This window comes from Pinus tabuliformis, chromosome 7 (assembly GCF_031772625.1).
Source record: "Pinus tabuliformis cultivar Carrire ecotype Pingquan chromosome 7, CPIR1, whole genome shotgun sequence".
Lineage (NCBI taxonomy): Eukaryota > Viridiplantae > Streptophyta > Pinopsida > Pinales > Pinaceae > Pinus > Pinus tabuliformis.
The window spans coordinates 694,493,463-694,565,551 of NC_142293.1; the positions used below are offsets into that span (position 1 = coordinate 694,493,463).

Sequence of the window (72,089 nt, forward strand, 5' to 3'; positions counted from 1 at the left end):
ACTCCATCAGAAAGTGATGTGTTTTGAGGATTGCTTGCTTATGCAAGTGGGTGTTGGTTGCGGCACCATATGTGAGTGATGTGTGCTGATTGCAGATTGTAGTGCATGCATGTAAGATTTATATCTTTGAAAATTACATAAAATATGCCTAATTATGTCATGGATCTTGAGACATGTGACTAATGAGTAAATCGAGGTATGTGTGTAGCTGCAAGGAAACAAGCTTGACATGGCATGGCAGGACAACTAGTATATATATATATATATATATATTTGTATTTATGCACTAACACTTGAACATGTATGGTTGTGAATTGAAAGATTGGTACAACAAGAAAATAATAGCTTGTACGAGCTCTCAGATACTTGAGACAATAGGGCATAATGTTGGAAGAAAGGGAAGAGGAGGGGGCATTCCCTCAAGACCCTCTGGTAAGCTTTGAAGGATTCCTTCTGGGAGAAATTTGAAGAGCACTACAAGTTTAAAAGACTACCATGAAATATTGAAGAAGGCTCAGGCATAACTTTTATTCATGAAACTTTGAAAACATTAGAACTCTTGGGGATTGAGTCGCTGAAATTGTTGAATATTTTATGTTTTGTACTACTTGGTCGATTTTATACTTGATTTACTATTTTTACTGTTGATGTGTTCATGGCCATGCTACCTTGTTTATGTTTGTATTGTTGTTATGAACTTTTATGATTCTTGGTTTTTTTTTTTATTCTTGTCGTCTATGTCTTGGGGGTCTTGGGAAATTTGTTAAGTGTGGAAACAAGGCGAAGGAGGTCCGGGGAAGAGATGAGTGGAACCCAACGAGAAAATAAAGACCTGGATGCAACCCGGTGCATGAATGAAGGGTAATTGAAGGCAAGAAGGAAGAGTATGACAATAACATGCGCTGGTTGGGTCCATGGGAATAAATGGATAGTGACAAGACAACCATGTGAATGGTAGGAAAGGCCATTGCAAGAAAAACTATGCTGGGATGATGTCTCTCACGTTTGTAGCAAGAAGGAATATAAGAATTTGGGTAAAAAATTCCTTAGCCGATTTGGAATTGTTGTTCTCAATGTTATGCATGCTTTGCATGGATGTAAGAGGTTTCCTTAACCTTGATTTTACTTACATATGTAAATATGTGTTATGATCATGAAAATGCTGGTGAATAAATAAATGTATGTAATACCATTATGATTGACAAATTATTGTCAGGGATCATTCTGGTGAAAGAATGATTGATCATGCATATGAATTTAATGTATGAATGGATGACATGTTTGAGATTCCCAATTAGAGAATGGCATGTGATTTACATCATGTTGGGACAAGCATGGACAATTGAAGGAACCATAGACTTGGGATATGGGCTGTGGGTGCACACGGTAAAACGTGGGAAAGATGTTGGAGGCAGTATTGCCTCAATTATGTGGATAGAGGCGGTGTAGTCTTTGGATCCTCGATAATGTGGGACATGTAGATCACTCGGGATTGGGGGTTACTTGAGCCTGGGATATGTGAATAGAAGAGAATACCATTGGATGCTTGCTAGGTTTGGAAACCGATCGAGTGCGTGAGAATCAAAGGAGCAAAGAGCAAACCAAAGATAAGTATCGATATTATATTTTATTTTATGATTTTTTTAAATTATGAACATGATTTGTTATTCTACATTACGATGATTGGTTCATGAGCTAATGTGGTTTTGTTGTGATGAAAAATAAGTCATATTGTAGGGATAGCCTCATGGAGAAATCTACTCATGAGGGTATGTTTTAATTCTGTTGCAATATTCTTTATGACATATCTCATGAGAAATGGTATGCCATGATGTAGGAAAGAATTGGACTACCCGGTTGGGGTAAGTGAAGCTCGCCGAAAAAGTTAAAACAACAACTTGAAGCTATAAGAGTGTGCAACAACGTTGGATATTGGACGCAAACAACACTCCAAGAAGAGACAAAGTGATTAAGTTGGATTGGGTGCAACAAAAGCACCGAAGCAAAAGATCCATTGAACGGTGGTTGATTGAATGAAGTTCATCCATTGAGTTGTTGGGCAAAGCAACTACGCATGTGAAATGTATTGTATAGAGTTGTGTATATAAATCTCCAAACAAATATATGCTTGGGTTAAAGCATGTTTTCCAATTTAGGTATAGAACCCCGAGGATAATTTTCCTCAAAGGGGTTGTGGTTTGTGACAAAGCCTGGCTAATTCTCCTATTGTAAACATTTAGCCATTTATTATAATTAAAAAGGCTGAGAAAATGGGACATAGCTTCCAGAGTTTGGGGAGGGAGATTGCTTGAGAAGGCCTAGTTGTTATTAATGCCAGAGTTATGGAGAACTCATTGTTGTGCCTTAATGGAATGACTACACATTAAATGTATTTGGAAAAGAAGGAGACAAGAATTGTAATCCTCTTTGGAAAGATCTGCAAGAAAGAGGAAAATAAATAAATAGAAGAATGGGTTGTGCTAGTAGGAGAGCAAGCTGAGGAGTTGTGTAGGAGTTGTCGTAACATCATCACCATGACCACACGCAAAAGGGATCCACCGACGGAAGAATGATAAAAAGGGGCCATGAGCGGAGCACGTGGAAACACAACCACATACGGTTGTTACAACAGTAGTGAGGCCGCGAAGGGAATTCTCGACAGGAGGATCAAAAGAAGGGGGATTCTCATTCATTCTAGGGGGTTTATTCTTCGAGGTAGGGATTCCTGGCTAAGAAGGGGAAGAGTCAACACAGGGGAAAAGAAAGAAATAATTCCTCACGAAGAGGAGGAAGAAAAAGAAAGAGATTTGAATAGAGAGAGTTTCTCAGGAATAGACGAGAAGACGAAGCCTAAGAGGGATTTCTGGTTGAGAATTGAGAGCAATGGATTGTCTAAGGTTGAATAAACCACCATGTGTGGCTTGCCTTAGGACTGATGAACCCATTGGGAAGTTTGTGGATTGATGAAGCTATTGGCCAGGAGACAAATATACTCAAGTACTTGGGGTGGCTGAGGAAACACTAGGTGTGGCCCTGGACTGGGAAAATTGGTGCTTGCACTCCTTGAAAAAATACCTAACAAGGGTGATCTCTATGCTCCAATGGCAGTTTATCCGACTGATGAGCCTTTCCATATCGAGCTCTCCTCTTGAAATTGAGAAGTGGCTTGCCTAAGGGTTGATGAAACCACCAAGAGTGGCTTGCCTTAGGACTGAAGAAACCACTGGGAAGCTTGTGGTCTAAAGAACCTACTAATATATTAATAGTTTTCCAGTTAAAAACCTTCCCATGAAATCATAATATTACTCTTCTAAATTAGAAATGTGATTCTTTGTGATATAAGGGACCCTTGTGATAAAGTTGACTGAGTTAAAATTACTAAGATTGAGCAATGGTTTGCTTAAGGTTGAGGAATGCCACTGGGAAGCTTGTGGTCTGAAGAAACTATTGATTCATCAGTAGCTTGTTAGCCGAGGAACTTTCCCATATATTAATGAAACTATGCTTTTGGACTAGAGATGTCATTCTTTGCGTTTACAGAAGACCCATGTGATGAAGTTGACTGAGATCAGGCCTTGTGACATGACAATGGGAAAATTATTGAGAATAGTTGAGGGAAGTGAGTCCCTGTGCATTTGGTTATCTAACTAGTTGGTGGGTAAAGGTGGGTTACCTTTGGAGGCCTCGTTTTAGTTGGAAGTATTGATTTTACATTGTTAAGCACTCCTCAAGCTTTAGAATCTGGCTCAGGCGTGACAACTACAAGAAACGATTGGCTCCAGCTTGTCTAAGGTTGGGTGGAGAGTTAGAGTCCCAATCTCAGTTGCCAGATTCTTCACTTTAAGATAAGTGTTGATTTTATTCTATGTGCAAGTGAATTTCATATGAATACTTGTGTAATTTAAATAATATTTGAATGTATGAACCTTGGTTTCATGAATGATTTGGAGTGTTGATATCCTGAGCATTAATTTATGTTGGGTATGCTGTCTAAATTCTATTTGTATCTGTGGGATTTGGTTCCTTGTGTGAATATGCATTGATGACGCCTTGGTTAATATTCTAAGTAATGGGAGAGAATTTACTAATGACAAGACATGTCTAATATTGAGCAATGGGTATAAATCCCTGTATTTTCTTCTAGTTGAATGTTGTGTATTGGCTCAATATGTTGGTTTAACGCAAATGTATTAAATACATGAACTGGTGTTGAGGAGTGGTATAACTCTGGTTGTTGAGAAGTAGTACTTTATGTGGTTGTTGTACTAGTGATTTTATATGCATGTTGGCTATGATGTTTAATTATCATTATAAATGTGAGGGATATGTATTCCCCAAGTGTAAAGGAATGTGATTCCTGTAATTGTTACAAGAATGTTGATTCCTGTGTAACGTGTAGCTACAAGAATGTTGTATTCATTTGTATTGTGTAATGTTATTGTTGTTCAATTGCTTATAAAATGGTTTACAAACTTGTTTATATATATATGTAGAGAGAGAGAGAGATAGGACGTCGACCATAAGGATTGGCCCTATAGCATGATAGATATATGTGTAAATGTATAGATTAGGGCCTTAGGCGAGGCCACTGTGAGCATATCTAAACTCAAGCGTAAATACATTAACTCCCCATAATATGGGATTTGAAGCTCATGATTAGCCCTCGGTCACATGGCAGAGCATGTGACTTGGAGGAAGGGCTAGGGGCTAAAGCACGTGGTAACTCCCTTTGCATCCAGTCGGGGTCATGTGGGTTATTCCACATAAAACTAGGTCAAGGCGCCAATACAGAACCCCGTAGAATGACAAAATTGGGTCGAAAGTCGCCTAAGCTTTGGAGGAAGGAGCTATATAGCCAGGAGTAGGGACCAAGGACTGGGGCCTTGGGAATTGGCGTTGATCAACAATTAATATGGGTCATTGATTGAACGACGCATATGAACTATGAACCTCCCCCCAAGATGTTAGCGGGGAGGAAGGGGGGGTCTGCAACAAGCCTCTGTTGGCAGATCAGACGAGGTGATGTCACGAGGGTGGAGGTTTTTGAATGAAAGATGAAGGAACTTGGTTTTGGAACCAGGAATGCGGATCCCCCCTCCTATGATGTGGCGGGGGGGGGTCTGCATTGCACCCCCGCTGTTGATTTGTGGTGTATACCTCCACTGTTGATTTCGTTATAACGTGAAATATGTGAATGAAAAAGGGTCAGAGCCCATAGTGGGACCCAAACTACATGGGAAAATGATGTGGACCAATGGGTGATGTGGCACCATGTAGGTGTGATGTGCGGCACCCAAATTTGGTCTTTTGGTAGGCCAAAATAAGCTAAAAATTGATGACACATGGCACCCCCATAGGAGGCCATGTGGTTGCAGTGATGTTAACATGACATCACCCTAGTTCGGGACGCTGACAGATCGAGACTCAATGGGTAGTTAGGAGCCTGAGTTAGTTGGGAGGTCAGTAGGCTGAGGGTCGGGGCTGCGGGAGTGTGTGCCATTGAGATTTTTTTGAGAAAGGGTTGACCTCGACCTTATGTCAGCCTAGCGATGTGGTTAGGCCATGGTGGCATGGAAGTGGCAATTTTTGCTAAGGTGGACCCTTAGTGGGGTGGGGTCACCAAGTAGGCATCCCATGGATGCCACATGGCATCTCCTTGTTGCTATGACCATAAATTAAATGACGAAACTCTGAAGGGCCATAAATTTTGATCTGTATGTCAGATTGAGGTAAATATTATATCGTCGGAAAGGTCTTGACGAGATGAACAAGATGATGTTTTCAATTTTAGGTTTTGAGTACTTTGAAAAAGGTCAAAATTTTTATACCCCATTTCCATATCAGAATATTGGAGGTCGAGTAAGCACAGTCACTACCTCCTTACACCTTTTAGTTTGGTCTAGCGGTGGTAAGGGGGTATGTTACACTCCCTATGACACTAAAGCAGATACTCCTGTGGAAATCCTGGCTACTCCCTCTGCCAATGTTTCTCCCTCTGTCAATGAAGCATATCTGACTATTTGGCATGGTCCCCTCATAGAAGGCATATGGCTCATAGAGACCTGCTATTTATGAACATTTGGTATTACAATCTCAACCCATGACATCCTCTTGGAAGGATGCTCCTTCCACTCTTCCTGACTGTCTACTTCCTTGGAGGTGGAAGCTCTTATGGTCATCTGGCACGGTTTAGATGTCCTAACCATGTGTATAATCCTCCCTCTCGAACATCAATCAATCCTACAAATTCTATGCTTGAGCCCTTAGGCCATACAAGCACCTTACCATCTAGAAATTGGAGTAAAAAACTCCTCATAGTCCACTCACTCTTTCTAGGAGAACCCTCTTGCCACAAACTTTGCTTTGTACTTCTCAATGCTACCATCTACTGCATGAATCATTTCATTAGTAGTCTCCACAATTTTTCCTTTCTACAAAACTCCACTTAAGAGGCCACAAAAAAAAAATATAACCAAGCAAAAAATACAAGGACAATAGGCTGACCTAAAAAATCAAAATAATAATAATAATCAAGGGAGAGAAATATAAAGTATTTATCTCTTGATTTGAGGATTGCAGAGAATTGTCAAGCCCCTCTTGATCCTTGCCTCCTTTGTAGCTAAGCGCTCCATTATAGAATTAATTCTTCCTTGCAAGGAGGATGATTGAAATGTTTTTAAAGGAGTGTTCCATTCCAAATTCCTTCTTCCTTTATGCTAAATGTGATAAGAATCCCAAACAACAATCTCCAGAAAGGGTGTTCTATGTAAAAGGCCTCCAAATGGCACAAATCTCAATCTCCTATATTTGGTAATACTCATTTCCCATTGTAGTTTGATAATAATCAATTTGTAGAATCTGCCAGTGATTGTGTCCTCACCATGTTGAAATTAATCTTGACAATGCACTGCCTCAAATCAGTGTATTGATGCCTTGAGAATCACTGCTACTAGTCTAGCATTTTTCATAGGAACAAAGAAATTCACCCACTGTTTCTATTTAGATTTTCCCATAAGTAAACAAAATCAACTCAAACCATGTGAACCAGTTGTGTACTCCAAGTTGCTTTAAATCAAATAATGAGTTGCCTTCAAACCTATTGGAAAAATGAGGCCCTCTACTGGCAACTTTATCAACTACATGTATGCCCATCATGTGTAAATATATGCAAAGAATGAAACATCTCTTCTCAGTAGGATCTCTTGAAATATCCATTATGATCTAGACACAAATATATCTAGGGAAGATGATATCTGTTACCATGGTTAGAACCCTAGCTCCTTCATTATATAATGGTTTGGTGGGTGATGTTCATGTTTGTTGACTCACTACATGTGAGGATAGAATTTTCAATGACAGACAACTCTTTCACCCTTCTAGGTATTTGTCGGATGCCAACTTGGAAAAATTCCTAATCTTCCATTTTCAATATGCATCTTTCAATATAAATGTTCTATAGACCTTAATTTTTGCTTTCCAAGTTTTTCATACTACAACCCATGCTTGGTTTGGTACAAAGTGTCTAGAGAATATATTTTCATGCATCAGTGCCTAAATGAGTATCAAAAGCTACCATTACAAGAATGGTAATTGATGCTGTAAACTGCCTATAGAGTGGAAGCCCTACTCTGAAATTGGGGCGGATTTTCCCCCGTTGGGTTTAGGTTGTTGCAGAGCTAACTAGCGCAGACCTCGGAAGATGGGGGCCACTCTAGTGACCTTTGAAAAGGGTTCGTAATAACCTTACTTAGTGAGCATTGCAAGTGTTGCTTTAGGAAAAAAAACTGGCCTATGCCTTGGTACTACATCTTCCTTAGGCTTGGCTTCATTTTTCTTATACGTGGCTTTATCCTTAGCTCCATCTAGCTATGGAATGACTTCCATGGTTGCTCTTTCAATAAGGCTTTTAGACCATGTTGAATTTTCTACAAGATACATAGTAGAATTCTATTTTATGCCAGATAATTACTACCTAATGATTCTTCACACAATATTCTTAAGTCACTAATATCATGAGCAATTACACTTAAGAAAATATCAACAATTGTTAGTGTAAATATTCTTAGTTTGTGTACCAAAAATGCTTCACTTAAGTCACTGGTGACAAGTGACCCTAACAACAAGATATGACCGTTTATGCTTTAGATTTGCAATGAAAAAATAAGAAAACCCTGCAGTAAAAATAGCATATGTAATCCAAAACATAGAACAACAAGAAATAACTAGTGTAATAACCCAATAGAAAGCTTTGAATGAATAATAATATTATTGAAACAACTGGGGAAGGAGATCTACAAAATGGGTCTGCAAATCCTCCTCCGTGGGATGGGTCCTTTGATGTCCTTGTGCTTCAACAATATGTTTCTCTCTCAATATGTGGAAAACCCAAAACAAAATGGAACTCAAATGGGAGCTCAAATGTGAGAAGTTGATAGTGGTGATGATGATAGTGATCACGGTGAAGAATGAATGGGAAACCCTTTTATTTATAACATAGTATTGAGTTAGATTAGGAAATGGAAAAATAATAAAATATTATTGACCAAATCAAGATCTAACCGTTAGGAATACTTCATTATATTTATTGGAGAGAAAAAATATTCGAAATGGTCAAATATCTCTATTTAGAAGTAATTAACAAATAAAATGATTTATTAATCACTTCGTGAGGATTAAGAATGATGTGAATTCGAAATAATTATTAAATAGTGATTTAACAATTATTCCAAAAATAAAATTAAAGAATAATAAATAAATAATGATTTATTTAATTATTCCAAGGTGATTTAGTCAAATGTGACAAAGAATAATTATCAAATAATGATTTAATAATTATTCCTAGAGAAAATTAAATAAATAATGATTTATTCAATTATTCTCATGGGGTTTTCTAATTTTAATAAGAAATAATTTAATAAAAATGATTTATTAAATCATTTTTTATGGTGAAAGTGATTTTACTATGGTAAAATTAATCCTACATGGTGTATTTCAATAAACCTAGTTAGAAATGGCTAGGTGATCATTTTTTAGGTGATAATGGATTGCCCCCCATCATATGAGTGTGAGGAGAAAATCATATGACCAAAATACGTTGTAGGTTACACTTTCATGAGACACCAAAGGGGATTCAGAGAGAGAGAAAGAGATACAGTTGAAGCAGTGCAAGGAAGGACGAAGGAATGGAGGGGGCGAGACCTACTAATATGATATAAGTCTCATTTTTATTTTGAAGTACATGACCTCAAATGAGGCAGAAGAGGCATACCCATACCCGCCGATATAACTGAGTACAAATAAAAATGGTGATCCCAACAATGTGGGACTGAGCTACAAAGTACATGATACATGATCATGATACATGATATGCTGACATTAATGGGCCAGAATGTATTAGAATGATGCAATGACTCCCATATACATAATGTGCTTGGAAAAAGATAGGCCAGGGCTGAATACAAAAACATTTGAGTAGATGAGACATAATGGCCCTTTAGATTGACATGGTGAGGGGGAATCACAACCAAATAAGCCATGTTGAACCATAAAGGGCTTTGAAGATCTGAATGGATCATCTAAAGGAGAGATGCGTGTTGTGGGCGCTGCAAGTCGCTGAAATCAAACCCATTAAATCTGTACAACTACATTTAAGGTTGAATCATAAGCTTCTGACATTCGGGCATGTGAGGGGCTACCTGAAGGGCCACCCCCTCATGAGGTTTGGAACATCTCACACACACTTGGGAAATATTGGTACAATCTGTTGGATCACCGGACCATCAAGTGTATGATTCTCGATCGTGTGATAATGAACTGAAGTCGAGCGCGCGAGAAACAACCAAGTCAAAGGGCAATGATGATTCCCTTTGCTTGATCCGAGGCATCGAACAATGATGAAAGCTAGAACCAAGGTACACCTCACTCTAGATCACTCTCCTAGAATAAATGTGTTAATGTCGACAGAAGAGGGCTCACTAGAGGTGAGGTAACGAGGAGTATTCATCAAAGGCACGAGGGTCATATTAAATGTGATTGATGCATTGACATCAGGGACAATGATGGAACGATACAAGAGGAGAGGCAGACTAATGACTTCCCTTGTCAAAGCATGATATGCATGGTTGACCTAGTAGCGACTAACTCGATTCTAGAGGGGATGGTCGATTACTCAGATGAAGGCATTTCAAAGACAAATCGATATAGCTGGAGGCCAAATATGAGCATAATGGGATGAAGGTGACACAAATATGGAGGATATACTATAACAAGACTCAAGGGGACTCATAACGGACTCCATAAATGCAAGGGCGACTCATCTCTGACGTTCTGAACAAGGGTGACTCGATGATGCTGCCACATGGGGGAGGCCCAAAGGGGACCATAAAAACATGAGTAAAAAATAGTTACTCATGACGAAAATTTACACATGAGTTGACCAGTTCAAAGATAAAGTGGTACCAGAGTGCAAGTGGCTCATATGAACGAATTCAATTTTGATAGGCATCAAAGTGATACCTTGTGGAAAAGGTGGCTTCCTGTTGAAGTGTCAAATTACCAAAAACGAAGAGAGACCTGTTATAGAACTCGGTGAGATATTCCCAACGGTTCAGACAGTTCGTCAAATCGAGCTACGGTTTTGTCGCAATGGGTAACGAAAAAACTAGGGTTTTTCCTATAAAGGGGTTTCTTGCCCCCAAATTTAATTCATTTGCATGGTGAGTTGTTGGAGAATTTGGAGAGGAGGAGAAGGCTCTAAATCTTGGTGAGCTCGTTGTAGACAAACCGACTTGTGTAATTCAGACCTGCGAGTTAGAGGTAGGTGGCCTAACCTTACTGGTCAATTTTGGTGGATTAGATGTTCAGATTAGGGCTTCATCTCACTAGGAAAACACCTACTATTCCTTATGATCACAACACAGTTATGACCCCTTGTTTTGCGTTCTGGAACGTAGAAATTTGGGAAAAAAGTGTGTCCAACACAGTTTTGAAGGGAAAAACTACGTTGTGGACTGAGGGGAAAAGCAAGTATGGGGGTCTCTATGAGGCTGAAGTTAAAACCATAAGTGTGTGATTTTGACTCTGAACTGACAAAACATGATGGTATTTTGCAGGTATGGCAGAGCTAAATCTGGTATGGCAAGAAAGATATTTTGAGACTCTTCTTGCTGAGATTTAGGGGAACTAGGCAGTTAGAGGGGTTCTGGCGTGATATGGATTGCTTAAGTATTTAGAGAACCCATTGATGAGGGCTAGTGAATCAATGTTGTCCATGCTTTTGAGTTATTTGGATTCAGATCAAGAGGCCTTTGTGGTACATGGGCATAGGATTGAAATCACTATGCGAGACATATACCTTTTGACAGGATTGCCACCCTTGGGGATGTTGGGGGGGATACATCCAGTGCTCCCTTGTGGGAGGCATATAAGGGAGTTTGTAGATCGTCATTGTCCATCGGGTGCTCGTGCAAAGGGCATGACCATCCAGATTCATGACTTAGAGAGACTCGAGACACGAGCTACAACTGCAGAAATGGTGTGGATTTTGGGTAGTCATGTCTTTCATCACATCACTTGGGGGAAAATGATGCTTGTGGAGAGTATACTGGTAGGGACATACTATGGGTGGGCCTATATGATTTTGTCATCATTGAAACAATAACTGGGTGTATGCAGTTGACAGACCAATGATAATTGTTCATTTTGGACAGTTGTATGCTCACTCTTCTTTGAGAAGATCCCAACCATCCGACCACATGTACAAATCTGTGATCGGGGCCCACAAGGGCCCAGGATTCGCCACTGGGGGCAGCTACTATGGCAAGGTGGAGGAAGGGGAGTCAGATGGGTGTTCTGATATGAGTTTTTCGCTCATTGGGACCAGATGCCATTATACATAGACAACTATCCTTATAGTGGAATGAACTTCCAGGGAGATCCTGATCTACCACTATCGCCAGGATGAGCGTGGGGTCCATATGGTAAGCAATAGTTGCTATATTTTGGTCGCATTTATAGTTCAAAAAGTGTATGTAGGTGGTAGTGATTTCCAAACTTGTGGTATGAAGATATAACACCAGTGAGGTTGACAGGATATGCAAGATGAGCCGCAACATCTGATGTTGCAGATCAAAGAGGTACAACATCAGATCTCTGACATAGGTTTGAATTGCTACTGACCGGGGTGAAAAAGCGCAGATGGCATGAGTTAGAAGATCAATATACATATGTGTGCACTGGGCTTCCCTCAGAATGGCAAGGAATCACGAGGCACATAGCTATGGCCGGTCAGGTAGTTCAAGACTTACGATTGGGTGGAATGGAGCCACTGGCACGAGATCCCCTAGAGAGCAGTGATTAGGCATAAGGACATCTGGGTCCTTATTTTTGTGTGAAACATGTTATGGGCATGTTGAATGTATTTAGAGTAGTGGACTCTAAACACAATATGTTGGTTATGATGATACATAATATGGTTATGCATCGTTTTGTGACGATTGTGGTTCACCATTTGTTAATGTTATGGGTGTCTTTGTTAATATACATGTGATAAATGCCAATCTAGAATGTTATTTGCAATGGTATCTACATAGTTATTTTGGGCTCTAGGGACATGACTAAATGTAATCGATTCACATTCACGTGTTAAAAGCTTAACTCGTAGATATTTTCTAAATAGGACATGATTATGCATATGATAAATGTCCTTCAATTGCATTACAAGTAGCAAGGATCAAGAGAAACATGAAGGTGAAGGATGCGATGATCTAGGGTGTCAGATAACAAACTTATCAATGCATCATATTCAGCCTGGTTATTGGTGGCAGAACTAATGCATGCGCCATTGGAGTGGACTAACAAATGCAAAGGGGTGAAAATGGCTCAAGTTGCCAAGGCTAGATTCTTGGAGAAGCGATTCGCACCATCGGTGTAAACGATATGAGGATCCATATGAAAGACGCAAGAAGAAAATGAATGAGATGATGGGGGATGCAATCTACTTAAATGTAGAAAAATAAGTACACGCATTTCAATGGGAAATGCTATGGGTAAAATTTATTCAAGTAGAGTGCATTGTGAGGATTAGGAAGGATTTTTCCTTCAGGACCCTCTAAAAGGTATGTCCCCTTACCCAAACACTTACGGATGATGTTAGGACCGAGCCATAATGGTTCAAGCTTCTCATGCCCCAAGACATCATGAGCTTGGTCATAGACAAGAACAAGATCAAATTCGTGAAAGGTACGAGGGTAGACTTTGTGGTCATACTGAGATTTGGTGCGCTTTTTAGCTGCTTCAATGGTTTGTAATGCAACATGACTTCATTGGTGCACTCAAGTATGGTGAGTCTTTGTTCTAAAGGTTGGTTGTCCGGGAGGAGTTCGATAGCAAGGTGGAGGGAGGGGATTTCACACTATATCTGTAAGATTTCCTCTTGTTCAAAAATAAGCTGGAAATGATTGAACCTAGTGGCAGTTTTGAAAAAGGTTCTATAGGCCTACAATGCAAGGAAGAGCATAACATGTCAGTTGGTCTTGTGTTTATTCATCGTCCACTGAAGCATAGTTTTAAGAATCTTATTGACAGCTTCAACTTGGCCATTTCCTTGGGGTAATAAGATGATGAATATTGGTGTTCAAATCCCAACAGTGAGGATATCTCATCTTCAAAGTACCAGCTATGGTCAAAAATCAATTTCTTTGGAACCCCAAATCAAGTGATAATATGGTTAAAGAAGAATAGGGATGCAGTGGCTGTGGTGTTATTGAACGTGGGCATGGCTTCAACCCATTTTATGAAATAGTCGACGACCATAATAATATACTTATGGTTATTATCAGATGGGGGTCGACATTCCACTCATGCCCCACACACTCATCAATGATTTGGTCTATGAAAGGTGTGGGAAATTTGTCTTTAGGACGAGCTTTGTTCAAATCACGAAAGTCCGTGTAGACACGAATGGTACCTTTCTTCTTTAGGATGGGAACAAGATTGGACACCCATATGCTGTATTCAACGAGATAAATGAAACAGACCTGCTTGAGTTTATTGATTTCAGCTTTGATAGCATCGTGTTTGGAAGGATGGATAGGACTTTTTTTTGCAAAAATGAATGACATTAGGCCAAGTGTCGACGTGATGTTCAACAATGGTGGGATCAAGTCCAGGGATCTCAGAATAAGACCAGGCAAAAACATTATGAACTTCTTTGAATAACTCAGTGTAAGCATCAATTTCTTCTGGGGTGCATTGTGCCCCCAAGGTGATATTTTCTTCAATCCTTGGTTTATCCGAAATCATGTTAATTTTGATTATAGGAGAGATGTTAGCCATGTTTCCTTCTTCGAAAGCATCTGGCGTAAGAATGAGATTTTTAAACCAATCAACCTCACCATGGATGAAGTCTTTGGATTCCACAACAAATTGGTCATGGGTTTGCTGTGGAAGGAAGTACGCACAATGGTGCATATCATCCCAAGGATACTCAGGGGTGGTCATGGATTCCATGGTGTCTTCATTGGAATAAAAGATGGGAGGGCAAGAGGAAGAGATACCACCTGATGAGGAGGAGTTACCGGAGGCATCGTCATGAGAGGCAAGGTTCACATGTGCATCATAAAAAAGTTGAGACGAATGACTAGTAGATGTAACATCTACCGATGTTGAAACCGAAGTGTTCGCCGAGGAAGGTTCAACTGAATCACAATAGGAAACGTCAAGAGAATCCTAATAGATTGATCCCAAGGATGACGTCAGGTTGAGAATAGGGGTGGAACTATCCGTCATATCTACATCAGGAGGGAGAATCACAATGGTGGGTTGGGAAACCTCTTGTTCTGGCACAACAGTGGAGCCAAATCCACATGTAGAGGGGAGGAAGAGTCACTACGAGTGGAATCTAACTCACGAAACACATGAATTTTATTCACAAATGTCTTCGAGACAAGGACAGTGATGGGAATAATGGCCATAGTTATAAAAAAAACACAGGGGTGATTCATGTGTAAAGATTGGTTCTTTTTAGTCGACCCGGGTAAGGTGACATGGACCTTAGGAATGCTAGAGTCAGGCAAGGTATAGGAGACCATATTCTTGATATGAGGGAGCTCAAGACATTTATTAGCGACATGTCGACCAACATCACACAAAGTGCATGGAGGAATAGGCTTTAGTGGTTTAGGAAGAGTGGGAGTTGGTTGAGGTGCCTTATCTTGGAGTCCCTTTTTTCCGGGCTTTGCCCCCCTCACTAGATGCTTTCGCAATAGGAGTGGGTTCCTGTTGAGGTTGTTGTGGAACTGAAGCAAAGGAAGGGGTAGTAACAACAGGTTGAATTGGGGTCAAAGCAGTGTAAGGTTTGAGTTGATTAGGAGGAGTGTTTGCGGGAGGATCATTGTCCTAGACTAGGATCCCCAAGGTAATGTTAGGTAGACTCAACATAGCCATAACAAGGGAAAAAATATTCTGGGTGGTGGGAATAAGAAAGGTATCTGACCTAAGGGATAATGACTTGGGGGAAATGCTCCTAGATGGTCAAGGCTAGGGGGAACGGTTCCAGGCTGAAAAAGACCAGGAGAGATACTAGTAGATGGAAATGGGACTGGAAGAATTGTACTTGAAGGCTGTGTTGAGTTGGGAGTAGGAGGTTGCAGAGGGGATGGATACTATGAAGGCATACCAAACCATTTATTGGCGGCTCGTGACGCTTGAAGGATGCGAAAACTGGACGGGATAGGCTCAGAAAGGGTAGGCGGTGGGCCATAATAAGCTCCAAACAACGTGGAATATTTATAGACTTCAGGAGACACATCGGTAATGGAAGTGATAGTATTATTTCCAAAAGTGATCTAAGGAACCAATCCATATAGACACGGTCTTCAAACATAGATTGTCTACACATGCTTCTCCTTTTGTGCCATTCTTGAACATGGTTAGATAGGCGGGTGGAAGAAGTTTGACAAAAAGAAGTTAAGGGTTCGGTACTGATATCATATCAGAGGGGTAACTGGAAGTATGTCACAAAATATTTGGCGAGAGTCGCAAAGGTGGAATGGGAGGCATGCGGTTGGTCCATATACCATTTGGCAACAAATCCAATAAGGGTGCGTTGGAAAAGACGAATGAAGTCTTCAGTGATGGAGTTAAATGAACACCACATATGGAATGAGCGAACATGATTTGTGGGATCTTCTCGAGGATTACCTTCGAACTTGGGGATGTTGGAAAGAATTTTGGTAGGCATAGCATGCCAACTGGGGTCATGGAGAAGAGGGTCATTGATGAGCTGGCTGAAATCAGGAAGGCTCAAACTAGCCATATAGAGGAGAAATGGAAGGTTTGTGACCATATCAGTAGAGGTTCCGCCTATGGGGTTACCTTGGTTACCACCTGCGTTTCCTGCACCCAAATTGGTGCCTGACATGGTGACAGTACAAGGTTGGGAGGATGCAGAATCAAAGGAAGAACTAGATGAATCAAAAGAACCAGAGTTAATATGGGGACTCAAGGGAGGACTAGGAGGATGAACTCGAACTCGACGAGGAGGAGTAATATGTCCTAAAGGAAACTGGGCCCAAAGGCCATGAAGTCTCTGCAACAAACGCCTAGAGGGTGCAATGATCTAAAAAAATATGACTCAATATACTAAAGGGTGATGATAGGATAAAAATAACAACAAATAACAAGAAAACACCTAGTTTAGTGATGACTAGTGTAAACTAAATATATTAATATGCTACTCTAATTTAAGAAAACACGTCCTATCAAAGAAAAAATTACCTCTAGCCTATAGGTGATCTAAATCCTCAAACAAGTCCTAGATCTACTGTTTCATATGACCTTCCAAAAAACTTCCTACTTGATGAAATCTCATCCCCGCAAGTAGAGTTGTCTAGAGAAAGGTGGGGTAGAGAACCAAATTATTCCCACAGTCAATCCTATAGGGTGTTTTCCTATGTTTGTTAGCTACGGTTACCTTCATCCCATGGGGGTGGTCGAGTCTTGAGTTTCTTGGTGATCAACCACAGCACATAATTCCCTGCCACGGGTTGTGTAGCCTCGAGGAGAACTTCTTGCATAATGACCTAGCCTAACCCCCTATGAATCAGGTTTTTTATACAGTCCAGCTTTGGACAGTGGGATGGTGAGAATTTTTAAGCTCCTTAATATGTCAACTTCTATGTCTCAATTTAAGTGATCGATGGGTGTTATTGGAAGCCTATCCCACCGATCCTACACCTAACTACATAGATTGTTTAGCCCTAGTGCCCAAGTGGGCTTAATATATGTGTGTTGAATTATTAAGGTGTAGTGTTTCAAGTCTTGGCTTGGCGGTGTCAACCAAGTTCACGTTCGCTTAGCGTGTGAGTGTGTAAAAATGATGTGTCAAGTGGATGAGCTAATTGAGCACGTTTAATGATGCCATGTGCTACTGAAAATAAAGTGCTGAAAATTGTAAATAATGCGGAAAATGTACAGTGATATAAACAACAAATCAAGCACACAAACTCCCACCCAAGAAAGCTATCAAGCAACGAAGCAAGAGATGGCAAAAAAGCAACTCAAAGACACATAAATGGCCAAATGATCTAATGCCTAAGGGATTGAGATCTAAACGCACTAATTTGATGTAGATGGTGTAGACAAACAATAAAAATTAGAGGTGAGAAATGTTGCAAACGGTAGGCAAGAAGCTCCAAAAACCTAGGACACTCAAGGGGATCCTAAGGGGGAAGGAAACACTAAACTATAAAGGGAGTAAAATGATGATGGAACCTATCCAAAAGGGATATAGAACAGTGGAGAAAACCCTGGAAGTCAGTGGTTGAAAATGTTGTACCATAAACTCTTCAACTCATCAAATATCTTCCTACAAGATGGAGGTGTACTCTAAACCCTAGGGGGCTTTTTCCTTCCTCAATGAGAAATTACTAAGAGAATCTAAGCCTAGGGGTGGCTCAGGAGAGAATATAAACCCTTCCTAGTACATATACAACACAGTTGACAATTCTGAAAAAATTCTGAAAAATCATAGAATGCAGATTCCGACTTGAAAAGTGCGTTGAAATGCAAAAAATGGGCCAAAAGGTGCGTTCTAGAATGCACTAAAGGCCCAAAAAGTGTGTTTTTCTCCTACAACCTTCAGTGGGCATATTTCACCCAAATTGTGCCATCTCCTGTTCGACTGGTACCTGTGACCTACGAAATGATGCAAAAAACCAACAGAAACCAAGAATTTTCAAGAAAAGAAAGTAGATCTAAAAATAGAAACTAAGAGGCTAAAAATAGCTGGAAAAACACAAAATATTTTTGAAACATCAATGACTAAGAATCTGAATCACTACACCAGCGGAGTCACCATTTGTTAGTGTAAAGATTCTTAGTGTGTGTACCAAAAATGCTTCACTTAAGTCACTGGTGACAAGTGACCCTAACAACAAGATATGGTTGTTTACGCTTCAGATCTGCAATGACAAAATAAGAAAACCCTACAGTAAAAAGATCATATGCAATCCAAAACATAGAACAATAAGAAATAACTAGTGTAATAACCCAATAGAAAGCTTTGAATGAATAATATTATTATTGAAACACCTTGTGAAGGAGATCTACAAAATGGGTCTGCAAATCCCCCTCCGTGGGATGGGTCCTTTGATGTCTTTGTGCTTCAACAACATGTTTCTTTCTCTCAATATGAGGAAAACCAAAAACAAAATGGAACTCAAATGGGAGTTCAAATGTGAGAAGACGATAATGGTGATGATGATAGTGATCATGGTGAAGAATGAATGTAAAACTCTCTTATTTATAACAGAGCATTGGGTTAGATTAGGAAATGGAAAATAACAAAATATTATTGACCAAATCAAGATCTAACCGTTAGGAATACTTTATTATATTTTTTGAGAGGGAAAATATATTCAAAATGGTCAAACATCCTTAGTTAGAAGTAATTAACAAATAAAATGATTTATTAATCACTTCACGATGATTAAGAAATGTGTGAATTCGAAATAATTATAAAATAGTGCTTTAACAATTATTCCAAAAATAAAATGAAGGAATACTAAATAAATAGCGATTTCTTAAATTATTCCAAGGTGATTTAGTCAAATGTGACAAGGAATAATTATCAAATAATGTTTAATAATTATTCATAGAGAAAATTAAATAAATAATGATTTATTCAATTATTCTCATGGGGTTTTCTAATTTTAATAAGAAATAATTTAATAAAAATAGTTTACTAAATCATTTCCTATGGTGAAAGTGATTTTACTATGGTAAAATTAATCCTACATGGGTTATTTCGATCCACCTAGTTTAGAAATGGCTAGGTGATCATTTTTTAGGTGATGACAACAATAAATGTGGTGAAAACAATAAAGATCATAGAAAGACAACCATGGACAATATAGACAATATTTTTACCCTAGGAAACTCAATCTTTGGGGAAAACCCAACAACTTGTCTTTTAGGAAAAAATATTCTTCAACAAGGTTTACAAATCCATTTTTTCTAGAAATGTGTTCTAATATTAAGTAAAAAAAGTACCAGTCAAACCATTACCCAACAGGGCTCGACCTGTCCCCTTTAAAATTTGCATTTGGTCTTGTGGCTCTTGCGGCCTACAGCCTGCGACCATCTCTCTTGCTACAACCCTCTCTCTTGTTGCCTTCTAACTCAACCTTCTTATGCTTGGTTGCACCTCCTTTCTGCCCTCAAAAAGATGAAGAAAAACTTGCTTGGTGATAAAAATGAAATGTCACATCATGTATTTATACTCGTCGAATGGGCTAAAATAAACCAAGGGACACACCCCTTCACGTGGTTGCGCTGACTTGCACTTCAAAAAAAATAAATTATTTTAATTTTATTAGGCCGACTTGGAGACCTCTTTGGCATGCAAGGATACCTTCCGATACTACAACAAATCAACATTTGAAATGAGATCCATTACTTTTTTATGGGTTCGTTCTTTGGTGGAAGGGTATTTGTTTCCATGTGCCAAGGGAATTACCTCTTGAAAGTTGAATACCATTCCATTTTTTGGAAACAATTTTTGTCCACAAAATAGACATGCTTATATTCTAACATGAGTTTTGTTGAGCATGGGATATTTTTGGTGGGAATGACATGTAGGGTTTGCATAATGCATTGCCCTGAGAAATTCATAGTGCAGTTTTTCTCATTTTGAAGGGGGTATACAAAATTAACTAGATTATGTAAAAGGTCAAAGCTTTGTCATGTTACTCACTTGAATAGAACTTGGACGGGAAAGATAACACTCCATCACATAATCACTTTTGTTGGACCCAATTAACAAGGCCCCAGCATGAGTTGGTTACAACCCTAAATGTTTTATATGCATAATCTATTAATTACTAAATTGTAGATATTATTTGGTGCATGTGTAATGATGAAAGTCCTCCTCAACTCTAGGTCATTATAATATTTATCAAAAGTCTAATGTATGAAAATGGAAGCCTTTGCTAGAAGCCATATGAAATAACTTGGCATATGAACAATCATATCAACTAGATTACTAGTGGCAAATAATTAGACACTTATGAATAATCATATAGACACTATATAATACGACTTTAAAGGGGACATATATGGGCTTTAATGTATCTGTAATAGTGGTTAGCTTAATAAATTATTGACATGTATAGTAAGCGAGAATATATATAATCTCTTGTACATATTAAAATAAAAGAAATTTCACTAAATTATAAAATCTAAAAATGTAATTTAATTGATCATTATTGATATAAAGAAGTTAATAATTGATGTTTTTAGTTTTTTGTTAAATCAATAAAGATGAAATAATCTCATTTTTAATTAAAATACATTCATTAAATAACATTATTACACAATTATTTAGAAGTACAACACTACTCGAAGTGCCATTTTAATAAAAGAAATGGTCGAAACATTATCAAAATATATATCACCATTTAAAAAAAAAATTGGTGTCCATTGCTCTGTCTCGATGATGCTAATAGAGGGGTTCCATTGAGAATTCAATATCCCTTACTTCACTAACAAATGCATACTTTTAAAAAAAAAATTGGTGTCCACTACTTTGTCTCGACGATGCTATTTGAGGGGTTCCATTGAGCTTGGGTTCATTGAGAATTCAATATCCCTCACTTCACTAACAAATGCTATATGCTATTTTTCAACAATGAAGGAGTTCTTCAAAGCTCATTGAGAATTCAATATCCCTCACTTCACCAACAAATGCTTACTTTTTCAACAATAAAGGAGTTCTTGAAACCTTGTGAAGATATCCTCATTTACTTTTTCAACAATAAAGAAGTTCTTGAAGCCTTGCGAAGATATCCTCATTTAGCTCTACTTCATTTAAAAATGTCATGTCTTTCATTTACTCCAACTCCATTGATTACCCTTCGCTTATTCAATGGGGATAAAGCCATCAATGCTCTATGAAAAAACCCATTAAGCTCTACTTTACTATAAAACAACAATTGTCCTTGCATTTTATGCCTCAGTCTATTTTTTAATTTTTTAATATGATGAAATCATAAATGAAGGGAACCCCATTGAGATTTGGTCCCACTCTTGCTGTTATCTCTTATTTCTTTTTTTTTTCTTTTTCATTTATTTAATTTAAAAAAATTATAAACACATTTTAAAAAAATAACAAAAATATAAATATTAAAATAAAACTGAAAAATAGAAAAAAAACATATTAAATAAATTAAGAACAATAAAAAAATAACTCAAAAATTAAAATAATATGAAAAAAATAATACTAATTTAAAAATATCCAAACTAAAAGGTAAAACAAAATAATAAAAATTAAATCCAAAGAAAATAATAAAAATTAAATCCAAAGAACTTGTGCTCTAATGAAAACCACCACATCAATTAGAATGAGTCCTCCTTTTACTTAGAAAAATTAATATTTTTTTCCCTTCTAAACTAGTGGGGCCTCTCAATGGACAATGCATCTAGTCTCTATTGAGAGCCACCTAATTTGGTTGAAAAAATAATTTCGCTGCTGGGTACACCTTGTTGACTATGTTGCCGTAGAAAAAATACTATGTTATTTTCCATCACCCTAGTCTAATTTTTTTTTTTTTTTTTGGGTCTTGAAAGTTATGGAAATTCTAGTCATATTTTGAAAAAATCTAGCAGGAATTTTTGTAAATCCAAGTAAAAGTTGTCAAAATTCATAATTTTAGGTGCCCTAGACGTTTTTGATGGTGCTGAATCCATTTCCACTATCAAAAACATGATTCAAACACTGCATCTACAATATTTTTTGAAATTTTTTTGCCTGGATTCCAACCACTTTTGGTCGTCCGGGCAATTCTTCCGCCTCCGTAAATGACTCCTTTTCCATCTATTTCTAATGAGTGTTTGTTTGTTTTTCTTTTAATGAAAAGTGTTTATGTGCTAACTTTTCATATAAAATAATGAAAATCATTATTGTAATGTAATTATAATGAGATTTGAAATTTTTTTTCACTTACTGGTTCACGGATACCCGGGTCAGTGGGTAGCCGCTACGTCCAGGGTTTTAAACACTGAGTGGACGCCACCCGAAGGGCATCAACACCCCTCGGCCTATTTACTGACCTAACCCCAAGAGCTTTCGGGATTCGACCCTGTGACCTCCCATTGGCGAGGCACTTGATTTGACCGATTGAGCTAACTCTTGGGGCTAATGAGATTTGAAATATATATATATATATATATATATATATATATAATTATAATTTTTTATTTTATGAATTTTATATTATTTTCTAAAAAATGTTTTTCTCTATAAATAATTTATACAATTATATATATATATATATATATATATATATATATATATATATATATATATATATATATATATGTTATTTTTTTCCTTGATTTTATTTAAAAAAAAAATTATATTTATAAAAGTTTTTGGGTATTCTATTAAGCCAACCTTGTCAAAGATTGCTCTTAGACCAAAAAACAGAAAGAAAACAACCCATAAAGGGAAGAGTCCAAAAAATTTATATATGAGACCAAAAGGGTCCTCACCCTACATGATCAAGAAGATAGATTTATAACTCATAAATATACTAGTGTAGTGTTTATTATAGATATCCTTTAGAAGTCTTGTAGGGAAGAAAAAAAATTATGTAGTGTTTATTATAGATATCCTTTAGCAGTCCTATAGGGAAGAAAAAAAATTATGTATAAAAAACATCTAAGAGTTTTTTGTGCTAGTTGACATCGTGGTTCATGAAAAAATGATGATAGGCTTTTATGGGAATCTTCCTTGATTTTCTGGTGATCATGATCCATTGTTAGTCCAATTTTGGAGAGAGACTCCTCTTCTTGGTTCCTCTCCCTAAACACATGTTCAAAAGTGATATGAGTGAAATGTTCACATCATAACTTTATGATTTTTATATAGAGGTAGCATGAAGTAGTTTTGAAGAGTAAAAATACTAATAATCCAATTTGTAACCAATTGTGAATCCCCATATATGTGAATATGAGAAATGTCCCTTTCCTTGGCTAGATGTAGGAGAAGATTAAGAGCTATCAATTTAAATAATTGTTGGTGCCCTCACCCAAGATAGCTTGAAAATATTTTGTGTGATTCTAAATAAATAAAATTGCCCCAACCCTTCCAATGGATGGACACCTTGAGTTGCCCCATTAAAGAATTCCCAATGAGAATCATGAAGAATTGGAGTTCCATGTCTAGGGCTGGAGGAATGTTTAGGTAATTGGAGGAGGAATCCATATACCCCTAACCACAATGTGAGGGAGGGAATTTATCCAAATATTTAGATACCGTCTTCTATAGATCCACCTTCCTAGATAAAAGATGCTCCCAATGATTTTTGAATTTCCCTCTAGAATTATTTAGAGTAAAAGAAGTCTAGGAATACGTGTGTATTTGTTTCACATTCCTTGCAACAAAGTCTGCACCTTGTAGGTCCAAAGAAATATCTCTTTTGTAGAACATCTTAGGTCGGTAATTTATCATGAAGTAATAGCCACATGCATAATTTGGACTTGGGAATGCATTTAAGCTATTAGATTCCCTCCCCCGCCCCACTAGGGTGCTAGATCTATGTTGTTTTCGTGGGAAAGAGTAGTGTATTTGATTTTTGGAACATAATTCTCAGAAGGATTTGGGGACCAGATTAGATGATCTACCCAATTTATTGGAGTCATAAAGGATTTTTGTAAGACTTTGATATAGGAGCCCCAAAGGGGGGTCAAATCTCCTTCAAGGTCAATTTATTTACTAAAGAGCCAATGACTTTGACCTATGAGGAAATCCCATCTCATGATGTGATTGAGAAAATAAAATCCATCCTTGTTGAGTTGGGTTAGGGAGAAGATGATTGTTTCGACACTCGATCCATGCATCCTTTGCAACAAGAACCTGGGTTCCATCACCAATGCACCATAATAACCATCAACCAATGAAGGGATAGGCTTGAAGGATGGATTTCTGGATGATGGAGCCATTTTGCGATTCTTTTCAAGTTCTCGAATCCAATCCACTATTGATTCATGAGGGATGTATTTAGCCTTTATGATCTGAGCCCATAAATATTTCCCTAAATAAGTCTCCACACAATTTTGGTAGCTATGGTTATTGAGAACATGAATATATTTTTCAACACCCACCCCCAACACTTTTGGAATTGCCAATTTTTCCAAGAGGCCAAAACTAGTGACTTTTTGTCTTCACAACATGCCTATAGAAAGTGAAAAGGTAATGGATGGTTTTTGCTAAAAATAACTTAAGAAATATAGGTGAGAGATGACAAGTAAAATGGAGATACCTCCAGTACAAATCTTACTATGACCATTTGTCTTGGTTGAGAGAGCCATTATTGTTAATTTTCCTCTAAACCTGACACCCATCACTTTATTGACCTAGCATATTACATGTACTTGAACAAAGGCACAACTGTTGAGAAACCAAGTGTCATGGAATTAGTCTTGATTTATCTACTTGATAATTACTTGTGAATGTTTAGATTTGTTATTTGTTATGTCTTCTTCATCAAGCAATTATACAAAATGTTCAAGCTTCTAGGAAAATAAAGAGACAAGAGACACAAAAAATAGGTTCCAAGCTAAGGCAAAACCCCACAAGGGGGAAACCCAACAATCATTCTCTTATAGAATCATATCAAAATGAAATATCCAAGACCCAATACGAAACCAAAAATTCCAAGTCAAACCCTCCTCCAAGTCACCTCCAATGTCAAAGTCAACGATAGTTAAACAAGCCCAAGTTTGGTCAACTCCTGCAATTTTGGCCCCTAAAATTTTGGGCCTGCAATAGCACAAAAGATTCGACCTGTACATAATTATGTCCACATCATAAAGTTTGGTCAACAAAATACTTTCTCTCTCCTTTGACTTATGCACCTTGTTCTCGTTCGTATGGTTCAAATGTACTTCTTGAATGGATGATCTCTCAAATGAGTCTAACTCTCTCTTATATATAGTTGTCCAGGAGGGTCGAATAGGTGGCTCTTGGAGGCTTAGGCTGACTTGTTCCAAGGAGGGCCGACTTGACATTTTTGTGGACTTATTGACTCAACGTCAAATTCAGATTCTTTTCTTACAACTTTCTAAATGGGACATGACTCAAGAACATTTTTCTATGACTCATAATAAATTATTTTTGACTCTATAAGCATGAAGAGCGTTCTTTGACTACAAAATAAATAAATATAATAATGCATATAATAAATACATGAATGATTGTTTTACATTACATTATGAAGACCGACACTAGTGACCTCTAAAAAGGAAAAGCTCTTCAATTGGTAACTTTGTTATAAATTTTAATATTATGTTTTTCATATAAAGGGTGCACATAATTAATATGAAAAACATAATATATAACTTCCCCCAACCTTGACAGTCATACATGGGGGTGGGGGGATAATATGTTTTGCATGTTAAATCCTCTCAACCTGACCCTCACATATATTATGCTTTTCATATTAACTCCGCCAACCCCCACTTTCATATATAAGGGTGGGTGAGTATTGTGTTTTGCATATTAACTCCCTGCACACCCACCCATCATATATGAGGTTGAGGTGGAATGTTTTGCATGTTAACTTCCCATGCCCTCACTCACCCTCATATATGACGTGTTGGACCTAGGGAAGCTAATATGCAAAATACAATATTATGTTATTTTTTGCATGTTAACTCCCCTTACCCCCAACCATCATATATGAGGGTGGGGGTGGCGGAAGTTGAAGTTAACATGCAAAGCATTATATAAATAATAATTAAAATTTTCTAGGACCGTTTCGAAGGGAAAAGGAAACGTCGTGTATTGTTGAAGGGAAAATGGAGAATTCTCGTATACCCTCCATCCTCATATATACCACCCCCACCATGAGGAGAGTTAATATGGAAAACACAATATTATTATATTATGTTTATGAGATTTATGTTTATGGGGGAAGTTAATATGAAAAATAGAATATAATATATATTAAGTTTTTGAGGGTGAGGGTGGGGGTGTCATCTGGAATTGGAGGAAGAACTTCTCCTCTCAAAAACTAATCTTCCACTAAGCTTTGTAAGTAAACAAAATGGGTCTTTAAAGATAAACAAGTTTCATAACCTCTTCAAGATGGTGAGTTAGGCTTTCATATGAACTTTAAAAGGTAACACATTCACATGAAACTCAAAATGACAAAACATGAAGAGAAGAAACCAACATTTGATGATAGCGTTCACCCCTCCTAGGCTATGACTTCGGGCTTGCTCCAATAGCTAGACCGCTCTATTGATTTCAGCAGCAAATGAATACATACAAGTTGTTGACAATAGAGTGGCTTGTTTCTCCTACGAAGAAACATTCTCCTACAAAGAATTATCACTCCAAAAATATGACTCCCTACAGTAAGTCATGAAAATGTCAACATAAAAAGGACTCGCACATAAAGGGTCAAAGTGGAGGGAATTTTTTTCGAGGAAATATCCATGCAGATCCTATAGAAAGTAATAGAAATTTGCTACTATTGATGAAATCGAACTGAAATCAAGAGATTACAAACATCCTTTACTATTTTGCGGAAAGGAAATCACAATTTAGAAACACATGCAATGACATGCAACCATTAAAACCATAAGAACACAATGATTTACCGGGGAAACCGACTGGGAAAAAACCCCTTTCGTTGCTTTTCATTAATTATATGAGACTAAGAAATTATTACAATGACTTGCTTCAACTCTAAAGCACACCCTACACTATAAAATTGTTCTCTTGCTTCCTAGCCTGCTCTGGCCAACACTCAACCAATTCAAGCCTCATCCAACATCCTATTTTCTTAATCCTGGAGGAATTAAGCTCCTAAATAATAGGGAATTCCCTATTTCCTTGTGCAATTACCAAGGAATTGATCATCTTCTTAATTACCCAGCTTGTATACTCAACTAATATACAATTGATAATTACAATGTGCTTTTACCTCCACTCCAGCTAGGCAATTTGAATTCCATGCATGTGTAGGCTATATTTAGCTGATTGACTAGTTAAATGAGAGATCATTGCATTAACAATAATTCTACTACTCAACTGACCTTCAACTAACTTAACTAAAGACTTGGGCTCAATTCACTGAGTTCAACTAAACATAACTGAATTAGATTGCTAAATTTTAGCAATCACTACATGAACAACTCTACTTCTAGCCTTTAACTTGAATTCACTGAGCTAACTAGTAGACAAGACCATGTCGCACAAGTTAAATACAATCCGAGTCATCCTGCTGATGTGGAAAATCAAATTACTCAATTTGACTAAGGCAAAAGTCAAATTGATCCTTCTTGCTACACTTTCTAACACTCTCTCTTAGCAAGAAAGGGATTTTTCACCACCCATATCCTACACCCGTGGAATTCGAATTTGCCTCTTGAAAATGCCTTTGTCAAGATATCTTCATCCTACTCCTCAGTTGGTGTAGCAACTTAATTCTCCTCTGCACACAATCTCGCAAGTGATGCTACCTGATATCAATGTGCTTGGACTTTTCATGAAAACCTGGATTCTCAAAGAGTTAGATACAACTCTAATTATCACAATGAATCATTGTTGGATATCTCCTGATTGAAAATCCCGACAATAATTTTCCTCATCCATATGACCTCACATGCTACTTGACTTATAGCCATGTATTCAACCTCTGCTTATCTGAGTGCCACATACCTTTGTTTCCTGCTATACCAAGAAATAATTGTTAATCCTACATTGAAGATAACTTTTGAAGTACTCTTCTTGTCTGATGGACTCCCTGCCCAATATGCATCAGTGAAGCCTTGGAGCTTCACTCCCTCTGTCCTCCTATACCATAACCCATACTCGGTTGTGCCTCTGAGGTACCTCAACACATGCTTTTCTGCCTTCCAATACAACTTGGTAGGCTTCACCATGGCTTGACTCAACTGATTAATTACATAGCATATGTCGGGCCTTATGTTCACCAGATACATCAAGGATCCCACAAGTTGTCTATAGATGGTAACATATACTTCTTGTCTTGAAGAGGCACTCTCCTTCCTCCAGTTTGTAGCTAGAGGTGTGTCCATAGGCTTGCAATCCTCCATCTGAAATATTTGAAGTATTTTAGAGGCATACTTCCCCTGATTCACAAATAACTCACCATCACCCTGCCATACTTACAACCCAAGGAAGTAATGCATCAAGCCCATTTCTTTCATCTCGAATTCTCTTGAAATATCCTCCCTGCAAGAGCAGATCAACTGTTCATCCCCTATAAGTATCAAATCATCAACATACAAAACCAAGACAAGCAACTTGGCATCTACCACAATGTGATAGAGGTAGGCATCTGATTCACTTTTGGTGAAGCCCAATCCACTGAGATATGGTTTGATCCGAGTGTACCATGCTTAGGGAACCTGTTTGAGACCATACAGGGCTCTTCTAAGTCTACACACGTGTCTCCCTGTCATACTGCACAAATCCCTTTGGCTTCTTTATGTGAATTTCTTTCTCAACAACACCATCGAGAAAGAAAATATTTACATCCATCTGGTGGATCTTCCACCCCATCTGCGCAACTAATTCAAGAATGGTTCTGATCGAGGAATATCTTGCCACTAGGGAAAATATTTCCTCATAGTCCACTCCCTCTACCCGAGAGAAGCCTTTGGCCACAAATATGGCCTTGTACTTCTCAATGCTCCCATCAGCTGCATGCTTCACTTTGTATATGCATTTAGAAGCAACCACTGACTTGTTCTCTGGTCTCGACACCACCTCCCATACACTTTTCTTCATGGTGGAGTCACACTCCTCCATCATGGCATCAACCCACACTGGTTGAGAAATCGCTTCCTCAAATGAAGAAGGCTCTTACTCAATGAGTTTTTCCATGAGACCCATATACCCAGTGTACCTATCTGGTGACCTCCTCTACCTGCACTAAGATGTAGGAGCACCCATTTGATCTCGTGCATTCTACACCAATCTGTCAGCTTCTCTAATTCTCTTCCTCGCCTCTCTGGAAGGTTCTGGTTGAGTGAATTCCTCCACTCGGCCTGCTGTCTGCTCCTCAACATGTGGTTGTTCCACATCATCCTGAAGCTTTGCATGAGGCTTTTGCCTAGGAGCTAGAAGCTCCTCCTCTAGTGGGATACTCAACTCTAGCTCTAGAGAGCATCTCATAGCCTTCTCCTCATCAAATTTGACATTTCTCCTCACTACTGTCTCCCTAAGTGAGGGTAAATACAATTGGTAATTATGTGATGTTTTTATGTATCCTACAAAGACTCCCATCTTAGTTGTAGGCTCAAGTTTCTTCCTGCTATCCTTAGAAACATGACAATACACAATAGCTCCAAAAATTACAAAATCAGATACATCTTGCTTCCTTCCAGAGAAAGCTTCTTCAGGTGCGATCATGCTAAGTATTCTATGAGGGATCGTATTATGCAAATAAATTGTGGTGTTGTATGCTTCTGCCCATAGCTGTAATGGAAACCTCTGATCATGCAGCATGGCTCTTGATACTCCCACTATGCTTTTGTTCTTCCTTTCAGCCACCCCATTTTGTTGTGGGTTATGGGGTGCTCTCAGTTCTGTTCTAATCCCCTCTTTGGCACAAAAGTCATTGAAGGTGTTAGAAACAAATTCTATTCCATTGTCACTTCTCAGGGCTTTCAATTTTTAATCAATCACCTTTTCTACCAATGCTTTGAATTCAACAAATTTAGACAAAACTTCATCCTTCTTCCACACGAAGAAGATCCAACATTTTCTAGAAAAGTCATCAAAAAAAATTACATAATACCTATGTTTTGCTATAGAGGTTGTCGAAAAGGGTCCACATACATCAGAGTGGGCTCGCTCCAAGATTTCTCCCACTCTACCATCTTGGCCCTGGAAGGTGGATTTGAAATATTTCCATAAAGTGGATCCATTGCAGAAATTATGCTAGTCAAGGGTGCCTTTCGGGAGACTGTTGTTAATCTGTTGCATGATTTTCAAGGCCCCATGGTGTAAGTGTCCCATGCGCCCATGCCAGAGTTCTCCAACATCTTGACTCTGCACCTTTATGCCTTGCTACTTAGTGCAGTGCAAGATTCCACCTCAAGTTTGTATAGGTTCTTCACACGAACCTCGATTTGTTTCACTTTCCCAGTAGCTACGTGTCTTAGAAGGGATTTCCCTTTATTGAAAATAACATCGTAGCCATGATCCTCCAATACAAATACAAAGATAAAGTTCTTCAACCTAGGTACATACATGTCATCTTTTAGATGAAGGTTATCCCGACTCCCTCTTAAAGGTTACAGTTCCAGTTCCTTTGGCATTGCACCACCCATCATCCACAAGTTTTATGTGCATATGGAGGTCCTTCTGTTGGCATTATGATTCAAGTGTTGTCCTTGATGGCAACTCTCTCAGAGGTTGGTACAGGTGCTCAGAGGTTGGTACAGGTGATGGCAACTTAATCAGAAGACAGATCTTAGTACAGCATGCCAAGGAAGTTCATATACGCAGGTTCGTTAAGCCCAAGTCGCGTGTACACGCTAGTTGGATTCAGAAAAAGCGCGTGTATGTGGAAAAGTACCTTTGGTCCATGGTGGTTAGTCCTTGGAAGTTGTGCCTATGGTTTCGGACCATTGTGTCTCGACGGGCGTGTCGATCTCTAGTTTTGAAGTTGATGGTATTGTATTACTATGGTTTTGGCTCTTGGTATTGAGCAAGGCCTAAGGCTATATAAGGAGAAGAAGATCATTAGGCAAAGACATCTTTTCGACAAGGCTTGAATATCTAAGAGAGAAAGAGATCTGATATGCAGGTTCTGAGTTGCTTGATCTAAGCCAAGGAGAGATCACATCGGTTGATGGAAGACTAGATCTAAGGATAGATCGGGATCTAATGGTTTGAAATGCACTATCATGATATGGTTGATTATGCGTATTTCTAGATCTGCATATTGTCGCAATGTTATGTTCTGGGTCTAACTAATGTCTGGTACAACTGCAAATTGAGAAAGTTTATTTTTAGATCTGTACGCAGGTTGGATTCGGTAAAAGCGCGTGTATACGCGGGTTTTGCTCATTGAAGTAGCGTATATCTTTTGAAGCTTGATTTTGGGTTTACAGTGGGGGCTGACTGTTATTGCAGAGTTCTGTAGTCTGCTCTGTGTTCTGGTAACTGGTGATTGACAGGGTTCAGTGATTCAAAGTTTGGTTGTTTTATGCTTCAATGATCTGTTGTGGAAATTGAATGAATTATGGTCTTCAGATTGTAATGTTGTGCTTCAGGAATATCCAAGTCTGAAAATGTATGAAAAGTGATACCTGAAAGAAAGAAGATTGTAGGTCAGCACCTACGTACTAGTATCTTGGCTAGTACAAGAGCAAAGGGGGTTGGAGCTCCCTTCCAAGGAAGTTTGGAGAACGAGAGAAGGTTGTAGCCTGCGTACTGGTATAAGGCTGCACCAGTACAAAAGATTGTAAACTGAAGTTTCATATTAAAGAAAGATAGAGACAACTTGCAGCAGGTGGTTTTCACCCACATTGGGTTTCCACCTTATATCTTGGTGTTCATGTGTGTGGCTTTTGATCTGTTCTGTTATACTGCACATGTTTACTGTTAATGTGGTGAATAATGTCCTGATGCACTTAACTGAAGAATAAGCTAACTAAATTGTGAGTTTTCTTCTTATACGCTGTTTTACTTAGTCACAGTAGCGTGTACACGCTGGTTCACTTAACTGAAGTAGCGTATATGTTTCTGAGCATTGAAAAGTTTGATTGATCTGATAATACTGATTCACCCCCCCTCTCAGTATTATTTCCAACAATTGGTATCAGAGCAGGTCCTTCAGAGAAGCTTGATCGCTTGAAGGTAGATCATTCATCATGAGCAACTACGAGAAAGAAGCATCAATCAGGCCACCGGTTTTTGATGGAACAAATTTCAATTATTGGAAGGTAAGAGTTACTGCATATCTTCAATCTCTTGGTACAGAAGTTTGGGACATTGTAGAAACAGGCTATGCTTTTCCTTCAGCTACTCCTACAGATCCAGCTGAGAAAAAGACATATGAAACAAATGCAAAAGCAGTCAGTACTCTATTAGGAAGTATATCCCAAACAGAATTCATGAAGGTCATGCACTTCAAATCAGCAAAAGAGATATGGGACAAAATGATCACTAGCTATGAAGGAGATGAACAGGTAAAGCAAGCTAAACTTCAAACTCTCAGGATTCAATATGAGACTCTCAAGATGTATAATGATGAAAGTGTGGCTAATTATTTTCTTCGGGTAGATGAGATTGTTAATTGTATGAAAAATTTGGGTGAAGAAATAAAAGAGACTATAGTAGTTCAAAAGATTCTAAGATCATTATCCCCCAAGTTTGAATCTAAAGTATCTGCAATAGAAGAAAAGGAAAATCTCAAAGTTCTCACTATGTCTCAGCTACATGGAATTCTAACTGCTTATGAAATGAGAAAGGGAGGTCCATCAGACAGAAGGGAAGCTGCTTTTAAGGCATCAGGAAAAGAAGATTACTATGAAGCAAGCCATGTTCCAGAAGAAGAGGAAGAAGAATCAAATTTTGTCAAAAATCTTCAAAGGGGTGCTGGAAGGTTCAGAGGTAAGCTACCTTTCAAATGCTTTGCTTGTGGAAGAGTAGGTCATTATGCTGCAAAATGTCCTTATAAGGATAAAGGAAAAGAACCTGCTAGATGGAACAAGAAACAAAGTGCAAATAAGAAAAGCTACTACACCCATGAAGATAGTGATGGCTTATCAAACAGTGATGAAGATGAACAAGGTAATAAATATAAGCTGTTAATGGCATTTGAAGATGATGATTATGAGGATGCTGTAGATGTGGATAATCTCTATAATGAAATTACTAGACTCAAGAGATGCATAGAAGAAAAGAGTGTGATCATTGATACTTTGCAATTTCAAATTGATGAAAAGGAAAAACATCTTGAAAAACTAGAAGGTGAAATTGTTGGTCTCAGAAAAGAAATTGAGAAAACAAAAGCTATTAATCTTAAGTTTGTCAAAGGATCTGAAACTTTGGATGAGATTATCAATGTGCAGCGGTCTCCTCTAAACAAGACAGGTTTGGGCTATAATGGAGAAACCTCTCAAGCATCCACCTCAAAAAGTTATCTTGATGCAGCAAGAAGAAATGAGCAGAAGAACAATGAAGATAATCAGGTAAAGCAGGGACGAATTACAAACAGAAACTATCAGGGACAATCCTTCTTAAGGGTGAACAAAAGCTACAACCAACCACAGGTAAAATCTTCTCAGTTTGGCACAAGAATAGATGAAAATAGAAATTACAATCAGTTGGCTGGTAGATTCAATAACCGCAGAAGCTTCTTCAATGGACAATGCTTTTCTTGCCATAACTTTGGTCACAAAGCAGCTCAATGTGTTGCATATAAAACAATCATGACTAGGGAAGCTCAAAAACAAAGAAGTATGACAGGGATTACAAAGAGGACCTATAACAACTTTTCGGTTCTTGAAAATGAAGTTGAATGTTCTATTTGCAATAATTTTGGTCATAAAGAATCTGAATGCAGGAGCAGGTTTCAGGAGAAAAAGGAACAAGCCACGAGCACCAAAAAATGGAGAATAAAGGAACCTCAGACAGAAAGATGTGGGATAGCTTTTTATGCAGAAGGACAGGAAAATCTATGGTACATTGACAGTGGATGTTCGAAACATATGACAGGTGATAAAGAAAAACTTGAATCTTATTCTACTTTAGAAAAGGGAAAGAAAGTTTCTTTTGGAAATGATACTCCTGCAACTATAAAAGGAAAAGGTATTGCTCCTTTGAAAGAAAAGGTCAAGGCTGGAAATGTTTTGTATGTTGATGGATTGAAGCATAATCTACTAAGTGTCAGCCAGATGTGTGATCAAAAAACCGAGGTTATTTTCAGATCGAATGGATGTCTTGTTCGTGATCTTGATACAGGTAAAACAGTTCTCAAAGGAAAAAGAACTCCAAATAATCTGTACATATTTGAAGAAGGACAACAACAATGCTATCTTAGCAAGGATGAAGAGCACTGGTTATGGCATCGAAGGTTGGGACATCTAAGCTTCTCACAAATAAGGAAAGCATGCAAATATCAGGCAGTTCGCGATCTTCCAGATATCAAAATTCCAGACAACACCATATGCAAATCTTGTCAGTTTGGAAAGCAAACCAGAACTAACTTTCCAGAGAAGGAAGGATCAGCTAGCTTGCCTCTTGAGCTAGTCCATACAGATGTATGTGGTCCATTTAGGAAAAGGACACCTCGAGGAGAAGAATATCTGATATTATTCATTGATGATTTCTCAAGGTTTGTTTGGTTAGGGCTTATGAAGCACAAAGATGAAGCATTCGAAAAATTCAAATCCTTCAAAGCATTGGCTGAAAATGAATCAGGACACAAAATTAAGTGCCTCAGATCTGACAGAGGTGGGGAGTTCACATCAAATGAATTTTTCGATTTCTGTGATGAACATGGGATAAGAAGAGAATTCTCTACAGCTAGAACTCCTCAGCAAAATGGGGTTGTGGAAAGAATGAACAGAACTATCCAACAAATGGCTCGTGCTATGCTCGATGAATTAGGTACTCCTGCAACCTTCTGGGGTGAAGCTGCACATGCTGCTGTTATCATTCTTAACAAAACAAATGTCCGAGTAAACAGCACTCAAACACCTCATGAGCTTTGGAGTGGTAAAACTCCTTCCGTGAAGCATTTCAAAATCTTTGGGAGCAAATGTTATATTAAGAATACTGATGAGCAACTTGGCAAACTTGAACCTAGAGCAGATGAGGGCATTCTTCTTGGTTATTCTCCACATAGCAAAGCATACAAGTGCTACAATAAAAGACTTGGCAGAATTGTTGACAGTATTGATATAGTGGTTGATGAGAAGGGATATATTCCTAGGCAAGTTCATCATGAAGACATTGAAGAAGATGAAGGTTACTCTCAAAGACGAAATGATGAAGAAGAAGAACCTCAAGAAGAAGAAGAATCTCAAGAAGAACCAGAGGAGCAGACAAGAATAGAAGAGAAGACTCCATCCAGATATGTCGAAAAGAATCATCCAGAAACTCAGATTGTGGGGCAGAAAGAAGCAGGAGTACAAACAAGAAGGACACTTGCAGAAGCTTCAAGCTACTTGGCTCTACTCTCCTCCATTGAACCACAAAATGTGAAAGAAGCATGCAAAGATGAATGTTGGGTCAAAGCAATGGATGAAGAACTTGAGCAAATCGAAAAGAACAACACTTGGGAATTAGTTCCTAGACCAAAAGATAAGAATGTAATAGGAACAAAATGGGTCTTCAAGAATAAATTAAATGAAAATGGAGAAGTAATTAGAAACAAGGCCAGACTTGTTTGTAAAGGGTATGCACAGCAAGAAGGAATAGATTTTGAAGAGACCTTTGCTCCTGTGGCAAGACTAGAGGCCATCCGAATGTTCCTTGCTCTCTCAAGCTTTCAAAACTTCAAGGTATTTCAAATGGACGTGAAATCAGCCTTCCTGAATGGAGACTTAGAAGAAGAAGTATATATTGAGCAGCCAGATGGTTTCATTCTTGGGAATGATCCAAACCTTGTATGCAGATTGAAAAAGGCACTCTATGGGCTCAAACAAGCTCCAAGGGCTTGGTACTATCGGTTGGACAAATATCTTCACCAACAAGGCTTTTCAAAAGGATCAGCAGATAGCAATCTCTATATAAAAGTTGAAAATAACAAATTGCTAATTCTTGTTGTTTATGTAGATGATATTATTTTTGGCAGCAATGAAGAGACTATGAGTCAAAACTTTGCCTTGGTTATGCAGAAAGAATTCGAAATGTCACTTCTTGGAGAATTGACATATTTTCTTGGATTGCAAATCCAACAAAATGAAGGAGGTATCTTCTTGTCTCAAACCAAATACCTCAAGCAGATCTTGAAGAAGTATGGCATGGAAGAGTCAAAGCCAGTTTGTACACCCATGGTTACAGGATGCAGCCTCAGTGCTAATGATGAATCAGCAGCAGTTCACCAACCCACTTATAGATCCATGATTGGGAGTTTGCTTTATTTGACAGGTACTCGACCAGATATTACACATGCAGTAGGAATGGTTGAAAGATTTCAAGCCAACCCAAAGGAAACTCATCTTCAGGCAGTCAAAAGAATCTTCAAATATCTTCAAGGGACCCAAAACTATGGCTTATGGTATCCTAGAAATACAGATCTCACTCTTCATGCTTACACAGATGCAGATTGGGCTGGAAGTGTGGATGATAGGAAAAGCACAAGTGGTGGTGCTTTCTTCATGGGTTCCAGATTAGTATCTTGGTTCAGCAAGAAACAGAGTTCGATTGCCTTATCTACAGCTGAAGCAGAATATGTGGCTGCGGCATCTTGTTGCACACAACTTCTTTGGATGATGCAGACCTTGCAGGACTTTCAAATCACTTGCACTCCACCAGTGTCTATCTTATGTGATAATACTAGTGCAATCAGCATTTCAAAGAATCCAGTCATGCACTCAAAGACCAAGCACATACCAATCAAGTACCATTTTCTCCGGGAACAAGTGCTTGAACAGAAGGTCAAGTTGGAGTATGTTCCTTCTAAGGAACAAGTTGCTGATATTCTCACAAAACCACTGCCCAGGGAAACTTTTGAATATCTCAGACAAAAGCTGGGAGTAGTTGATGCTTCATCCTGCTGTTGAAGCTTGTCTGTTCTACAGAAAAGTTGGTATACGCAAGTTACGAAAGGTATATACGCGTATACACGCGGATTTATGCTGGGAAAGTCGCGTGTAAGGTGTACGCTTGTTGCAGAGATTATATCCGCGTACATACGCTGTTTTAGGCAGAAGAACTCGCGTATATGAAGTTCTGAACAGCAAGGGAAAACTCTGGAGTTCTGAACAGCAATGGGAATGTCAGAATTCTTCAGGCACAGTTTCAGGGGGTGCAACAGGCACAGGTTTAGGGGGAGCAGCTTAAAAGTCTCATAAAGCATTGTTGGCATTCAGATGTTTTGGTTGTTGGTTTCAGGAGAAGGAGCTCAAAAAGAAATCCTGGTTGCTGATCTAACAAGATGTTTATCAGATGCTGCTGGTGCCTTTCCTAAGTCTTGGTCTAGATCTGTTGTCTCTATGTCATGTATCTCTCTTGTCATATCTCTTTTATGGTGTCAAGGTCATGTAACGGCCTATGTTGGTTTCCCCTCTATGCCTGGGATGAATGCTGTAATATAATTTGTTGTTTCTGATATGTCCCCTCTTGGTAGGGAGTATGGATGTATGTATTGAGTCTTTTGGTGATAGGAAGGTCTCTTATGGTGTATAAGTCTTGGTTCTTGTTGAAGAACATCTTTTGCAGATCTGGCCTACTGTCAGGGGGAGCACGAGTCAGCACAACCAAGCAGAGGTTTCGGACCATTGTGTCTCGACGGGCGTGTCGATCTCTAGTTTTGAAGTTGATGGTATTGTATTACTATGGTTTTGGCTCTTGGTATTGAGCAAGGCCTAAGGCTATATAAGGAGAAGAAGATCATTAGGCAAAATCATCTTTTCGACAAGGCTTGAATATCTAAGAGAGAAAGAGATCTGATATGCAGGTTCTGAGTTGCTTGATCTAAGCCAAGGAGAGATCACATCGGTTGATGGAAGACTAGATCTAAGGATAGATCGAGATCTAATGGTTTGAAATGCACTATCATGATATGGTTGATTATGCGTATTTCTAGATCTGCATATTGTCGCAATGTTATGTTCTGGGTCTAACTAATGTCTGGTACAGCTGCAAATTGAGAAAGTTTATTTTTAGATCTGTACGCAGGTTGGATTTGGTAAAAGCGCGTGTATACGCGGGTTTTGCTCATTGAAGTAGCGTATATCTTTTGAAGCTTGATTTTGGGTTTACAGTGGGGGCTGACTGTTATTGCAGAGTTCTGTAGTCTGCTCTGTGTTCTGGTAACTGGTGATTGACAGGGTTCAGTGGTTCAGTGATTCAAAGTTTGGTTGTTTTATGCTTCAATGATCTGTTGTGGAAATTGAATGAATTATGGTCTTCAGATTGTAATGTTGTGCTTCAGGAATATCCAAGTCTGAAAATGTATGAAAAGTGATACCTGAAAGAAAGAAGATTGTAGGTCAGCACCTACGTACTAGTATCTTGGCTAGTACAAGAGCAAAGGGGGTTGGAGCTCCCTTCCAAGGAAGTTTGGAGAACGAGAGAAGGTTGTAGCCTTCTGCAGGTTGTAGCCTGCGTACTGGTATAAGGCTGCACCAGTACAAAAGATTGTAAACTGAAGTTTCATATTAAAGAAAGATAGAGACAACTTGCAGCAGGTGGTTTTCACCCACATTGGGTTTCCACCTTATATCTTGGTGTTCATGTGTGTGGCTTTTGATCTGTTCTGTTATACTGCACATGTTTACTGTTAATGTGGTGAATAATGTCCTGATGCACTTAACTGAAGAATAAGCTAACTAAATTGTGAGTTTTCTTCTTATACGCTGTTTTACTTAGTCACAGTAGCGTGTACACGCTGGTTCACTTAACTGAAGTAGCGTATATGTTTCTGAGCATTGAAAAGTTTGATTGATCTGATAATACTGATTCACCCCCCCTCTCAGTATTATTTCCAACACCTTCTCCTCTAGGCTCCTGAAGAATTATTTGCATCCTGTCATGTGGAACGAGGCACCTAAATCTAGGTACTACACACTCCCCATTATAGTGCTTTCCATGCATGAAATCAGGGTGAAGTATAATTCGAATTATGAGGCAAGTGCTTCACCTCCTACTCCTCCTCAAGGATTCTTGTTAGACTTCTTGTGCAGACACTTTGTTGCATAGTGCCAATATTCATAGCAGTGATTTTTTTTTTTATATTGCTTAAGTCCTTCTTTCCATTGTTCTGGATCATGTACTCTGGTCTACTTTGAGACTTCATTCCCTTAACTTTCTTTCCATTCCCAACTAAGCAAAAATTATCTTCCTCCTCAAATTTGGATGCTACTGCATCTGTAGTACTCCTTTGAATTTCTTACTGCACCAAATCTGCCTAGAGTCTCTCCCAATCTAAAAATTTGTCCCTTCCATTTACAAAGCCCTGGTAGCTATGTCGGGATTTTGGAAGGCCTAGAAGAGCTAGGCTCACTAGATCAGAAGATGGTACCGTTTCTCTACTCCTCCAAGTTCATCTTGACACTGAGTGAACCTAGAGAGGTAATGTGGAATGGTTTCACCTTTCTGCATGTATATATTTCTGAGTTTGTTCTTCAATGCCAATTTCCTAACATCACTGCTATGCTTGAATAATTCAGTGAGGGTCTTCCACATAGCATATGGAGTCTCATTTCCATGTAAATTCGAGACTGTGTGGTCTCACACACCCTCCAGGATTATCCTCCTAGCCTTTGCGATATCCTTCTTCCACTGAGTAAGTGCTTGTGCATCTACTGCTACTGGCTTAGGAATATATGACTGTGTATATTCCCAAACTCCATTGTCATTTAGCACTGCTTCCATCCTGTCTTTCCAAGCACAAAATTTAGAGTTTCCCTCCAAGGCATACTCCAATCTCAACCCAATAGAAGACAACTTCCCACCTGCTTCACTGAATCTGCAAATCGAAATCTCTAAAGGAGAAGATCTATTGACTGGTTTTTAGTGTGATTTATGCTATGATACCATGTAGAAATTAATAAAAAATTGCTACTACGGATGAAATCGAACTGAAATCAAGAGATTACAAACGTCCTCTACTATTCCGTGAAAAGGAAATCACAATTTAGAAACACATGCAATGAAATGCAACCATCAAAATGATAAGAACACAATGATTTATTGGGGAACTCGACTAGGAAAAAACCCCTTTGCTGCTTTTCATTAATTAGATGAAACTGAGAAACTGTTACAATGTCTTGCTTCAACTTTGAAGCACACCTTGCACTATAAAGTTGTTCTCCTGCTTCCTCACCTACTCTGACTAACACTTAGCCAATTCAAGCCTCAACCAACCTCCTAAGCCAATTCAAGCCTCAATCAACCTCCTATTTCCTTGCGCAATCCTGGAGGAATTAAGCTCCTAAATAATAGGGACTTCTATATTTTCTTGCCCAATTCCCAAGGAATTGATCATTTTCTTAATTACCCAACATGTACACTCAACTAGTACACAATTGATAATTACAATGTGCCTTTACCTCCACTCCAACTAGGCAATTCAAATTACATGCATGTCTAGGTTATATTTAGTTGATTGACTAATTAACTGAGAGATCACTGAGTTAACAATAGTTTTACTACTCAAATGAACTTCAACTGAATCAACCAAAGACTTGAATTCAATTAACTGAGTTCATCTAAACATAACTGAATTAGATTGCTAAATTTTAGCAATCACTGCATGCACAACCCTACTTCTAGCCTCTAACTCGAATTCACTGAGCTAACTAGTAGATAAGACCATGTCACACAAGTTAACTACAATCCAAGTCATCCTGTTGATGTGGAAAATCGAATTACAAAATTTGACTAAGGCAAAAGTCAAATTGAGCCTTCTTACTACACTTTCTAACAGATCTACCCCAAGGGATCCAATCCCGCTAGATTATTAACAGAGCCTAACCCCGAGGATGTTGAGGAGAATTGACCCTATGACCTCCCATTAGCGGGGTGCTTTAGTGACGGGAACTCGACCAATTGAACTAACCCTCAGGGCTAGAGTTGAGGGAGTAGGGGCGAGGGTAGGGGGAGTTAATATGAAAAAATAATATAATATTATATTTATGATGACTACAATGAGAAAATTAATATGCACAACAAAATATAATATTATGTTTTTCATATTAAATTGTGCCACCCTCACATAATATTATATTATATTTTGCATATTGACTCCCCCACCCCCATGCAAAACATAATATAATATTATGTGGGGTGGGGGAAACATAATATTATATTATGTTTTGCATATTAACTCCCCACACCCCCCACCGTCCACCCTCATATATGCAAAACATAATATATGAGGGTGGAGGGTGTGAGGTGTGGGGAGTTAATATGCAAAACAATCCCAACAATGTATAATGGTGGTTGGATACATTACAAGGTTAATTCCCAACAAGATATATGTTTTCCTTTATTTATGATTAAGTGAATTTAACATTATATTATGAGCTGAACAATATTATTTTCACATGTATAATTTTTCATTTGTATCTATGCATTGATAAATGCGTTTGCATGAGCTCACATTGTGATTTTTGTGTGCATTGATCCATATAATAATAGAGCAATGGGGAAACAAAGGTATCAATGGATGGGTAAATTATAATATGGTATCAAAGCAAGAACCCAAAGGAAATTTTTGGTGTTGAGATGTATCTTATATCCTCAACAATGGACAAAGGGTACTAGGTACATTACAATAACGGATGAGGTGGTGAATAGGTTAGTGTGTGTATATGTGTAAGTTATTAATATGAGTGGGGGTTTATGGGTGGTGGAGTTAGTAAACCAGTCTTGGTCAATATTGTTGTGGCTGGTGTGGTTAAGGAGGCAATATAGTTTGTGCGAGTGGTGATTGTGTAAAAGTTCATAAGGATTGAGGGGTATCTATCATATGCATTAATTCTTGCCTTAGCCCTAATTACTAATGTCAATATTTCTATGGCATTAGAATGATGGTAATATGTCCAATTCACACCATTTATGTTAATTAAAGTCCATATTGAGATTAATTGGGCATATATTGAGGTGAACATGGATTTTGTTTTGGGTAAATATACATGTGTTAATGGGATATATTAGGAGGTGAATGGGTTAGTGTGTAATGTGTATGTTATCAATATGAGTAGGTTGTTATGGTTGGGGAGATTAATAGATCAATCTTGGTCAATAATATAATTTAAGTGTATTCTAAATTTGATTGTTTTTAATAATTTTGTTTAAAATTTAATAAAAATATAAACATGATTAAATTATATATATAAAACTAAATTATCAGAGAAAAATAACAAATTTACAACTTGTCAGCAGCCTGTTATTACAGACCTACTCATAAACTCATGGGTACACGAAAAAGGTTGTCCTGATGAGTGATTTGGGTCGTTGATTTCGTCCTACTAATAATTGAATGGAGATTTTTGTGAGGTACCTCAAATTTAATCAAACATTTTGGCATCACAAGCCAAAATGATGGGAAGATTAACAGCTTTATATATAACCACACAACACAATACTGAAAAAGGTAAATTGGAATAATTATTTCCCACTTCCTCCTTAATATCCCTTCTGCAACATCTTTGTGAGTGTTGCAGCGTAGGCCCTTGGAGATTATTGATGGTCAAACTTTACCTCCATTCAAGCCCTTTGCGCTGTACCTGCCAGCAGGTAAACCTGGTATTTGCAGGTGTTGATCTTGTTCTCGTCACCCCATGCCTCCCTGAACATTCTCAATACCTTCTCAGTCAGAAGCTCAACGCCCTTCTCTCTGGCGGTGGTCACTGCAGACCAAGATTTGAACGATCCCAAATATTCATCCAGTGACACTTGTCTCTGCATCTCTGCCGTTTCCATGGGATTCCCCTGCCTCCCCTCCCCATTTTCCAGCACCGGCTCGAAGGGGAAAGGCAGCGTCCTGTATCCGTCGAACAGATACTTAATTTTGGGGTTCCAGTAGGGCATGGTTGATTCCAAGAAGTCCTCATACAAAGCATCCATAGAAGGACTGACGCTTGGATTCAAATAACCCCACACCGCTATCACACCCTCTGGTTTGCGCAGGACTCGTTTGACTTGACAGTAAAAGGTCTCGAGGTCGAACCAGTGGACTGCCATGGCCACCGTCACCAGATCCACATATCCCTCCTCCCCCACAATAGAAGACAGCTCTTAATCTGTCATAACAGGCGGAGTGAGCGCATATTTCACTTTGGGATGCTGCTGCGCCAGCTCCAGCTGCTCCTTGCTCGTGTCTGTGGCGATCACTCGATCGTAATGCTCTGGAATCTATGCTGTCATAATTTCATTAACACATTTTCAGGCGGCCAAGAACTCCCAGAGATGAAAACCCCAACAAACTATGTGAAATGAAAGAAGAGGGTAGGAGAGGTTACAGAAACAGAAGCCTGACCATTGCCGGCACCCACATCCCAAGCCAGTTGGTGGTTGGCAGTGAGAGAGGCCAACATAGAAAACCAAGAAGCTGGGTAAGTCGGCTTGCTTTCTAAATAATCCTTTGCTTGTTTGTCAAACAGCCCGGCCAGGTTAGATGCTGACGCACTCGCAGATATTCCGAAGGTTTTACAGAGATGTGAAGGTTCGAATCCGATAGTCTGTCTTCTAGGTCGGGGTATTTATAGCCACAGGGGTTGTTTACTCATGAAAATTTAATTCGCTGGGCGATTGCATGGTACTTTCTAGCATCTTATTGGTTGCTAGAAATTCCAATATTTGACCAAAGAATTTGAATACACCAAGCGCTGAGACTCGGAGTTAAATTTGACGGGTGACCCTACCACCAAAGGAATTTTTTTATGATGTTTTTATTTTTAAAATGTCCATTATTGACTTTTAAAATTTATTTGTACAAGTTTCATCTAATTTCGAATTGTACAATAAAAGAACAATAGTTGTGAAATAATTTTCAAATCAAAGACATAATGTGCATGATTTCTCGGTTGGATACAACCATTGTTTTAAGAAACGGCCGTTTCGAAACCGAAACGGCCGGGTTGATCCAAACCAATACCTTTTTCTATGACCCGGCCTTTGGAACGGTTCGACTGGCCGAGTCATGGCTGACTCGTCCAACTCGGCCGTTTCCGTTATGACTCGGCCGAGTCACAAAAAAACGCCCAACATCATGTCAAACTGCGATTTAATAAAATTTTAATGGATTTTTAAATTGTTTTTTGGTTGGTTTGGACTCCAAGCAGTTATAAATTTTCATGGTAATGTTAAATTCTTAAAGTAAAAGTGACATTCTTCTTAATCTTCATTTTCATCCTTTTACTTAAATTTTTAACATTACCATGAAATGACTCAGGATGTTTGAGAGTGGTTTCGGCCTCATTGGATTTCATATGGAGAAAGTAGAATTTTAGATTTCGTTCAAAATCCAGCAGACTTATCAGTTTTTCAGGGTTTCAGGATTGGAGGATTGCAATGTTTCCATTGAATTTTGTCATGTATTAGGGTATGGATTCTGGAACTCGTATTTAATCAAGAGCACCAATCCCTCTATGTACCTTGATGTTAGTGACATTGGTTGTCGAACTCCTCTGGGATTCGCTCCCAAACCAAGAGCTTCTCAAAATGTCGCTCCCGCTCCCGTTTTCGCTCTCGCTCCCCACTTTCGCTCCTGCTCCCAAGTAACACTGAACCAGAGGATGTTGGCAACTCTAGCAGTAGCCAGTAGTACTGGTCACAGAGTTTTGTTGTAGAGGCCATTTATAGCCTCCTTGGTTATGTGTTTTTGTTTTGATCTCTATATCATCATCGTGTATGTATTGGACAATGTACTGGGTGCCATTTTGATATATTGGATATATTCATGAGCCTACTTTGATCATATGTTGTCTTCTATCTATATTCTAATGCTGTGTGTTTGGAAACATGAATGAAAATCTTTAAAATTATGTGTTTTTATAAAAAATAAATATTTAATGTATTTTTTACAAGGACCGAGTCACTGAAATCGAGTTGGCCGAGTCGATACCGAGTCAGAGTCAACCCTCGGCCGAGTCGGAGTTTTAAAACATTGGATACAACAACCCTTTTGCAGACAAGAAGTTGTGTTCGACCTCATTTCAGACAAAACCCAACAGTCTAATGCTATTTACTGCACAAACCGCTGTTGAAAGTCCAGTCCAATTTTTTACAACAAATACAAAACAAAGCTCAATTTTTTACATAACCCACTACTCAGAATTCCGCTGGTTTAATATCCCACTAAAAACAAATGGATTCAATGCATCAAGCTCCACTGAAATTTCAAACATATAAAAGACTTACTGCGCAAAATTCATGGGTGTAAAACCCTTATTCAGAATTCAATCATAGCAAAATCCTGTAATACCCACTTTCCAATGCAAAACCCAATACTCAAACATTCATTCAATGCGAAACCCAACAGTCAAATATATGGACAGAACTTAGACCGGACTGCACAGAGGGCAGTCAACTTTCAAGTGATTGTTGTAACTGGTGAATTTGTTGATTCTCCCACACTCCTAAATTGAATAGAATGAAGTGCCCACTAAGGAGTGTGGCGGTAGTTAATAGCATAGAACCTTGACAGAAATGCAAGAACATAGAACAAATATTCAGGTTCTGAGATTAAGCAATCGAGTCTCGTAATATGTTTTCCTCTATTTTCTGTAGTAGGGGTTCAGGTTTTTGTTAATATTTTGTTTAGAGGCACCCGTGGAGGTCAGAAACTGATTAAGTTCTCAACTAGGTTCTATCCAATGTAAGTTTTATAGCCTATATCAATTTCTGAATGTTTTATCGATAGGCTGACTATCCCTTGCGGTTTTATGATATTGTGCTTAGTTTGTAATTTTTTCTTCTCAGTAATTCACATTTGAATTCTTAATTTGTTTACTCAATATTATGTAAAATTTGGCACCACACAATTATATCATCCATGAATCACTTCAAGAAATTACCAGCGATAACAGTGTAGTTTGTATTTGTACAAAGAGAGGGATTTCAAAACCTGGCAACGCGAAATTTAAGTTGGGCACTGCTCTTCCACCACGGTGATGTATATAAACTGATGACAGACGCTGAAAACTCGACAGAAATCGCACCAGAGACACGACGAGAACGCAAACGCTGTTGGGGTTGATGTTGGTTTTAACTCGCACCAGAAACACGACGAGAACGCGAACGCTGTTGGGGTTGATGTTGGTTTTAACTGTATAATGCATTATGCAACCAACACTGCAGATCATTCTGTGATATGCAATCAGCACGACAGATGGGTGTGTTAATGCCCGCTTAATGATGGGTGTACCGTGTGACACCATATGCCCTGCAATTTGCAAATCCATAAAAAACCAAGGCATTCAATGCTCTTTAAATGAAGGCTAGAAACCAAATTCTCGAACAACAACATTTCGCGAAATGCTCGTTGTGCTATACAATTCTGTTTATTTTATTTTATTTTCTAAACACAAATAAGACTATGAAGGCAATTTTTTTTATCTCTCAGGAAACATATTTGAGGTCCTTACCACCAGTTTTTTGCACAAATTTATATACATGTAAACATTGCTAAGTGACATCCAAGCATACAAAGAAATTCACTTAAGATTGAAACATTTTCGTCAAAAATATTTTTTAATTTGATACTATTTTATAAAGTGTCGTCAGTAACTGGGTGGATGAGGTGGCATTATACATGTGAAAAAACTTATTTCCTTGCATAGTCTCTTCGGACTAAATAAAGAGTATAGTAAATTGCATTTCAGTTAAATCAAGTAACTAGTTCCAACAATGTGGAAGCATACATAAATTCAAATTTTATGTCCACTGCTTGTACTTGAGGTTTATTTCAAGACTTTGTTTTATAAATATTTTATTTTTGAGGGTCACGGTTGCAAGTTTCTCCTCTCGGCGTCTGGAGTGATTGAAATTCTACTTTTATTGCTCAAAAACACTATTTCTTTTGATACCTCAAATCGAAATAAAGGAAGCACATATATAAAGTTTTATTTAATCAAAAAGAAATCAGAAATAAACCCTTTTTCGTGTTAAATGAGGGGTTTATTTAAAAAAATAAAATATGGAGAAATAATAGTGCAACGAGTGGATTTCTCAAAATTTTAAGTAATAAGTAATTTGAATTAATTTTTTATTAAATTTTCACTACATATATAATTCCATAACTATCATGGGCCAGGGGCCTACGTCAACCAATCATGGCCTAGAAATAGCGTGCCTACATGTACTAATACTCTTGTCTATGAGTAAACGTCAACCAAAAGCACATGAATAAACATTGAGCAGATAAAGTTTCAGACCTTTCGCCTTAGGATCTGACGTATGGCCTCGGGCTTTGTAGCCATGGTGCTACCAGCTGGCAGCGGTACTAACTGGTAACAATGGTAACTTGGTAAGTTTCATTCTAAATGCGAATTGAATGCAAAATCCGCAGATCCGATCACTGTACTTTGTCAATAAACGCTAAAGGTTACATATATATATATATATATATATATATATATATAATTTATTTTTTTATTTTTTTTTAACTTTTAATTTTTAAACATGCCCGTCAATATGACGTTTTTGAAAATGAATGACAAGTTACGCATGACATGGAATTTTAAAACTAAAACATATTTTACCGATAAAAATACGAAATACAGACATACGGGCGTCAAATTTAACCCCTCGCAAGTGAAATGCTAAACCAAATTAGAGTCCCAATCAAATTTTGAATCCCGTTACAAGTTATTTAAATACCTTTAAATACATTGCAGTGGACCTTTATAATGCACGCACGTGTTGAATTATAAATTTGATATAAAACTAGATTTATACTTTCTTTTTGGATATACATAAAAAAAATATATCTGAATTAAATTTTATAATGCACGCTGGTGTTGAATTTAAAATTTAATATTAAACTAGATTTATAACTTTTACTGGATAAACATAATATAAGTATAATATATATCTGAATTAAATTTTACAATTTATTTTTAAATGATGGTAACATATGAACTCAATATAATATTTTAAAATCTTAATAATAACCATATTTATAAATATAGTTAATAAATGTTTTTTTAGTTTTTTTTTTTTTTAAGATAGAGTAGTGAAAATAATATTAATAACTTAAATTAAAATAAACAATGTATTAAAATTTGTTATTATATATATATATATATATCTTGGATACAAGGGCATTTTTTGATGTGAAGTCATTAGGTCAATTCCCCGCTCTGATCGGGGTAATACACATTAGACATGATGAAGATGTAGTCCTTTCAAGCATATATATATATATATATATATATATATATATATATATATGAAAATTAACTTATTATAGGGGTGGGAATGTGATGCGTCATTCTCAACCCTGATGAAAACAAGGTAATAAAATATTTTTGGGCTGGGGACACATGGCCAATATTCATGCAAAAGGCATATGACATGCTTCAAAAAGTATTGTTGGCTAAAACATCTAGGATGGATGATTTAGTCATAATTCAAGATTCACAAATGATCATTCAAAACATGGTGAAAGAAACATCGTTGGAAGACAAAAAACTAGGGGACATAATTGAAAGAATCATAAGGCCATAATGCAATCCTTCTCCTCGGTTCATTTCTATCACATCGTGACAAGACACCATAATGAAACATATAGGTCAGTCAATGAGGGCTTGGAGTTGCAGGTGGGTGTCCTAGTTCAAAATGGGCATTTGAGTTTAAACCCCATCCCATAGGATCAATGAATAGCTATATAATAAAAAATATTAAAAAGTGGTAAAGGAGGTCCATGCTATATGTGGCCTCCCATCCCCAAAATATGCATGCACTCCTCAATCATATAAGGACGACCTTAGCCCATCCTGAGTGCAAAGCGGTGGGAAGAGTTAAGTGGTGCTACGAAGAAGAGTAAGGGGCATTAATGTGCAGGCAAGTGACGTTGTCGATCTATAAGGAATGCAATAAGGGAGCTTTGCTACAATTTACGATGGTAGGCCAAGTTGTTACAAGAATTAGCCCGAGAATATTAGTAATTCCCCTACGATGAGGCATCTTCTATTCAAGTTTGAATTGATGGGTGGTGAGTGCAGTCTTAGAGAGGTTTATTTCAATTTGGAGGTGATCCATTGTTATGTCATTGTGCTCAACAAGATTTGGAGCAACTTCCTAAGGGAAATCACTGCTTTTGGGCATTTTATCCTGGATAATTGTTGGTGGTGGAAGAGAGCAATTATAGTTCATAAAGACAACATAGAATGGGATCACATTGATCTATTATAGGTTGGTAATAGTCAAAATCCTTGTCAAAATCCTTTGCATTATAAAATTCAATTATGCAAGGCCAAAGTGGCCAAGGGTTGTCTCAAAATTATAGTGTTAAAATCAAGGCTTTAATTATGGGGCAACTATAATAATTATGGGTGCATATCTCCAAGTGTATCCTCCTTCAATTGTGAATAGTTATATTGACTACATAATATTCTATCCCCAACATATTAAGGAGTGGAAGATTAATGAAGTGTTTATAGTAAAGAAGATTGGTTTAGTTGTTTGTCCCCTGGGGGCATTGTGTGCTCCAGGTGGAAGTTTTATTGGTGAAATTGAGGAAGCCTCTGCCACTGTGAGGGGTGTTTGAACATTCACGCTTTACTTTGCCTCACAACCTGTGAATTTCAAAATGGAATCCAGAGAGGCTTGATTGAATAGAATAGAAGAAAATGTTGTTATCTTACTTTTGAAATTCAACCAATTAGCCACTACAGTCACAATGTCATTGGAGACAATGATGGAAAACAGGTCACAAACATAGAGAACAAATGATGAGTTGGATAGTCTATGCCAACAAGTGGAGGAATTGTAAGCTCTTCTTAGCACAATGAATGTCCACTCCCCCACTGTCCGTAGCACAATTAGTTCTGAAAGTAGGATCAATTTTGACTTGAATGTGCCCCTTCCAAATGAGGGAAATATTGAAACACAGTCTAAAGGATTTATGCAATCTATTTTGTCTTTATGTTTTGTAAATTTTGCAAAATATTACAGTGCTTTTAGAAAGTTTTCACCTCCAAAGACCCTTCCTATGTAAGGCATGTGTGCTAACAGATAGCCATAATAGGTGAAAGTTTAGAAGAGGCCCTAGCCTCATTTGACCTTTGTTTAAAAGCAATTCTAATCTTCTGATATACAGGTTGCAACCTAGGCACATGATATTTTGTTGTAATATAAAATTCTCACCATTGTTAAAACAAGAAAAAATAACTTACTATAATAATTAAAACGTAAAAATCACTATAATACAATAAACCAAAATACATCTATTTTTTTTTATCCCTGAGGGTTTGCTCAATTGGTCGAGTCCTCGTCGTTAAAGTACCTTTGCTATTGAGAGGTCACAATTTCAATTCTCTCGACACTCTTGGGGTCAGGCTCCATGGTTGAGTTGACAGTAAGTGATCCCTTTGGGTGGATTTTCCTGGTACAAATATTTCGTGGACGTAGTGGTCACTAATCTCCATAATCCGTGAGCCAAAAAAAAGTCAACCCTAAAACACAATAATTTTTAATTCAAGTTAAATAAATTAAAAAAAAAATATCTTCATCCATAGTAACAATTAAAACCTCTTATTTTCTCTTATTTGCCACATACCCAATCCCATTAGAATGTGCACACATCTTTAAGCAAATTCTAGATTTCTGATGGGATGTTTTCGAAAACAAAAGAATTTTTGCTCCTCCAAATTCGCCAGAAAATATAAAAAGGAAGTGTTATGTATTTCTTGTACTCCTTCCATTCCTTTAGGCATGCTTCCAAGTTCTCCAACTCTTAAAGGATAACCTAACTTTGGCGCATAATCGAATGAAACAACATGCAGATCAACATCGCAGTGAAAGAAATTTTGATGTAGGAGACTAGATATTTTTACGGCTACAGCCATACAAACAAATGTCCCTCAAGCAAGCTAAGAAGGATAATAAATTATCACCAAAGAACTATGGTACTTACAAGGTGTTGCAAAAGTTTGGTACTATGGCATACAAATTGGAGCTTCTTGCATCTTCCCAAGTGCACCCAGTTTTCAATGTTTCATGTTTAAAGAAGGTTATAGGTGACAAGCTCCTAGTTCAAATAATATTACTGGAACTTGACGAGGCAGGAAAAATCATATTGGAACCTGAAGCAGTCACAGAATCAAGAACCCGTGAACTATGGAATTGATCAATTTCAGAGTATCTCATCAAGTGGAAGAACTTACCCGCTGAAGATTCCACATGGGAGGATGAGAATTTTATATAGAAGCATCCAGAACTACTGAAGCATTGAGGACGACACTTTTTTGGAGGAGAGGGGCATGTTTAGTCCCTATACTACTAGTGTAGCCCCTTGTTATTAGTGCAACCCCCTTATTGTATTGTTGTGCCCATGTAGTCCCCATATTGTTATTATTGTACCCCATAGAAGCCCACTATTGTTATTTTTGTGCCCTTACAATATTATTGTTATGTAGGCTATGATTATATTGTGACCCCTTCGACTCCTATATATAGAAAGGAGGTCTTGTCATTTGTATCATCCAACAATTGTTCATTTTTGTAATGTAAAGGAGGTTGCCCCTCGAAGAGGCTAATTTTAAAGTCGTTCATCTATCTCTTCCTTTATTTTGTGAGCTGGTTGGATAACAGAGTGTCAAACATGGTGGACAATTGTTGTCCTCTAAAAGAGTTGCACCAAAATATGAAAATAGCCTAGAGAGAATTCACAACACTAAGAACCGAAGGGAGGTTGTTCAAGTTCCAAAATATCTTCATTGTGGACGTCGTGAGACTTTACTATGATTCCCCGCAAAACCAAGGGAGCCAATTGTGGAAGAGTAACATACTGCAGTGCAACCAGAGGCAACTCACATCATGAGCAAAGGATTTACGGTATCCCAGTAATCCATCTCCCCACTAAGATAGAATTCCATTGCAAGAAAAGAACTCTAGAGGACCAAAATGACTCCAACCTCCCTCAAATAAGGAGCCACCAAAACCTCATACAACAAATGCTCAAATTGAACATGAGGGATGTTCAGGTCAGGAGGACTTGGACAATCCCTAGTAGAAAAATGGAAACAACAATACTCCATGCTAAAAAATGACAGAGGATGTTGGAGAGTGACTTCACTACGCCTAGAGGAATAGGAAACGAGAGTGGAAGAGCCACAATGAACCAAGGATTTTCCATATCACTTGCCTTGAGACTTTCCTTGAGGAGTGAGCTACTAAGAGTACTTTCCATATTAATTGGTATCATGAGTGAAACCAAGTGGAGAGTGAGTTGGCCCAACCTCCCCCTTCTGATGATTGGGTGACGAAGGGACACATGTTTCATCTTGCCTCATGCTTTTAATGTGTTTACCACCATGGGAAAGGAGAGATACTTCTGATTTCTCATAGATCTGAGAGGATTTCTCCTTGTCTTAAGAATCAAATTCCATGAATTTGAAACTAGAGAAAACGATTGGATGGAATCCCATGATGAAACTAGTGAAAGCACTGGCTCAAAGCAACCCATGTTTGTTATATTATCCATTATTTATTTCTAGATCATCTAACATGGGTCACGATGACAACTTGGATGTGATTAAGAAGTTTAGCAATTGTGATGATATAGTTTTCCAGATGCCAAGATGATGACGAATTATCCACATTGGAACCATTCTAAAGGTGTTTGAAGATGTTAATGGAAATCGAGGAATCACCTTCCACCACAAATTTATTAAAGCCTTGAGACTACACTATAGAGAGCCCTTTTTCTAAAGAAAATAACTATGCGTCATATTATTTTTACCTATTAACTTGCTATGATAAAGATATTATTACTGTTGTGATCCCTAAAGACACCTCTATAACTTGTAGTGCCAAGGTTGCCTTTAAATTCCGTATCAAAGTTATATTAAAGGAAATTCCAAAGGGGGGGAGGGAGAGACTAGAGACAAGGGGATGAAGGCCCAATAGGGCGAGCTTGGGGGGGGGTGTGTGGAGGGGCGTGCGAGTGGGGTGGAAAGAGAGATTGGTATGATAAAATGATGGATTCCACTAGAGAGGAGGAGCAATCTTCGCTAGTCCACTTCTCCATGAGGACAATTTATTTGATGTTTTCTAGGATCTTTGCCAAAAATTCTATTGGTTCCTTGCAAATTCCTTTAAATATTCTCCTATTGTGTTCTTTCTATAACAACCATAAGATAAAACCTGGAGCTAGGGTCCAAGCCTGATTGAGAACTGGGCTATTAAAAGCTTTAAGTCATCAAGAGGCGATTACCTTAATGATATTGTCACTATTATGATGATTTTTTTGTTGAAATATTGTAGGCATATTGTTCCATTATCCTTTTACAAATGGACATCCTCAAAGCAAGTTCTTGAAAGTTTCTTGATGAGCTCTACATAGAAAACACTAAGACATCCCTTCAAATACATGCTTTTGAATATGATCCGAGGTTAATGTTCTTTTTCTGGACAACATCCATAAAAAATGAGCCACTTTTGGCCATATTTTATCTTTCCAAATACATGACCAAATATTTTATTGTTGGCGCTGGTTGTGGATAGTGAGTGATGAGTAAGCTTCCTTAACCATGAATGTTTTGGTAGGATTATAACCCCACCACAACTTATCTGTTCCATCTACAATAGGAATTTATCTTTGCTAAATAACATTTTCTAGGGCTGCCTAGTCTTCTAAAGGTATATGGAAATCCCATTCTTCTCTTGTTTTCCAAGCCCTCCACCTAATGTTACATTCTCGAGGCTTCCAATATTGGGAAAATTGCGTTAGTCCTTTGCCTTTCAAAAGTTCTGTGAGATGGGATTGTTGATTGTCTCTGTTGAGATTAGGCATCTTTTGCTAGGAGTCATCCTAGAACCTAGCCAGTCCTCAATTCCTTACTTCCTAAAGGTATGTTGTTGTAAGACTGATTTATTTTTTTATGCAATATTTCAGATGGAGAAGCCCTAGGTGTTAAGATTGTTGCAAAGCTTTATGACTATACTTGCACCTAGACTATATTTTTTATTCCAAATAATTTTCCAAAGATCGTCACCATCCTATAGCCATCTCCACCAGAGCTTGGCGCCCATTACTTTGCTGAGAATTTCTGGGTCCCTCAACCCTAGCCCACCTCTTAATTTGGTGAGACAAACCTCTTCCCATGCCACTAATGCCAATTTCTTTTCACGAATGGAACTTCCTCCCCATAGAAAACACTTGTAGAGATTTTAGATGGAGCGAAGGATGCCTTTGGGGGAAGCAAGAATAGATATTCAATATATAGGAAAAGCCTAATAATAGAACATATTTAAGGGGAACTAAATGTCCTACAATATTCAAAGATATGATGGTCTAGTTGTTTATTTTGTGGAGATTTTGTCAATAAGGGAATTCTCAACAAGGGGTGCTCCTAGATAAATAATGGGAAGTGTAAAGTGCTAGAAGCCAAGAACTCTAGCAAGATGAGCTTTAATATGAGGGTGGGTGTTGAAGAAAAATACCTGATACTTAGAGGGATTCATGGTCGTACTAGAGGTAAGCATAACATCATGCATGAGAGCCTTTAACGCACAAGCTTCTTGTATTTTGGACACCCCCATCAACATGGTATCATTTACAATGTTGATAAGTGATGGGGTCTGAGAGATTATTCAACCATATCCCTTTAACGTCCCATATAAGCCTGACTATCATCAAGTATCTTGTTCCCAATCCTTCAACAACTCAGACAAAGAAAGGGGGAGAGGGGATCTCATTGTCTGATAGCTAGGGGGAATTAAAAGTGGTTGAGGGTGAACCATTGAGGAGAATGGAAAAGAAGGGATAAGAGAACAAGGATAAGGCCTAGGAATTCCATTTCTTAGAGAAGTCAAAAGCTATCAATACATGAAAAAAATAATACCAACTTAATTTATCAAAAGCTTCAGAGAAGTCCAATGTTATTATTATACCTACTTTTGTATAATTTTTCATGGAGTGAATAATTTGATGAGCAACCACAACACAATCTAGAATTTGTCTACCTTCCACATATTTAGGTTTCTCCTTGGAAGAAGTGTCTTTAGCCTGTTAGCTATAACTTTGGAAAGGATTTTATAAAGAACAATGTAGAGAGATGTAGGCATTAAACCACTCGACTTTGTAACTTGATCATATTTGGGGACGAGGGTAAAGAAGGTGGCATTGAGGGTGGGTAAAATAGATTAAGTTCGGTGAGACTCCTCAACTACAACTATGATTTCTTCTCCCAAAAATGACCAACATGCTTGAAAGAAATTTGAATAAAAACCATTAGGGATAGGAGCTTTATTCTTTGGCAAGCTCACGATGACTTCTTCCACTTGAAGAGTAATTTCCTCATCAAGGCTTAATTCCGGTGACAAGACTTGAGATCTGAGCCAAGATCCTTCCAATCGTCGGAAGGTGATTAGGAGAGGGCTCCTTAAGAGGTGTCTATAGAAAGAGATTAGTTCCTTTTCAAGATTAGCATGCTCAGTTAATCTCTAGCTTGAAGAATTCATAAAGGAAAATATCATATTGTGATGCATGTGCTTTATTATAGATTTATGAAAGTAGGTATTTTCCCCCCTCTTTGAGACAATTTATTCGGGATATTTTGCTTCTAGAGAATCTCTTCATGCTTCCTTCTTTCTTTGAGCTTGGATAGCAACTCAGATTCTTGGCTAGCTAGATCTAAGGAATTCCCTTCTAAGATCATCTGATATTGTAGTATCTCCAATTGAGCTTCAAATTGAACCTCAAAGATATCGCCGAACTCCTCCTGGTTCCATTTTTTTTATTTGAATTTTAAGAGCATTCAATTTATATTGAAAGTTGAACATGGTTGAGGTCCCTCTGTTTTCAATATTTTTCCACCATTGTTTAGCCTTTTCCACAATCATAGGGTTGTTTAGCCTTTTCCACAATCATAGGGTTAGTTAGCCATAAGATTTCTAAGCAAAATGGCCTATTTTTGGGGGCAGTTTTTGAAATTGATATCTAGTGAGATAGGCCAATGGTATGACTTGACACCAGGGATGATTGAAACCTCTATAAAAAAAATCCTTCTCTAATCAATTTTATGAAATTAAAAAACCTTCTAGACTGCAAAAAAATTTCGTGCTTACCTCCCTGACAAATTTTCTAAGTATATTTCTTGTTAATTGTTGGGACGTTTATGGCTCTTATGGATTTGATTGTTTCCTTGAATAGATCTGCTTCAATATCCAACTTTCGAATTCCTCCTTTCTTTCCCTCTAGAGTGGTGATAATATTGAATTCCCTTGCGATGATGCATGGCTCCTCTTGATAAAGTCTGTTAAGTTGCAGGAGAAAGAAGGATTTTTTTGAAGCTATCTGCGGCCCATAAACATCAATCAAGTGACCTGATTTCTTGGATCCAATTGGGTCGAACCATCTAGCAATAATTCTTGATGCAACCATCCAATCAGAGAAAATTGTTTCATGAGGATTCCATAAGACTGTTAGACCAACTGTTGTTCTTGAGGCATTCGACGACTGAACTTTGCATCCCTTCCATAACTTCTATGAAAGGGCCTCCATTTTTTCTCTTGAGCATTTCGTTTCTTGAAGAATGACAATGCTCAACTTTTCTTTTTAATATAGTCTCCAAGGAGCCTTTTCTTTCCATACTGGTTGATGCCCATGACAATCCAAAGATATGAGCTTCATGTAAAAGGGGATGGGATAGGTGTAGAAACCTCCAAGGGTAACTGGACCTTGCCAGAATTGGCCATAAAATTTCCTGCTTGCTAGAGAAGTTTCTGCTTGGTCTTTCTCCCCGTCCGTTTTTCTTCGTGGCCCAATTTACGGGCCACTTTGGCTCCCAAAGAGTGGGGCTTAGAGTCACTTCATCAGGGACTGAAAATGTAGGCCTCAGTCAGGTCTTAGACCTTGAGAAAGGATTGGTATAACAAATATAATTGAAAATATTTGATGACGCGAGGGTCCTGATGATGGATTTCTTCTGCCTCTACTTGAGATTGAATTTCCGACCCCACTGCCTGGGTACCTTTAGCTGCCTCGTACATTTGCATTTCTGGATCTTCAATAATGTTCGGCTAATTTTTGTTGGCATCTTCTGGCTTCTTCCTCTTTTTCATTGTAACCTCCTTTTGTGTTTTTTTAGTTTCCTTTTGTTCCTTGTAGGTTCTTAGGATTGTCCTGGGATATTTCCATATCTATAAGAAAAATAAACTGTTATTGGCCTCAAGGGGATCCTTATTATTGACTACTGGGATCCTTTGATTTCTTCATCCAATATTTGGCTGCCTAAACCCTCTTTGATTAAACCCTGGGATTGTGCTGCAAGAGGGGTAGGGTTCACCAATGGATAATCTTCAAAAAGATGGTTGTATTAATGTAGCGTTCACGTCAGAATGAGACATGCTCATAGTCAATCGATTACACAATATCTTCATCATGTAAGAAATTTCGATGGATTTTGGAAGCGGCTTTGAATATTCATGTAAACATAAATTTTTGGATATGTTGTATATCATTTGCTCTTGGTAACTTCTAAGGGTTTGATAAGTATGCAAGTAGTATTTTTGATTCCTTCCAAAATATTCTCTTACCAATATTCTATGGAAAAGGCATATAATCAAATCCATATTAGGGTTGCCAATAATTTTTTATTATTTAGGTTAATATCTGGGAATCCAGAAATAGATGAAAATCCATGCATGGCTCAAGAAACATGGTCTGTTTTCAAAGACTTTTGAGCAATCTTCCAGATTAGAGAATACCACTATAAAAAAAATGACACCTAGATAAAGCTCAACATGGCCCTTTAGCTTCCATTTATTTCAGATCTAAGAAAAGGGATCCTTTTCTGTGGGCTAAATGAATTTGAAAATTAGTACATGATCTTGCATATACTATATGTAATCCATAACATACTTTGATTTAACTTCATATTGTGGAACATACTTTGATTTAACTTCATATTGTGGATTCTGAAATTCTTTGAGTAGACATCTATTCTATCACTTATTATGCCAAGCTGCACCCACGATCGGGAGTTTTGGCCCTTGCTCATATCTATCTGAGATTGATTGATGAGATGTTGCAATGGACTCCCTGTGGTTGGTATTGGAATCTCATGTAACAACATTGTCGTAGGAGGGGCTGGAGATCCCTCACCCCAGGTGGAGGCTATTATTAAGAAAGTAGCATATTACTGAGTAGGTGGCCAAAGCAGATATGGAGGGATGAACATTGTGCTGGTGAAAATTGCAGCCAGATCATGTATGGATAATTTGATGCCACCTCAGGATTCTATGGAAATTAATCTTTGTATATAATATTATTTAAAATATATTATATAAATACAATTTTATTATTTTAAATAGATAATTGATATATAAAAAATATTAAAGATTGTGTGAAGAATAGTTTAAAAAAAAAAAAAATGTTTTACAAAAATGCTCATTAAATTTAACCTACAACATGTTTCATTAACCATTACACAATGCTAGTTAAGTTAATGAAAGTGTTTATTTTTAAATATGACTTCTAGAATTTCTATTTAATTATTAATAATTATAAGGTGAATGGTAAGACTTTTATGGGTCTTGTTTTTCAAGGAACATATGATATCTAGATTTTAGAACCATCATTTCAATATTCTTTCTATAATATACTATATTCAAAATTACATTAAACATCACTTAATTTTTAAAACTCTTATAAAGTATAATTTATATTGAAAAGAACAAATAATTTTGATATATTTTATATATAAATGATTTGTTGTTGTTGTTGTTATTTTAATGACATTATTATAACAAAAAAATTTAAGACATAAGTATTATAAAGTCTTAGTTTTGAATTGATTTGAGCATCATTGATGCATAATCATTTTGGTGGTGATTAAGTGGCATACATGGAAATGATGGAAGGTTGATGGTTAGAAGAGTTGATTTTGGGCATCCCTACAAGATGACAGGTGCATCATAGACATATCAGGCACCCTTGCTTAGATTGGGTGCATCACAAACCTTAGCAGCTTGTACTAGTTGGATACACCAAGTGAAGCTTAGAAGGGAACTAGGCTAGGGAAGGTAACGTAGGGGCTATGGTAGATGATCTTGTTTGATAAGTATTATGATGTGTGGCAGGTGAGATTGGAAGAGAACATGAATACATTTTATATACTTGGGTGCTTGTGCTACATGCATGCCTAATTAGTTGGGTGGTATGCACTTGGGACTTGTAAGAGACAATAAAAGTTCCTTCAAGAACACACATCTATTGAGTGCAATCATGTGATGGAAATACACTTGGCACACATCTATCAAGCACAAATTCATTGGACACACTTGGTTGTAGTTGGAAACAATTTTTTGGGCATGTAACACTTGGGCACAACAACATTGGATGTTGGATGGTTAATGGACAAGTCATGAAGAGGGTAGTGACATCATCAAGCTAGTCAAGCTAGATAGTGTGGGAATTTGGGTTCACTTAGGTTTGGAGGGCTTGCAAGTACAATAATTTTTTTGTATAATAGTGGATACTTCAAAGGTTTTATGGAATCAAACATTCATTCATTGATCATTCACAAAGAGTGTAATGGAACTTTATGGTTTGGTCTAAGTTCAAGCTTGGCTCATTAGGGTGAATTACACTAGTTGAGTGAGAAGAAGAAAATAAGTAATCAAGAACAAGCATTTGTTGAGTGCAATCATGTGACATGCATCCATTTGGCACATATTTGTTAAGCACACATTCATTAGACACACTTGGGTGTAGTTGGGAACAATTACTGGTCATGTGGCACTTGGACACAATAACATTGGATGTTGGATGGTCAATGGATAAGTCATGAAGAAGGTGGTGACATCATCAAGAATAGTCAAGGTTGGAAGTGTGGGAACATGGGTCCAATTAGGATTGCAAGTGCAAGAAAAATCTTGTATAATTGGTGGATACCTTAAGGGTGCTATGGAATCAAACATTCTTTCATTGATCATTCACATAAAGTGTAAAGTGACTTTGTGGTTTGTGCTAGGTTCAAAGTTGGCACAATAGGGTGAATTACATTGGTTGAGTGAGAAGAAGAAAATAGTCTATGGGAGGTAGGCTTATGACTGTTTTAAGGGTTGGATTGTGCAAGTTTATTAGGAAATATGCAAAAGGTGGTTTTTTGCCTTAGATTCATTGTACTTTCATAATAGAGTTGTAGGTAGAATTTTGCAACTCCCTCATTTTATAGCTATTACATTTTTCATCTAAATAAAGTTAAAGCACTTGTCTTGCATGCCAACTATACTTGTGTGGTGTGGAATTTTTATGTATTATATGTCATTTCTCTTTGTTTTGCTTTGTTTTTGCTAAATGTTGGAATATTCATTAAGTGTTAAAATATTGTTGAGATGTTTTAAATGCCACAATTGGACATGTGCCTATTTTTATATGAACTTTGTTTACTAGGACATAATTGGATTTGATAGATTATAACTTAAGGTGAATTTATGGGGAAATCTTAAGTCCATAGGCATAGCTTGGTTGTAGGAAGGATAAATCGACAAAGCCACTATGAATGAGGTAAGGTAGTGAGACACAACATAAGGTGCTAACATAGACTTGGGAGAGACTCAAGTTTGAAAATAAAATTTGGGCAAACTAGAGGTCTGTGACAGGTAGTGTTAAAGCATACTCTTTGCCACTTTATGAAGAAATGGTGGTATCAACAATGATGTTGAGATAATTTTGGTGCTCTTCATCACTGTCACTACCATGACAAGTGATTTGAAGGCTAGAAGACACATATTTAGTGTCTCGATACAACAAGAAGCCAAGATAGTATATCCACACAAACCTTCAAGAATTCACACACTCTTCACTATGAATTGGAATGAAGTAGCAAGCTTTAGTGAGAGGTTGAATAGGTGGGCTAGAGAAAGCATGAGGAAACATGGAAGAATTAAGTGTTTGAGACTTGGGGCATATTCTTTGGTTATGCCCATTTTTAATATGGGTGGTGCAAAGGAACAACGCAAGAAGACAAAGAAGCCATTGAAATTTCAGAAGTCTAGGGATATGTAATGTTATTTGTTTGATTTATTTTTAATCATTTTTCCATTGATTTTCTTTTAAACAAGAAGTTGTAATACTTGGAAGAAGTCCAACCGCAAGCGACGTTGAAGTTGAAACTAGTAGCCTCAAGAGAAGCATATATCTAACATAATTTAAACTTAGCATTGGAGGTTCCTAATGCCTTAACAACTAATTTACGCATGCTTGGGGGAGGAATTCATGAACGTTAGTTAGCTAAAGTGAATCCCATATTGGATTTTAGGCATAGCATTTTTGCAATTTTTGGAGGTGGCCTTGGTAGCCAGTTGTTATCTTTCTTCACTTAGCAAAGCTATGTGTGGCTCATTGAATAGAAGTAGGCATTGGAGCATAAGAAACCTACAAAGATGTAAATTTTAGTGAAAGGATAAACGAAGGAAGAGTCAATTTCTTAGAAGGATGAAACTTGCAATGGTAGTAGGCCATCCCATTTCCCATATCAATGTTGGTTATGGTAGCTTGGTGTTCAAGAAGTAGGATAATGGGTAAGGTGATGCTAGTGCACAAGTGCCTTGAAGAACTTGTTGAGTTGTAGGAGGAAACTCGATAGCTTTGAGGAAGGGGAGAAGGCCTTTCCTTTAGGTAGAAAAAAAGATGGTGTAAAATAATGGATGCCCACTTGGGCATCAAGGGAGTCCAATTTTGAGTAGATGGATGGATACAATGAAGGATTCAACCCAAGAAATGTGTGAATTCAACCTAAACATTTAGAGAAAAAAGTAGACCAAGTTGAAAAGGAACATGTTCACCCACCATTCTATATGGGGACTCAAGATGAGGTAGAGCACTCCTTGGGTGGTTGAGGATGATTGCTAGGATAACTTGGAGATGATGATATTGTTGGTTAAAGGTGATGGAAGTAGTGTTGTGGGTCTACCTATCTTAGTCAAGAGGTATGGAAGTATTTCAATTGACTCATTTGAGTTATGGGACTTTTCACATACTCTTGGAGTGATTGAGAGCAATGGTTGTTATTCCCACCTACAAACCTCCTCTTGACTATAGATATTAGCAAGATTAATTGCTTAGAGTTGGCAATTGAGCCTAAGTGCACCAACAAAAGGTTCCAAGTTCAATGAAAAAATTGGAGCGTTGAGCTGAAGATCCAGGTATGGCTTCAGGAGAACAATCCCCCAAAGAAGTCCCTTCACATCTAGGTATCAAAATTTATTTTATGGCTATTGATTTTCATGTTATAAATTTGGCATGAGATAATAGATTGTAGATCCTATGTTAGAAATAGCTATATAAGGAATAAAAGTTGGGGATCATATAAGATCTCAAGGAATGGTTATGTGAGCAAAAATATCAAGTTTTAATGGTAATTCTATTAAAAATTACAATTCATTTGCCCCCTTATTAAATCACGTTGAATGTTTCAAGTGTAATAATATTGGGAATAAATCTTGTGATTGTAGAAGCAATACATTGACGCCTCCAAATCAAATTAGAGAAGAATATATTATTAGAAATAGAAATCAAATAATAAAGGTATGGAGAAGGAAGCAAGAGAATCAGGAAGAATGTGGTATAGCTCTATGTGTTCAAAACAAATAAAGTCAATGGTACAAAGATAATGGATGTTTAAATCATATGAAAAGAAATAAAATCATATTTTTCTCTCTAAAGGAAGTCAAATGTGGCATTGTTAGTTTTGGAGATAATAGATAAGACAAAATAATGGGCAAACGAACAATTAGCGTTGATAATTCAAAAGCTAAATCTGAATATCTCATATTTGTTGAATGTTTAAAGCACAATATTCTAACTGTAAGTCAAATGGTTGATAAAGGAAATGAAGTCACATTCTATTTTAAAGGTTGTAAATAAGGAGGGAAGGCTCTAGGAGATTAGTGGCAAAAGAAACAAGGACTTCAAACAATATATATGTCCTTAATAAATGTAAAGTAGAAGATCTTTATATCAAAGTGCTATTTCTCTCATCTTATCAATAAAAGACAAGTGAGAGACTACAACGCCTTAGGTTACATAAAAAATATGGGAACTTCTGAGAGTGAGCTGCAAGAAAAGGATGATGAAATGGAAAGTTTCCAGGATATGGATTAGTAGCTGAAAGTGAAGTGAATGGTGAAATTCAATCAGAAAGAATGGAAAAAGTGGGGAGAGTTGAAAATAAGGAGAAACATCAATTCAGGGGGAATAACACTTTGATGTCAAAAAAGTTAAGTTGTAGAAAAAAGGAAGCATAGGCCTAGGAAGAGCAGTCCCAAAAAGAAGAAGTAAACATAAGTTCAAACATAGGGGGAGTAATCTCAAGAGTAAATATGAAAAATAGGAAATGTTACGTGCATGGTTGGATAGACATAGCCTTGACAAGGGAGCCTAGTTACAAAAAAATGAGAAGTAAGAAATTAGAGGAAGTAATTGTTTTGTTGTTAAGATCTTAGGGGGGAGAAATTGCAGCCACAACTAAAAATAACCTTTTGCAATTGATGTCAAACGGGAGAATATGCATAAATAAGGTGAGATAGTAGACAAGGGGAGAAATTTTAGTTACTGAGAGAAGTTGTAGATAAAGGAAGAGTTAAAATCATTAAGAGAAGTCACAAATAGAGGGAGAGTTATAGATATTAACAAAAGTTGCAAATAGAGGAAAAGTTATAGCCACTAGGAGAAGTTGCAAATAGAGGAAGAGTTGTAGACACTAAGAAAAATTGCATACATAAGAAAAGTTATAGATAAGGAGAAGCACAAGTTTAGGGGAGCACTCCTTTTCCATTGATGTTAAATGGGGGGAGAAGTTGCAAGCACAAGGAGAATTATAGATAAGGGAGTTCTACAATATTATTGCAGAATTGACTAAGGGTTTCCATCAATGAAAAATGGGGAGTGTTCGAAACATTTTTTTCATTGATGTCAAGGATAGGGGGAGAATACATATATCCAAGATAAAGGTTAGAAAATGAAGATCATTGGAAATATTGTTTTTGGACTTTGATGCCCAATTTGTATACCCTATATTTGAAGAAATTTTTACTTTGATTTGATAGCTCAAGTTGGAGCATGATGTATATGGTTGAAAAGCTTATTCTTAGACGTTTCCATTGGTATATGACACTCCTTCTAACTCCAAAATAATAAGGAGATATGAAATATTTCATCAAGATAACCTAACCAAAATACAAGTAGGCTAACCAAAATAGTTTTATAATTTATTGATTAGTCTCGATTTGATTTCTCTTACATTTTGTTGGTACGTGTTTAGGTTCATGGCAAGAAAAACACTTGATATATTTCAAGAGAGTTGTTGTCACTCACTGCTAAATGTGTTTTCAGTTGCCCGAAGTGAAAAAGAGCAGTGAAGTTTGAAGCCATCTTCCAAGCCACAGAAGATCTCAAAGCTAAATTGGACCCTCTCCCTTCGATAATGCTCAGAACGAGATTTTCGACGGTATACGGAATTCCTCAAATGGACCATAGAATCATAAGATATGGCCTATTGAAGTTCGAAGGTTTCACTGCCTTTGAAATGAAGGAGAAGAGCATATCGGAGGTCTGGGAGCACATCACAAATCACAATAAGAGTTTTCTAAAGCAAAAGCAAAGGGGTCAGAACAAACTTACAATCAATGATTATTGATATCGGCAATCGGGGATTGGAGGTCCTGCAGTATCGACGGGCTTACACATCGGAGGTTTTGGGGCGAAATCCGCGATCAACGATCGCCGATATCACAAATCGGTGATCAGGGTTCCATGGCCCATGGTCTATCGACGATCAGAGTATGGAGAAGGAAGACATCATTCCGTAGTGAAACCTATGATTGCGATCATGCGATAGAAGGGCTCTGATAAGGGGGCTGACCCACGGTCACATAAAGAATCGAAGAATGAAGGGCTAAGCACTAAAGGGCTATCAACGATTGGCGATTGATGAAGTTAAAATTTTGCAACTCCAAGTTAAAAGTCCTCGATTGCAAGCCATCGATATTGGGCTAAGCACCCGGTCATAGCCCCCGACCATATGAGAAGAAATGCAAACAAGGGCTAAACCAAAGGGGGCCAAGGAGCATCAGAACTCGTTGTTCTGCAACACCTTTAAGAGTAAAAGTCTCACTACTGTAAAGACCCAATAGTATGGTACAGGGCTTTGAAGGTGAATGGGTTGGTAGTTGAATCAATGAATGAAGTATGGTGCAACGGTAAATCAGTATGGGGGGCTCAAGAAGACTTAATGGCTCGACATGTAGCTCCACTCAGATACGAAACAAAGCACTGCCCAGACAAACTCTCCTTATGCTCAGTGACAAGCAAACATATTGATCGCTACCAACCCCAGAGAGTGGTGAAGTCGGGAAGTTAAGGTGAAAGCAACAAGAACAGGCCGAGCAGAGGAGAGACACATTGCGCAAAGGCATGGCCTGATCGAGGGTCTTCACAGGAACAATAGAGGGACACTTCCTCCATCATATTATAGTTTTTCCTTATTCTTTTGTTCTTGTAATTTCTATGTATTTTAAAGAAGGGAATCAAATCTCAATGAAATCATTTTGGGGAAACATGGCCTTGCATGCCGAGACAACTAGTATGTGAGATAGGTGGAGCTCACACGAGCATATTTTTGTAAACTGTTGATTCAAAGCCCCCCTTCTCTGTATAAATAGGGGGAAAAACTTAATAGAGGTTCCTGAATTCTCCACCCGCAGTGGTCAAATTCTGTGATTCCATGTTTGGTTCTAAGTTGTTTTTTCATGAGGGACTTGATCGATATACTGATGAATGTAATGGATTGGTAATTGGACCCATTTTGAAGATTAATGGAACTATTTGGTGATTCCAATCATGGTAATGCACAATATGTTCCCCCCCTTTTTTTATCACTTCATGTATGTTTTTCTCCCTTTGAAATAGTGAAATGAAGCTACAAGTTCCACCCTTGTTCATGATTGTATATTTGTTACAAAGTAGTAACAATACCTGTGTTAGCTACAAATTTACTTACATACTTGTAATGTGCACATATTTACTTATTTTTTTGATGAGAAATGTGCCCATGAGGATTATGGCCTGAAACCTTAATTTGCGCTCCACTATTGCCGCTCTTTCATCTCCTCCCTCTTCCATATTTCTATCGGAAAATCGTTGCTTAGGATTCTGTGTTGTTTACAACCCTATGCATCGAATTCCATCCTTCTACTGAAACATTGCTGCTTAGGATTCTGTCCTGTTTACATCCCTATGCATCGAATTCCCTCCTTCCTTTCCTCCTCTTCACTTTACTACAACTTCAATATAAAGCTACCAAATGTTGTGTGTCAGCCCCATCGAACCAGACATTTCTCTTTAAGGTTGGATCGATTTACCCCCTGAGCATTTGGATCCATGTATCAACTTGAGTTTACCTGGATGACAGACTATTGAACCAAGCCCCCTTTATTCTTTTTTAATTACATGACAATTGGAGTGTTGTAGAAACCCCCTCACAGATAATCTTCCATGCACTCCTCTCTTTAAGATGTCCTAGGCACTGGTCTACAATCAACCCAGAGGCTGTCTCTAGGAAGCTTTCTATGTCTCCCGAAGCACTTGTGCTACAGGTGTAGGTAAAAGCAACAACATCTTTCTGGCATTGTTTTCGGGGAACACATTAGAATATTTTTCCCTGGGTATGACAAAATTTTTACATTCCCTGGGTTAGGTGAGCAAGGGAAGTGTGGGTTGAAGATATCTCACCTTGGAAACTCCACTGTTTCAATTTTTTGGTAAACATCCTGGCGACTCCACTATCCATATCCCTATTTGATCGTCCTAGCTTTCAAGTTGTCTCATACTCACTCTGACGCTAAAGCAGCCGAAAACTTTTCCTACCTTTGAAACTGAGATCACTCACCTAGGGGGTTTTAAAAATGGCCATTCTTGCATTCTTGGCCAACCAATTTGCCCCACTAGATTTTTCTTCTATTATTGGTTATCCCAATCATGCCCCTTCGTTTCATGAATGGAATACATATTTTCCTAGATTTAGTGGAAACACAGATAAAAGGTCAAACCAACACCTTAAGGATTTTCATGAATGCATGGAACAACAAGGTATTATTTTGAAGATGCACAAATGAAATTGTTCATGTACTCTTTAGAAGACGATTTTAGAATTTGGTACAGAACAATACCTCGTGGCAGCATATCTTCATTAAAATGTTTTCATATGGCATTCCATCATTATTGCAAAAGATTATATCCACTAAATGCTCTATTTGAATATTGTTGCACACATTTTAATGTTGAAAATATCCTTAAGGGTAATGACCCTGCTGAAGATGTTTGTGGAGCTCCACTCCAAGAAAACATCTACTCGCATCAAGAAGCATCACCCAATGAGCAAGAAAGAAAAAAAGGAAACATCATCGAGATGCAAATAAACCCTCAGAGGTCTTATTCAATTGAATTTGATGTTTCTCCTTCCTATGATGTATATGAATTTGATGGAGAGTCAAGTGATGCAGAGCCACAATAATCCCAGTCATGGGAAGTTGCAGAAGAAGAGGAGGCCCACCAGGAGGTCAGAAAAGAGGCTCTAGTTTACAATGCACATCCTTCACCTAGAGAACAAGATCAAGAACCCCCTCCGATTGATGATTCATATTATTCAGAGGAGGACGAGATGATTACGGATGTTCTGATGCAGGAGCATGCAACTTGGAGGAAAAAAATCTTCAAACGTATTCCAAAAATAAAATAAAAAAATCTACAGGAAAAGGAGTGGGGTCCTTTAGCCATCAATTTCCATAATTTTCTAGCTTAAGATAAGGATAAAATTTAAGAATAAGATCATGTTGTAATAATCGCTTTATGGATAAGCTGTAGTAAGCTTTATGGATAATTGCTTTAATCGCTCTATGTAATTGGCATGCTTTTGTAAAGGGATAAGGACCGAGAGGGCTTTATCTATGATTTTCAAAAGGAAATAACGAGACTTCTTTGTGTTAGTCGATCCCGGAGACATTGTCATCTTCGAAAACTCTCTATGTGCATCTGAATTTATGGTTCTCTGTCAACTGGAATTTGTATGTATATTTGGTTGCGGTTCTTTACTTCTGAACCTTGTTAATGGTGATTCGGCTCTATTTTCCCTATTAATATTTGCTTTAAGCTTATTAACGTGTTTTTCCCTTATATTGGCACGCCTTGTTTCCATTATAAGCATTGTTGAGCTTCCAAGCGGAAACTCTATTTTACATAGGAAAACCATGAAATTACTTAGCTGAACGAAGTTCTGGACCTAATATTTTATTAAATCTGGCACATACGTGTATCAGGTCCGAACCATTATTGCATCGTAGAACCACAGTAGAGTGGGAAGGACCTTTGGAACCGCTGAAGTCCGAAACTCTGACAGCTCAGACTTGAAATACTATAGAGAAGGGTGGAAAGGTTGTCAGGTCCGCGAGGCTTATCGCATCGCAAGCCCGAAGTAGGAGGTACCTAGCATTGGTGTATTGAAATCACCGATAGCAATACACAAGAACTCACGTGTTATCGCATCAGGGGAAAGGCTATTGGAAGGCTGATAGTTAAAGTGCCGATAGTGTTAATGTGTATAGCGCATTTCTTTGAAAGTAAGGCCGATAGTGTATGTTTGGGTGTTAATATTTCCCTTTATAAATCCGCCGATAGTGTAATTCTTGGGAATTAGCACTACGACCATTTATAACTGCCGATTGTGTATTTTGTAATTCCTAAGGGATTACGGTTCGATAGTGGAAAATAAGATTTGTTGTGAAATTTGTTCCCGCTAACAAGGGTCGGGGTGATTTGGAAGGAAAACGTGATGATTTTAGGAAAAAGGGGAAACTTATGAAGCAGTCAGTCTATCAATAGATGACTGATACACCAATTGAAGAAGAAGGAGAAATTCAGTCAGTGTTAGAAGAAATTATATCAGGTTTCGGCCGTTTGTCCATATCGCCTGCACCCAGGCCACCATTAGTGGTATCAGAGCAACCTGTTGACACTGAATTGAATCTCAGAAGCAGGAGAAGGAAAGTTAATATGGCTTTCAGAGTTGGAAGAGGATGAGGACATGGTGGAAGAGGACGACCAGTTGCAAATGCTGAAGTGATGGAAGTTGTGCAACAGATGCAAGCTAGATTGGATGCATTAACAACAGGAAGAAATATAGATGATGGAGATGTTAGTGAGCCTGAGGTTGAAGCTGCAGCAGTTACTCCTGAGATGAGATTCTTCCAGTTAGTGTTGAGATCCACAACTAGGCCAAAGACCGAGGTTTCAATATATGAAGGAGGACTAAATCCAGAAGAATTGATAGACTGGATTAATGGCATGGAGAAATTCTTCGACTATGAAGAAACAAAAGATGAGAAGAAAGTAAAGTTTGTTGTCACCAAGCAAAAGGCCATGCAACGCTTTGGTGGGATGGTGTGCAGGTAGAAAGAAAGAGACTTGGCAAGCAACCTATCAAGAATTGGAGCAGGATGGTAGCAAAGCTAAGAGGTAAGTTTCTACCAAGTAATTATTAGCAAACCTTGTTCAGACAGATGCAAAATCTTAGACAGAGATCTATGATAGTGAAAGAATACACAGAGGAATTCTATAAGGTAAGCATAAGAGCTGGAGAAACTCAGGATACAGATGAGAAGGTGGCTAGATATGTGAATGGTCTTAGGATGGACATTCAAGATGAGATAAGTATACTGTCTCCTAAAACAATAGAGGAAGCTTATCAGATGGCACTAAGAGCTGAAGAAAAACTCATGAGGAAGTAGTCTGCCAGAGGGAGAGGTACTTTCCGAGGAAGGGGAAGTCAAGGTGGTAGAGGAAGATCTACAACACCTAAAGATGGAGCTAGCAGCAGCTCAAACCAACATGCATCCACAGGAGGTGATGCAAGAGGTAGAGGGAATTTTTCTAGAGGAAGAGGAGGCAGAGGAAGAGGAAGAGAAATAAGATGTTACAGATGTAACAAACTGGGACACAGAGCTTTTGAGTGCCCAGAGAAAGTAGAAACAAGTTAGAGGAATGCTATTGTTGCTCAAGCTGAGGGAGAAGCAACAACAACAACAGTGACAGAAGAAGAAAATATACCAGAGAGAGGAGAATCTTTGGTAGTTAATAAAGTTTTTCTCAAGCCAACAAAGGAGATAGTTGAACCATCACAAAGAAAGAATTTATTTAGAACAGTGTGTAAAGTTCAAGGGAAATTCCATCAGATGATCATTGATAGTGGCAGCACTGATAATTTGGTCTCTACAGAAGTGGTGGATAAATTGAAGCTGAAGACAATGAAACATCCAACACCTTACAAGGTGTCATGGTTACAAAAGGGACATCAACTGTTAGTGAATGAACAGTGTGAAGTGGAGTTTCAGTTGGGTAAGTATTGTTATCACCCCAAGAAACTCTTATAGGTTGTATCTCAGAGATGCTCGGGAACATTACAAACTCAACCAAATGTTGGAAATGGATGAATGGAAGGAATGATGCATATTCAAGCTAGATAACCACTTCTACTATGCTTAACCCCAGACATGGGTGAACACCCCCAAACTACAAGGATTTAGACCACCAATTACTCACAATTTGAGGATTAAGTGGACATGGAGAATACTGACCACACCAGCAAATGCACAAGACCATGTGATGGCCGGCTGCAACCAGTAAAGAGGTCTGCAAATCCATTTCCTAATGCACAAACAAGATGACAGTTCTCTGGCACTAAGTAAACAGAAACCTGCATATCACATTCAATAATACATACTAGATTCTAACACAAAGGTGGGATGACAGCCCCTCTAATGCTAAACATCAAGAGCACATGAAAAATACATAATAGGCACAGCCTAGAACAGAGTAGAAATGGAAAGTGAGCAATTAACAACAAAAGAAGCTTGTATTAGCTGAAAATGAAGACCAGACGCTGCAGGTATCACAGTAGTTATAGTCTCCAAAAGTTGAACCTTACATCAAAACTACAACCATCAACCTTGATTACATCTTTGTTCTGGGTATATATAGAGTTTGTTTACAAAGATATTCTGTTGTTCTATGCGTGGAGGGGTCATAATGGACCACCAACCACCTTAACTCTTTGATGGAGTCTCTACTACAATCTGTCTGCTTTAATGAATGAATTTGACCTTCTTGGATGCTCTGTTGTACTCCTCGAGCAGTTGGAGTGTTCACTGAAAGAAGCTCCATAACTGGTAAATACATTTAACTACTCGAGGCTGGTCCTTTTCTTCTCGACCACTCTGTTTCTTGAATGCGGTTGTTGAGGAGTGATTGTGCCGGGTATAGGTAGCTAGCCACTTTCGTCCTTGTATGCGCAGAGCAGTTAAGGAACGTGGACTCATGGCGGGTAGAAGATATGGTCAAAAGAGCGAGATTGGCTGTCGGATGAAACCAATGGATGATGGATACATCTTGGTGGGAGGTATCAGGAAGAACGAGCGAAGTGATTATGAGCCATCGGATCTCGCACATGGACGGCGGAGATCGGTTTACAGGGCATATCGGGAGGAAGTAGGAACAACAAACGTGAGCCGTTGGATCGCGGGCGGGCAGATCCGATGGCTATCGAGAACGAAAGGTGCATGGGAGATAACGTGCGGGAGAGAGGACAAGGGCGGTAAGCGGTATTCCCCGCACCACTTTTCAGAAGTGGTGGTAAAC

The 72,089-nt window shown here is 38.0% G+C and overlaps 1 pseudogene; it reads right to left on the minus strand.

Moving 5' to 3' along the window:
• Positions 1-42,665: 42,665 nt before the first annotated feature.
• LOC149249391 (uncharacterized) lies at positions 42,666-46,608 on the minus strand (annotated as a pseudogene).
• Positions 46,609-72,089: the final 25,481 nt, after the last annotated feature.